The sequence below is a fragment of the Microtus oregoni genome, unplaced genomic scaffold, assembly GCF_018167655.1.
Source record: "Microtus oregoni isolate MIOR12 unplaced genomic scaffold, Mior012 000019F_ref0000042, whole genome shotgun sequence".
NCBI lineage: Eukaryota > Metazoa > Chordata > Mammalia > Rodentia > Cricetidae > Microtus > Microtus oregoni.
In genome coordinates, this window is record NW_024543078.1 from 5664872 (window position 1) to 5736960 (window position 72089).

The window sequence follows — 72089 nt, forward strand, 5'->3', positions numbered from 1 at the left end:
ATATATCTGGCTCTATAGATGCATTCAGAACTTAATTCCAAAACAACATTTGATCTTATACAAGGACAAAGCATTCTGGTAGCATCAGAGAATATATAGTTGCAAAAAAAAAAAAACCCAGAAATTACTTAGCAGGCTTTCAGATGGAAATGAAAGGAAAGGTGATACCTCAAGTCATAAAATTAGTAAGGGACTATGGGTGTGTCATTTGAAGAAAGAAGTTAGAATGTAGGTTGTATGAAGGAGGAAATGAGATAATAGAACCAGAAATGCTAAAGGGGCTGAGGAAAAGAAATTCAAAGTATTATTGCGATTATGGGAATGGATCATACTATAGAAGTTTTCTAAAACATATGCATATACACATGTAGACAAAATGTAAAGGGGTATTACCTACAATGTGGGACAAAGTCTCTCCCAGACACTCTAAATTATCAGACAAAAGTCCCAGCACCAGGCTTAGGTTTACTATTTTTAAGTTAAATGTCAGAATGGATACACACACACACACACACACACACATACCCACACACATACCCACACACACACACACACACACACACACACGCACTATAAGTTATTGCCATTGCCCTTGATTACCCTTTAGAATTTGATGGTAAGTCCATTTTGCTCAAGTCACCACATGCTTGAGTCATAAGTCATTGAGAAGTCAAGCTGGTACCAGTCTAGAAGCTTCTTTCTCTACTATTAGCTTCAGAGTAGTGGAAGGGGCTAATCATACCACCAGGGAAGAAATTATCAATCTCACCCAACTGTGAGCCTTGTGAGTCACAACAACAACTGGCCTGCCAAAATATACCATTGACGCAATAGTGGCCTAGATTTTTTAGGAAGAACTTTCTGATGGTATTTACAGCCCACTGTACAAGACAGAATTCAAGGTTAGTACTATTAACTGAGCCCCAAACCCATCGCTGACTAGATCATATGACAATGACCTAACTCTAATCAGATAAGCTTTTTATAAAACAATAAATAGTGCTTAATATGGAAACTCACACTGACCAATGTGCAGAGAATAAGAGATTATGGTACATTTTGTTCTAGATGGGACATCTCTATCATATCCTCTCTACCCAAGGTTCAGATATTATAACTAAAGAATACAAGAAAACAACTTAAGAGGCAGAGTTAGAGTGAGTGGACGTCTGTAGCCAAAGAGTGTTTTGCAAACCCTACAGAACAGTTGCAGTCATGAACTCACAACAGTGGGGAGAAAATACATAAGACCTTACACAGGTCCAAACTAGCAAAAACCCCAGCATGTAGATGGAGGGGCTCATTCAGTCACAACCTCTAACTGAGATGCTGTTGGCAATTGGTAGCTACTGGATGAGTGTTAGCTGTCTCAGCACTATGGCTCCCGAGAGGCTACCCATGTGCTAGAGATAACCTTCCACATATGCACACACAAACAGCATTACATGGAGTCACTGTGTTTTAAGAAATGAAACAAACTTTGGAACGAAAATAGGTAGGATAGATAAGGGAGGAGGAATTGGAGTGCTGGAAATGAGGGGTACTTTTGATAAAAATATATTGTGTGAAAGTATAAAATAAACAGTTAAAAATCAAAATGTAAAACCCCTATTGAACAACAAAGGAAAAGTGAGTTAACTCAAAAATAGTTTTGTATTTCAAGATGGAGAAAAGTAGAAAATGAGGCCAGAAGTGCAATGTGGTAGTGAGGTCAGCATGGTGTGGAAGTGTCTGCTGATGATTTGACAATACACAGACCCAAGGCAGGTCTTGGAGAACAGTAGGAAATACATTCTGTCTGGCATAGGGAGATGGAGCAAGCAAAGCTCTAAATCTGTCCTATAGACCTTTTGGTGGACTTAGTGCAGAGAAGGGGAATGAGGCCTTGTCAGAACGCTCCTTGTCCTCACAGTGCATTTTAAGAACAGGAGTGAAGATTCCATTGATGCACTGAGACAGTGGGTTTGTGTTTAACCAGGACTTTCCAGAAGGTGATTCACAATTTTAAAAATATTTTTATTCTATGAAATGAAGAGAACTGTTTTAGGAGGGAACACTTGTTTGTCCTAACCATTCTGCTATCTTAGCCCCAAAATAACCACACAAAAAATATTAATTAAATCACTGCTTGTCCCATTATCTCTTGTTTCTTATTGGCTAATTCTTACATCTTAATTTAACCCTTTTCTGTTAATCTGAATTTCACCACAAGGTTGTGGCCTACCAGCAAAGTTCTGACATGTCTGACTCTGACGACAACTCCATAGCATCTCTCCAACTCTGCCTTCTTCCTCCCAGAATTCTATTTAGTTTCTCCTGCCTACCTAAGTTCTGCCCTATCAACAGGCCCAGACGAGTTTCTTTATATGTTAGTGGTAATCACAGCATACAGAGGGCATTCCCACATCACCTTCCCTTTTCTGTTTAAATAAAAAGGAATAGTAAAATCATATAACAAAACAGTTATCAAGCAAGAATTACAGTTACAATATTTATATCTACTTTATCTTTTATCATAGCTAAGGAAAACTATAAATTCTTCAACCTCATAAAAAACTCCACACGGATATGGTATTACCTAAGTAAACAGGAAGTACATTATAAGCAACTTCCAAAACTCTAGAATTGTCAGAGAAATTTCACTGCCTGGACAGTCAGCCCAAGTTCTTTTGTACCATTGGACATCCGTCTTGAGCCTACAGGCCTATAGTATTCAGAAGACTTTTCCATGAAGCAGGAAATTTCAAAGACAATTCAGTCACTTTCTTCTGTATCTTGCAGAATGTCTCACAGACTCTGTCGTGAAGCAGGAACCCCAAAGGATCATTGCACCTTTAGGCAAGATGAGAAGTCATTTCTCTGAGGGTCCTGCATGTCTAGTTAAACAGTCCAGGCAATAACAGTTTCTTGTCCAAATGGCTAGCAAATTCCATATGGTGACTCTTCGATGTCCATCTTCCTATTGGAGTAGCAGGTGCTGCCAGGAATAAATGTGTCTCAGTGTCAGGAAAAGTCCTAAGTTCTTAAAACATTTTAAATGCCATATTCTGAAGTTCTCTGAAAGATTTGAAGAATAACTATCTAACTATGTATCTAGAAAATCTAACTAACTAAACTAAAACCTTGACTATTATAGATGACTATTAACCGTTTCTTAATTATACATTACATTTTTATAGAGGGAATAGCTGGCTGTATTCCCGTCTTCTGGGAGGGCTCCCGGCCACTGGCTATCTTTACCCAACATAATTACACGGAAACTGTATTCTTTTTAACACTGCTCGGTCCATTAGTTATAGCCTTTTATTGGCTAACTGCTATATCTTGATTAACCCATTTCTATTAATGTGTATAGCACCACATGGTGGTGTCTTACCAGGAAGGATCTTAACCTGCGTCCATCTTGGAAAGGAGAGCTATAGCGCCTGCCTCACTGCCTTCTTTCTCCCATCATTCTGTTCTGTCTTCCCCGCCTAACTATGTTCTGACCTATCAGGCCAAGCAGTTTTCTTTATTAATTAACCAATGAAATCAACACATAGAAAGAAGACCCACCTACATCACTTTACTGTCCAGGAGAACTTCTTAAAATGCTAAGTGGTTCTTAAAACTTAAAGCCGCATCATTGCTATCATTGCTAGGGGTAATATGGTGGTGACTTCTTTTCCTGCCCAGTCCAGCATGGCGGAGCTGCTTGTGCCTCTGAGCCATGTGCAACACCCTACTTCTAGGCACACAGCTGGCCCATGCCATCGTCAAGCAAGCTGTAGCAGTCTGCTCACAAACCCCACCCAAATGCTCCATCTCCCAAAAGAGCCAGAAGTCATGTTAGCAGCATAGCCCAGAAAGCCTGCATTTCAAAATGGCTGAGACTTTTTTCTGCTGCTGAGTCAGGAAAATCTCTCTTAAAGAAGCTGTGACACACTGCCAGCAAACATCAAAAAGCTGTAGTAAACATTTTTTTTCTAGAAGTCCTTTTCAAGATTTCTCAGGTTTTACATGGATTTAGCTAGCACATGTTGGAGTGTCAATTGTTGTAGGAGGGCCCATTTATTTATCCCAGCTGCCCTGCTAGCTTAGCCCTGAAATAACCACACAGAAACTATATTAATTAAATCACTGCTTGGCCCATTAACTCTAGTTTCTTATTGGCTAATTCCTATATCTGAATTTAACCCATTTCTGTTAATCTGTATATCGCCACGAGGTTGTGGCCTACCAGCAAAGTTCTGGCATGTCTGACTTTGGTCTGTAGCATCTCTCCCACTCTGCCTTCTTCCTTCCAGCATTCTGTTTAGTTTCTCCTGCCTACCTAAGTTCTGACCTATCAACAGGCCCAAACAGTTTCTTTATCCATTAATGATAACCACAGCATACAGAGGGAAATCCTACAGCAGAAAATCTGCACTTTCTCAATAAGTTAAGGTATATTCTGCAGTGAGAGCTATTCCTTCCTCTAATCTCCTTATTTCCTCACTGGGACAACGCCACCGTTTGTTCTTATTGTTATATCAGTCTTGTAACTCCATAATTTTAGTATTATGCATATTGTTCAAAAGCACACATTCCTTAGTTGTATGCTTAGATGTCTTTTCTATAGATAAGGAACACCCTGGACATTATTTGTTGAGATTGGAAGGTATAGAGACATGAGATGAAGGCTTATGCATTTTTTGCATTCTCAGCCATATTTACAATCTACCCAAAATTTTGACTAAATTTACAAAGATAAATATTTCATGAAACAGCTATTTACCTCTCTAAATGGGTTGGGGAGGCAGAAAGTAAGTTTCTCTGAAACTTGGGTGTGGAGTACAAGGTGGGACAGTGGAATTTGTTCAAGAGATGTGGGTGGGTTTAATTAAACACAGGGTTACAGAGATGCCAGGCTCTTGAATGAAAGCACACGTGAAGTTAAAGGGTACTCTAAGAGAAAAGTCAACTTTATAAGTGAAGACATTTGTTCAGTAGTAATTTTGTTTATTTGATTTTCCCCCACTTTTCTGTTGAAAGTGCTCTTTCTTCGAATAAACTGGAAGTTACTTAGCCTCATAGATCAAGCTATAAAATCATGTAAATGCACAAACTAATTCTTTATAAAAAGGAGGAAGTAGGAGGAAAAGAAAGGAAGAAAGGAAAAAAGAAAGAAAATGGTGTTCAGTAAATATTTAGTGAGTAGTAAATGCTTGCAGAGCAGCCTATACAAGTCAGCTAGGACTGAGACTTCCCTTGATAAGAACCAATAAGTTCTTTCTCATTAATCAATACCAAGACATAAGTACAACCCCCCCCCATGGTGCATACTTTAATAAAATTCCAATGACACATGTCTCTTTAACTTACTCTTCTAAATTCCACCTCCTCGAGGGTTGCAGATACAGAAAAAAAATGAGCAATATAGATTTTAATTCCAGTCTTTTTTTATTATTTTGTTACATTTTTACATCCTGACAAGAATTTTCCCTCCCTTCTCTCCTCCAAGTCCCTTCCCCACACCTCACTTCTATTATACCCCATCATTCCTCCTCTGTTTCTCTCCAGAAAAGGACAGGTCTCCCATAGTTATCAACCAAACATGGCAAACCAAATTGTCATAAGACCAGGCACTCCCCCTCATGTTAAGGTTGGACTCCATGACCCAGTATGAGGAAAGGGGTCCCAAAAGCATGCAAAACAGTCATGGACAGCTCCTGCTCCCACTCTTAGGAGCCACACAAGAAGACCAAGCTACACAACCATAACATATATGCAGAGGTCCTCAGTCAGTCCCAAGCAGACTCCTCAGTTGTCATTTTAGCTTCTATGAGCCCCTGTGAGCCCAGGTTAGTTGATTCTGTGGGGTTTATTTTCTGTGGAGTCCTTGGCCCTGTTGGCTCCTACAATTCTTCCTCCCCCTTTTCTACAGGATTCCATGAGCTCTGCCTAAAGTTTGGCTCTTGATATTTGCATATGTTTCTATCAGTTGCTGAATGAAGACTCTCTGATGACAATTGAGCCAGGCTTCCATATATGAGAATAGCAGAATATCATTAGGAATCACTTTATTGACTTTTTGTCTTAATAAAGGCAAGCCATGGGGAAAAGAAAAGGAAAACTTAAAATGTGGGCATATAGTAGGAAGGAAATCCAAGAAAGTGTTTTCATGTCAAAAAATTACTCTCTGAACTTACTCACACTGCAAATAAATATTCATTTAACAAGATGTTCTATTTAATGTTCATAAGTATTTACATATAAAAATGTAATAAAGCACATATATTTAGTTAAATAAATCTCAAAATTATTCAGTCCTGTTGAAAACTGAAAGAGGTTTGTAAACCTCAGGCTGTTTGTGGAATGGCAATATGGAGCACCAGGCTGCCTGGCAAGTCTGCTAAACCTAGTTCGACTTCTGAGAATTTTTATGGTGGGAAGAGAGAAAAGAATCCTGCAAGTTGTCCTCTGACCTCTACCACATTCATGCTGTGGCATGCATACACACACATGAGCATGCACGTGTGTACACATATGCAAATATGCATGTGCATGCACATACCATACTGAAATAAATGTAAAAACGAGAATCCTTTCAGCCTCCAATTTCACCTATAAAAGCAAATGAATATGAACAAATGTCTACTCATTTTTAGACAGAATTTATGACAGACCATTTAAGGAAAAATATAGGGCTGTGCAGCCGTTAAAACGGACCGTGGCTCCCGGTCAGAAGAAGTTGTTGGATGAAGTTGTACATGACAACATCAAGGGGCATTTTAACCATGTATCATCCCTCTTGCAGGAACATAAATACTTTTGTAACCATTCCTAGTTGTTGCCTCTTTATCATTATGTTCATCACAGGGGTTCAAAAACCCGGTACGTAAATATGAAGAAGACAGAACAGTCTTGTAAATATGTGAATGTATTTAAGACAGAACAGTCATTTCCAAGTTGCAGAAACCTGTGCTTGTGAGGTGACAGGTTGGTAAATAGAGTCAATAGCAGAAGAGGACAGCTCTGACCTCAGGTGACTGGTGAACCACCATCCAGTGAGAACTCTCATTGCTGAGTCTACACTCGGCCTCACACTGGTCCAAACTGTGACTCTGCAACTTCCAATCTCAGCTTGTGGACTTGGGCTGAGTGTCATTTACCCTGCTTATTATTATTATAAGATTTGGCTGTCTCTCAATTTTACAACTGGTTTATTATCGCTAATAATTGCAAATATGCTGAGGCTAGGAAGAGTTAAAATAACTTTGAAGATCACAACTTTAGGTAAACTTTGAAGGTGAGAGCTGAGAGAATAATTTGACAAGGTGACAGTGGTTACTCTTTATCACTTGTTTTCCCCTGATTTAGAACAAGAAGTGTCAATGTCTCAAAGGATGCACTTCGAATATGGGCAAGCTGACCACTTGAAGTGTTTACTTTTGTCTTCTTAGAGTCCAGGGTTTATTCAAGTGAGGGTTATGGTCTGTAAAACAACTCCAAATGTTTAATAAATCAACTTGAAAAATTACAAATTGTTTTAACACTTTTCAGTTGAAAAAGTTGTGCCTTTTCCTTTGTAAATATTAGCGTTTAAGCACACAAGTTCATTTTTAATTTTATAAATTTATTATGATATATTACTTGTTATATTGTTTGGGACAAGGTCCACCCAACTAAATACAAGACTATTATGTTTGTAGTAATGAGATGGGGTTCTCTTTGGAAGCATACAAGAGAAAAGTAACCTGCTGGTGGGATTTTAGAATTCAGTAAGAAAAACATGTTCCATACAACATCAGCAAGCCCTCAAAAATCATTGTTTGCTCATAAATCAGAAATCTAGTCATATATTTACAAAATGTTCATTTTTACATTACTTAATTTATCATCTTTAAACAAAGTCCATCGCATTATAAAATACCTGTTTGAAGGGAAAGATAGGAATGCAGAGAAAGGAACTGATTCTGTTTAGTCTGAACGTTCTCACTGAAGTTATCAACATGAATTCAGTTGTCCCATGACTGACAGTTCCCCTTCACCTCAAGATATCTATCTCTTAAAAGCATTACTAACAAAGTGATTCTAAGGCAATAATGTTTCATAAAAGGAAAAAAATTTAATGCAGACATTTAAAATTCCAAGCAACAAATCCTCTTATGTTTTATGAGTCAGGTGAACCTTAGATCTAAGGACTAGATACATAAAAGATCATATTTTAGTCATAGACATATTTCCATGGTGTAATGAAAATGCTTAAGACTAAATTCTAATACCTCATAACATTATATTTTAAGAATGTTATCAATTTAGAATAATAATTTATTTTAGCATTTATTATTTTGTAGCTATGAGTGTTTATTTAAATGTATATATGTACATGTCAGGAATGTCTGATATCTGCAGAAGCCACACAAGGGCATCAGACTCCTTGAAACTGGAGTTATGAATGGTTCTGAATCACCCTTCCAGGGGTGAAAATGGAACCCAGATCTTATGCAAGCACAGTGAGTGTTTTTTTTTTTTTCACTTCAGAATAGTTTATTAAAAAACAGGCTTCCCAGAGACATCAGTCCAACATGGCTAACAAGATACAGTAAGACTAGACACCAACCCTCATATCAGAGCTGGGCCAGCCAATCTAGTAGAAAATAAAGGGTCTCAGAAGCACACAGAAGAGTCAGAGACAGCCCCAGCTCCTGCTGTTAGAAGTCCCACAAAACCGCCAAGTTAACAACTATAACATACATGCAGAGGACCAGTGCAGACTCATGAAGTCCCCATGATTGTCTCTTCAGTCTTTAAGAGCCCCTAAGAGCCCTGGTCAGTTGATTCTGTGGGTCATGTTCTCCTGGTGTTCTTGACCCCTCTGGTTCCTACAATTCTTTCTCCCCTCCCTTCCTTGGGGTTCCCTGAGCTACAAAGGGAAGAATCTGATGGAAATCTCCAAGTTGGGCGCTCTCTCTCTCTCTCTCTCTCTCTCTCTCTCTCTCTCTCTCTGTTCAGCTGTGGATCTCTGCATCTGTTCCCATCAACAGCCAATGGAGGCCTCTCTGATGACATTATATTACATCATGATGTCCTCTAGGAATTGCTCAAATCTTTTTTTTTTAAATTTATTTATTTATTAAGGATTTCTGCCTCGTCCCCACAACCGCTTCCCATTTCCCTCCCCCTCCCCCGATCAAGTCCCCCTCCCTCATCTGCTCGAAGAGCAATCAGGGTTCCCTGACCTGTGGGAAGCCCAAGGACTGCCCACCTCTATCCAGGTCTCGTAAGGTGAGCATTCAAACTGCCTAGGCTCCCACAAAGCCAGTACGTGCAGTAGGATCAAAAACCCACTGCAATTGTTCTTGAATTCTCAGTATTCCTCATTGTCTGCTATGTTCAGCTAGTCCGGATTTATCCCATGCTTTTTCAGACCTAGGCCAGCTGGCCTTGGTGAGATCCCAATAGAACATCCCCATTGTCTTAGTGTGTGGGTGCACCCCTCGTGGTCCTGAGTTCCTTGCTCGTGCTCTGTCTCCTTCTGCTCCTGATTTGGACCTTGAGATATCTGTCCGGTGCTCCTGTGTGGGTCTCTGTCTCTATCTCCTTTCATCGCCTGATGAAGGTTAATATTCCTGAGGATGCCTATGTGTTTGTCTTTGGATTCACCTTATTTAGCTTCTCTAGGAACATGAATTATAAGCTCAATGTCCTTTATTTATGGCTAGAAACCAAATATGAGTGAGTACATCCCATGTTCCTCTTTTTGGGTCTGGCTTACCTCACTCAGGATAGTGTTTTCTATTTCCATCCATTTGTATGCAAAATTCAAGAAGTCTTTGTTTTTTACTGCTGAGTAGTACTCTAATATGTATATATTCCATACTTTCTTCATCCATTCTTCCGTTGAAGGGCATCTAGGTTGTTTCCAGGTTCTAGCTATTACAAACAATGCTGACATGAACATAGTTGAGCATATACTTTTGTTGTATGATAGGGCCTCTCTTGGGTATATTCCCAAGAGTGGTATTGCTGGATCCAGGGGTAGGTTGATCCCGAATTTCCTGAGAAACCGAAACACTGCTTTCCAGAGTGGTTGCACAAGTTTGCATTCCCACCAGCAATGGGTGAGTGTACCCCTTTCTCCACAACCTCTCCAGCAAAGGCTATCATTGGTGTTTTTTATTTTAGCCATTCTGACAGGTGTAAGGTGGTATCTTAAAGTTGTCTTGATTTGCATTTCCCTGATCGCTAAGGAAGTTGAGCATGACCTTAAGTGTCTTTTGGCCATTTGAAGTTCTTCTGTTGAGAATTCTCTGTTCAGATCAGTGCCCCATTTTATAATTGGGTTGATTAGCCTTTTACGGTCTAGTTTCTTGAGTTCTTTATATATTTTGGAGATCAAACCTTTGTCAGTTGCAGGGTTGGTGAAGGTCTTCTCCCAGTCAGTGGGTTGTCTTTTTGTCTTAGTGACAGTGTCCTTTGCTTTACAGAAGCTTCTCTGCCTCAGGAAGTCCCATTTATTCAATGATGCCCTTAATGTCTGTGCTGCTGGGGTTATACATAGGAAGTGGTCTCCTGTGCCCATGTGCTGTAGAGTACTTCCCACTTTCTCTTCTATCAGGTTCAGTGTGTTCGGACTGATATTGAGGTCTTTAATCCATTTGGATTTGAGTTTTGTGCATGGTGATAGATATGGATCTATTTTCATTCTTCTACAGATTGACATCCAGTTTTGCCAGCACCATTTGTTGAAGATGCTCTCTTTTTTTCATTGTATACTTTTAGCTCCTTTATCGAAGATCAGGTGTTCATAGGTTTGTGGGTTAATGTCAGGGTCTTCTATTCGATTCCATTGGTCGACTTCTCTGTTTTTATGCCAATACCAAGCTGTTTTCAATACTGTAGCTCTGTAATAGAGTTTGAAGTCAGGGATGGTAATGTCTCCAGACAATCCTTTGTTGTATAAGATTGTTTTGGCTATCCTGGGTTTTTTGTTTTTCCATATAAAGTTGATTATTGTCTTCTCCAGATCTGTGAAGAATTTTGATGGGATTTTGATGGGGATTGCATTGAATCTATAGATTGCTTTTGGTAGAATTGCCATTTTTACTATGTTGATCCTCCCAATCCAAGAGCAAGGGAGGTCTTTCCATTTTCTGGTGTCTTCTTCAATTTCTTTCTTCAAAGACTTATAGTTCTTGTCAAGTAGATCTTTCACTTCCTTGGTCAGGGTTACCCCAAGGTATTTTATGCTATTTGTGGCTATCGTGAAAGGTGATGCTTCTCTGATTTCCCTCTCTGCTTCCTTATCCTTAGTGTATAGGAAGGCAACTGATTTTTTGGAGTTGATCTTGTATCCTGCCACATTACTGAAGCTGTTTATCAGCTGTAGGAGTTCTTTGGTAGAATTTTTGGGGTCGCTTATGTACAGTATCATATCATCTGCAAATAACGAAAGCTTAACTTCTTCCTTTCCAATACGAATCCCCTTGATCTCCTTATGTTGTCTTATTGCTATTGCTAGAATTTCAAGCACTATATTGAAGAGGTATGGAGAGAGTGGACATCCTTGTCGTGTTCCTGATTTTAGTGGGATGGCTTTGAGTTTTTCTCCGTTTAATGTAATGTTAGCTGTTGGCTTGTTGTAAATAGCTTTTATTATATTTAGGTAGGATCCTTGTATCCCTATTCTCTCCAAGACCTTTATCATAAAGGGGTGTTGAATTTTGTCGAATGCTTTTTCAGCATCTAGTGAAATGATCATATGGTTTTTTTCTTTCAGTTTATTTATATGGTGGATTACATTGAATTACATTGATAGATTTGCGTATGTTGAACCAGCCCTGCATCTCTGGGATGAAGCCTACTTGATCATAATGGATAATTTTTCTTATGTGTTCTTGGATTCGGTTTGCCAGTATTTTATTGAAAATTTTTGCGTCGATGTTCATGAGTGAGATCGGTCTGTAATTCTCTTTCTTGGTTGGGTCTTTTTGTGGTTTTGGTATCAGGGTAACTGTAGCTTCATAAAAGGAATTTGGCAATGACTCTTCTGATTCTATATTGTGAAATACATTAAGGAGTATAGGTATTAGTTCTTCTTGGAAGTTCTGGTAGAATTCTGCATTGAAACCATCTGGTCCTGGGCTTTTTTTCGAAGGGAGAATTTTGATAACCATTTCTAATTCTTCACAAGAGACCGGTCTATTTAGATTATTCACCTGGTCTTGGTTTAGCTTTGGTATATGATACTTATTTAAAAAAATGTCCATTTCTTTTGTATTTTCCAGTTTTGTGGCATACAGGCTTTTGTAGTAAGATCTAATGATTCTCTGAATTTCCTCTGTGTCTGTGGTTATGTCCCCCTTTTCATTTCTGATCTTATTTATTTGCGTGTTCTCTCTCTGTCGTTTAATTAGTTTGGATAGGGGTTTGTCGATCTTGTTGATTTTCTCCAAGAACCAGCTTTTTGTTTCATTGATTCTTTGGACTGTTTTCTGTGTTTCTACTTTGTTGATTTCAGCCCTCAGTTTTATTATTTCCAGTCTTCTACTTCTCCTGGGCGCGTCTGCTTCTTTTTTTTCTAGAGCTTTCAGGTGTGTTTTTAAGTCCCCAATGTATGCATTCTCCGTTTTCTTTAAGTGGGCACTTAGTGCTATGAACTTTCCTCTTAGCACTGCTTTCATTGTGTCCCATAGGTTTGAGTATGTTGTCCCTTTATTTTCATTAAATTCAAGGAAGACTTTAATTTCTTTCTTGATTTCTTCCTTGACCCAGGTGTGGTTCAGTAGTTGACTGTTCAGTTTCCATGAGTTTGTCAGTTTTTTGGGGGCAGCGTGGTTGTTGCCTTCTAACTTTAATCAGTGATGATCTGATAAGACACAGGTGGACACTGATATTTTTTTGTATCTGTGGAGGTTTCCTTTGTTTCCGAGTATGTGGTCAATTTTTGAGAAGGTTCCATGAGCTGCAGAGAAGAAGGTATATTCTTTCCTATTTGGGTGGAATGTTCTATAGATGTCTGTTAAGTCCATTTGCTTCATTACCTCCAATAATTCTCTTAATTCTCTATTAGGTTTCTGTCTGATTGACCTGTCCCTTGGAGAGAGAGGTGTGTTGAAGTCTCCTACTACTAGTGTGTGTGGTTTGATGTCTGCCTTGAGTTCTAGTAATATTTCTTTTACATAAGTAGGTGCTTTTATATTGGGGGCGTATATATTCAGGATTGAGACGTCCTCCTGATGAATTGTTCCTGTTATGAGTATAAAGTGACCGTCTCGGTCTCTTCTGATTGATTTTAGTTTGAAGTCAGTTTTGTTAGAAATTAGTATGGCCACACCTGCTTTTTTCTTAGGACCATTTGCTTGAAACACCTTTTCCCAACCCTTTACTCTGAGTAGGTGCCTGTCTTTGTGGTTGAGATGTGTTTCTTGCAAACAGCAGAATGTTGGATCCTGTTTTCGTATCCAATCTTTTAGCCTGTGCCTTTTTATAGGTGAATTGAGCCCATTAATATTAAGTGATATTAATGACCAGTGGTTGTTTACTCCGGTTATTCTTATTGCTTTTGGTAGTAGAGATTGTGTGTCTCCCTTCTTTGAGATGTGCTCGTGAAGGGTCATTAGATGCCTGGGTTATTGTAGGCAGTGTTGGCAGTGTTGGATTCCTTGGGTTGCGATTTTCCTTCTATTACTTTCTGTAGGGCTGGATTTGTGGCTACGTATTGTTTAAATTTGTTCTTATCCTGGAATGTCTTGTTTTCTCCATTGATAATGAACGATAGCTTGGCTGGGTATAGTAGTTTGGGTTTGCATCCATGGTCTCTTAGCTTCTGCAGAACCTCTATCCAGGACCTTCTGGCTTTCATAGTTTCCATCGAGAAGTCAGGTGTAAGTCTGATCGGTTTACCTTTATAAGTTACTTGCCCTTTTTCTTTTGCAGCTCTTAATATTCTTTCTTTAACCTGTATATTTTGTGTTTTGATTATTATATGGCAAGGAGATGTTTTTCTTTGATCCAGTCTGTTTGGTGTTCTGTATGCTTCTTGAATATTTAAATGAATATCTTTCTTTAAGTTGGGAAAGTTTTCTTCCATAATTTTGTTGAAAATATTTTCTGGGTCTTTGAGCTGTGACTCTTCTCCTTCTTCTATTCCTATTATTCTTAGGTTTGGTTTTTTTATTGTGTCCCATAGTTCCTGAATGTTTTGTGTTGAGAATTTGTTGGCTTTGCTGTTTTCTTTGATCTGTTCGTTTATTTTCTCTATGGTGTCCTCAGCATCTGAGAGTCTTTCTTCTAGCTCTTGTATTCTATTGATTATGCTTGTTTCTGTAGACTCTGCTCGTTGGCCTAGGTTTTCCATATCCAGCTGGTCCTCAGTTTGTATTTTCTTCTTTGCCTTCGTTTCAGTTTTCAATTCTTGAACTGTTTCCATTACCTGTTTGATGGTTTTTTCTTGGTTTCCCAGGATATCATGTACGTATTTACTCATTTCTTCAAACTTTTTGTTATACTTCTCATCCATTTCTATAAGGGCATTTCTTACATGTTGTTTAAGGGACTCTATTATCTTCATAAAGTCGATTTTTTCCACTTCTTCTGTGTTAGGTTGTTCAAATACTTCTGTTGTAAGATCATTGGGTTCTGATGTTTTCATGTTGTTTTTCGGGTTATTGGGTGAATTCTTGCCTTGGCGCCTGCCCATCTCCTCCTATTGATCCTATCCAATGGGTCCTTTCAAAACCGGATCAGGTTTCCCTGCTGGCCAAGGGCTCCACTTACAAAATGCCCTCACTCTCTTTCGTGGTTCCTGCTGCAGGCCAAGAACCCTCTCACCCCTCCGAAGGATCTTCAGGACAGGACCAGGCTCCCCTTGTGCCAGTGACCTGGCCAACCAAAGGCCTACCTCTTTGATTCAATTGTAGTAGGGCGATCTGCTCCCCTTATTGCACGCCTGTCCCCGCCGCTTGGGTCTGCTGCTGCGCTGGTCCCCGAAAGCCTCTTCCTGTATGCGGTGTTGCTCTGCCGCGTCTGGCCGCCGCCACTCCACCGCAGCTCTGCCTCTGTGCGTCCGGCTGTGCCGCCGCTCCGCCTCTGTCACAGTGAGTGTTCTTACACATAGAGCCACCTCCCCAGCTCTAGATGATGAGTCTTAATAGTATCCCTTTGTCTATCTCATGGTTATTTGCTTAGAGAACAACTTGCATCAACAACTTTCTCAGCAGTGGGTCTCCCTTCTTTGAGTTGTGTGGATGGTGAGATGTCTAGATTCTTTATATTTTCATTTCCTTTTGAAAAAAAATAAAATGTAGGAGCAAAGTACTAGAATATATATTTGAGTTTAAATGAATTATTTAAAAAGAAGGCTATGAGTTAATTACATTTTTATGGATAGAGTGTATAATATATATTACACAGAGGAATTGTTTTAAGTAAAAAATGATTCATTATAGCCTATAATTTGATAGGCTAATGGAGTTATTTTTCTGATGTAAGTATTATATTACAATAATTATAATAGGCTATAGGTAACACATTTTTCTTTAGAAGTAGTGTGAGACAGATGGATGGGTTAGTACAAAGGGTCTCTTCTCACCCTTCCCAGGGGCTGCACTGAGAAGGAGGAGAGCCAGCTGGAGTAAAGGCAGTGAGGTGCTGGTGTTGACACGGGGGACTGAATGTTTTTGAAGTGTCCTCCTGGAAATTTAACCTAAGTACAGGATGTTTGAAGAGACACATTTACAAGAGAAACTACTGAGAAAGGTCACTGACCCACTGTCCCTGGTCCTGTGGTCTTCATGGGTCCAGTAAAGCTTGTGAAGCAGTTACTATGGAAACTTGAAGGCCATGAGGAAGTATGGCTCTCTGATCATACTTATAACAGACAGAAGTTTTAAACATATCTTTTGCAACGTGATTATCTCCCTTAAAAGTCATTTTATAAAGAGTATTTGCTATTAATTTAACACAGACATAATCCAAAGAAACACATATCCATAATACACAGTGTCTAGACACAAACTGTTCTGTGAATACTTAAAAAAATGCTCTTGGATATGACACAAATCAAGTTTAAAATCAGAAGCACTCTGAGAAGTTGTAATGTCAATTAACTACTTGAAATAGCAAGAGCTTGCCACACATCTGCCAACCTACACGTCTTTCCATCTGTTGCATCCCACTATGTTTTCTGTTTGGCTTTCAACTCTGACATCTCAAAACTCTGCTGGTGTGATGGGTTTGTGCTGCACGGTGAGTGCAGGGCTGACTGTGTTTCCTGTGTCCTTCTCTATATTTTACTTTTGTTAGCATTATTGATTAGCTAAAAAGTAATCATTCCTGCTCCAATATTCTCTGTTTTAAAGGTTCGATTGTCAGCTGATGGTGCTTCTAAGCAACAAATGGGTCAGAAGATAATAACTTGACCAAAGAATTAGTGCCTTGAGGACTTCATAATAGAATGGATCATTAGAAGTTGGGGCAGTTGGAGACAGTAGTTGAGAGGGATGTGGCTGTGTGGGGTAGATACCAAACCTTCTTCTCCCTCTCTGGCTCCTGTCTGCCCTAGCTGAGCCATCATGCTCCACCATACACCGCACACAACAGTGTTCTGACTCACTCAGCACAGGCCTAGAGATTACAGAGACTGTTAGCATGGCCTGAAACCTCTGAAACTGTGACATTAAAGAAATGTTTTTTCCTTTATAGTATTTCTTCAGATATATCATAGTGAAACAAGGCTACTTAAGCAGTTGGCATCCATATTCTGTGTTTCCTGCCCATTGTATGAGTCCTATAAACCAATTCACTGCCAGCATAGGACTAGACAAAGAAATGTCAGCAGACACAACGTTTTTGTTGAGAATTTAGGGAATGAAAACTGAGTGCCATAGTGAATGGAAAAGACAAGAGAAAAAATGTCCAACTTTCCCAATGTGCAAATTTGTAAACTATTTTTCCTGTGTGATTGAGGAAGAGTGAGAAGAAGAGGAACTTGAAAATTAACAAACACTAACAGCAAGTGTGCAGAGCATGACCCTGTGATGTCCCCACGATCTTAGTTGAGGAAATCTTCTCTAGATAATGTCACTTTTCTAAAATAATTACTGCTAACCATATTATTTTTTAGAAGACATACTCTATAATGTGATGGTTTGAATGTAAATGACCCCCATAGGCTAATAGATTTGAACACTTGGTCACCAGGGGGTGACACTATTTGAAAGGATTGGGAGCCGTGGCCTTTTTGGAAGAAGTGTGTCTCTGGGGTTGGCCTTTGAAGTTTCAAAACTTACCCCAAGCCCAGAGTCTCTGTCAACCTACAACCTGCAAATATTGATTCTCATTACTTTCCCAGCACCACAGCTGCCTAACAGGCTGACATGTTCTTTGCCATGATCATAATGGACTAGATCTCTGAAACTATAACCAAGCCCCAAGTAAATGCATTCTCTTATAAAAACTGCTGTAGTCACAGTGTCTCTTCACAGTATAAAACACTGACTAAAATATATAGTAAATTCTTAGTAGTATAGATTATCCAAAGTCTACATCTTCCTATGTTTTTACCAAAAAATAAAACAAAACAAAACAAAACATGTCTGCTTGGTTAAAGGGAAACTCATTAAAGGGGGTGTCATTTCACAAACCCCTTTATTAACATGAATATGTCTCAGTTCTTCATTTGACATGAAGCACAGTATAGGGAGGCGTACAACTTCAAGACAACATTTAACATAATCTTCCTTTTCCACATCATAACTGGACATCCACGGGAGTCACTCCTCAGGGTTCACTGCTGATTCAGACATTGATCTTGGCAGGTTATTTTTCCCAGGGTAAGTTTCTCTAGATTCTGATTGGAACTTTTTGAGGCATCAAATGCCAATCAGAATCTAGAGAAACTTACCTAAAGCAATTATTCACAAAGAGGCAATTTGCATTTGTTTTATCTCTGTAATTCTTGTCTCTATTTATGAAATATGAGACTTGAGCAGCTAAGGGCTTTGTTTCCTTCTCTTATGCTCTGTCTTACCATCTCACTCCTTCGTTTTGGTATGTAGTGACTAGTGGCGTCTTAAAATCATGGTTTGACATTCTGAGTTAGATCTGAACCCAAATCACTGGATTCTGAGCAAGGACATTCTGCTATGTGGTTCATTTAGCTCCCATCTTGGCATTTATAGATTTCACTTGTCCAAAAAACATAGGATCTACTAACATAATTAGTCTGCTCACTCTTTTTCTTCATGAACATTTAGCTGTGAAATGAGCTTGTCCTGAATTCAATAGTTTTCAAATAAAATTCTTTGAAGATTACGATGATTTTCTTGTGGAACTAAAGACTCCCTAGACACAGATATAGCCACCAATGAGAAACTTGTAATCAGTACCACAAATTAGCAGGGAAGCCTACCCCGCAAGCTCCTGAGTCTCTCCTTACACAAACCAGATGAATGCATTCGGCTTAAGTATTAAAAAAAGATATTGGTAGACCTAACATTTGCAGTGCTATGATGAATAATTTCAAAGCAATAGAGTAAATCCTAAACTATAAATAAATCACATGTAACAATTTATGAGGTTTTTAAGATAAAATAATGTGTTAGAAAGGTTGTTTCCCTCATAAAAGCAAAGACAAGGGGATGATGCAAACAATGTTACTTTTATTGACATTTTTACTTTGGCAAATTTTTCTTTAATTTTTCTGGTTGTTATGAATGAGTTATTGATCTGTGGCTTACTGCTTTGGAATTGGTTCTACATAAAAAAATTATCGCTAACAACAAACTACTAAGAAATAGGTTGTAACTTTCACCAAAGAAATATGTTTTGTGTTTCAACTTTAGAGAAATTACTTGAGAATAGATGAAAGCATATCTGAATACACCCCCTCATAAGCCTGCGTAAGTGAACAGTGGCTAGCCTGATTTTTTAATTCTCTGTGATAGGAAAACTAGGTAAAACATAGTTATAGCCAATGAATAAGAGTTGTGGATAATGCAATATATATCACTTTAGCTTTCTGTAATGTAACCACGCCAGTAACAACTTTAATCAACACCTTTAATCACACTTCCTTTATCCTCCTTGGGTCATTTTCTCCAGTGTGTTGATTTAGGGAAGGGTTGTCCCTATGTTTTGAGTTCTCTGTGGATGATTTTTGGGCCTGATGTTATTTTAATAGTGCAATTTCTGTCTTATTTTGCTTTTGATTTTTTTCTATGACTCTTGAACATCAATATTAAGTATTTCTCTACCATTTATTTTCTGGGCTTTTTCTCAAATATTGAGGTAATAAATTGATACTCTCTTCTGGATAAAGATTCAAAACAATGTATTCCCTATGGATCTTTGCTAACAGCCTCTTGTTTCCAGTCAACTAATAACCATTCCAATCTGAGGCATTGGCTAAAATGATGAATGTATTTGTAGATCCGTAGGTGAATGTTTATTACTGCACCCCATGTATCATTCACAATCTTCTAGATACTAGAAAAAGACAAAAATCTCAACTCTGAAACAATTTTGAAGTTAGTGGACTGTACTATAGTTTTTTTTTATTCCTATGTAAATGCCTGCATAATAAGAGGGTGGTTGAGAAAGAATGGCTACTTAAAAAAAAAAAAAGACTGGATAATCTTGAGTTTCCCACGAGGAACTCAAATACATATGCTTTGATAGGATAACACTCAAATTATCATGTAGTATTTTTTGTTTGTTTTGTTAGATTTATTTACTGCTTTGACAACAACACACTGTGTTCAATCACAAGTGTCTGCAGTCTTGAGAAGAACACATTCCATGTGACTCAGTACCTGCTGAGGGCAACCTGTACATATAAGTTAAGATTTTAAAACTCCAACAAGAGAAATCTTTCAAGTATGGGTACTGTAATTAATTGGTTGGTTAATTTATTTGGTGTTGACAGTGTGCATAATTTTATAGAGGCAGAAAGTGGAACTGGATTTATTAGGGATCTTTATAAAGCACAATTGCATTTTTATTTATAATGCTTCTATTAAAATATTAAAACCAGGGTCCACACTGGGCTCTGAGGAGAAAACACAAGTCAGGCAGTCACATACTATTATGATGAGCAAATATATGTTCTGATAAAAGAGAGAGGGAGGGACAGAGGGAGAGAGGAAGAGAGAGAGGGAGGGAGGGAGGGGAAGAGAGAGAGAGAGAGAGAGAGAGAGAGAGAGAGAGAGAGAGAGAATGACTTATTCCTGTAGACAGAGACATTTCTAAATAGGTAAAAGCAGTGAGGAGCCAGCTAAAGTAGGTGACTTGATTGCCACCCAGGGCCATGGTGATGTCTGTGCCTGGGCTGCTGTAAGGGCCCAGGTCTGGGTTCATAGTCCTGCTATAGCTGAGATCTGTGTTGATGCCCTTGGCTCCTGATACCACTGAGGGCCTAAAGGATAAGACTGTACAGAGTTGGTCCTGCCCTTCACTAACTAGGGGGAACACTAGGGAGAATTGATCTTGCCACTCTCCAGCTGAAGCACTCAGGAGAGGGGGTCTCATACCTTACCTAGACAGCACAATAGAACTGACCCTGTTGGCAGGGGGTGTAGGTGAGCCAATCCTTGAGGGTACGAGAGTGGGATAGCTGTTCCTTCTCCCAGTGACCTGTGATATGATGCTAAGGGCAAGGAAGGGAAAGAGACCCTCCCCACTCACGCACTGCTACCACCTATCCAACCCAGAAGTCATGACCATGGGATCGTTGACTCTACTACTTGTCTGTCATGTAGTGGTGGGGGCAAGGGCAAGCGAGAGATGTTACCCCTAACCCATCACCCCTAGACTTCTCTTCCAGATGAGGGCGCTGACCCTCCTTCTTACAAGCTGCAGTACTCAGGAAAACAGCCCTTCTCCTTGTCCGGACAGCACAGTAGAACTGACCTTGTTGGTAGAGGCACAAATGAACAGGCCTCGAGGATGTAAGCATAGGATAGCTGACCATGCCCCCTTGTCTTCTTGTGGTAGTGAGGGCGAAGGAAAATGACATCCCCTGACCCCCGCCCTTGTCAACTGAGGTGAGCAAGTAAGTAGAGCATCCCATTTACCAGCTGCAGCACGTGGGAAAGCGGTCTTTGTAGCTTGCCTAGGCACCACAGTAGAGCTGACCCTGTTGACTAGTTCCATGTAAACCCGACCCCTCATCAGCAATTTAGTGGCACTGTAGGGAACAGACACCTTTCCCACCGCTCGTACTATGGCAGGTGGGAAAACTGGCCATGAGGTCATAAAATCAGGAAAGATGTCCCTGGTCTCACTAGATGCAGCACTTGGGAGAGTGGCCCCTGTATCTTGACTGGGCAATACACTAGAACTGGCCCTAATGATATAGGTGTGAAAGAAAGGACCTTGGGGGCATGAAAGCTGGAGAAATGGCTCCACCCCATGCTTCTTTCTGCATGAGGTAAACTATCTTGGGCAATGCTGAAGAGCTCACTCTGGTGGTGAGGACAAGGGAGCTGACCAACCTTGCAGCTACCCAGTTCCATAACAAGGGTTATGTTGGTTCACCCCTACATCTGTGATCTGGTAGAGCACAAGACCTTGTCCTGCAGACCCCATATAGCAGGATCGTGACACAGGGCAACCATAGGGTACCCAAGAGGAGACCCAGTGATGGCCAAGTACCATTGATTTAGAAAAAAAAAAAAAAACAGAAGACTCCAAACAGATTGAAGGCTCTTACATCAAATAATTTCAAGTAAATATATATAGATAAAAGGATAGACTGGGTGAATGATAGGATTTATGAAGAGATTTTTTCATTTCTTTTTTTCCTTTTTTTCTCTTAAATTTTTTTTGACAGTGATTTCTTTTTTTTTGTCTTTTTTTTATTGAGAAAAGGAAAAAAAAAAACAAGTTTCCGCCTCCTCCCAGCGTCCCATTTCCCTCCCCCTCCTCCCATCCTTCTCCCCCTCCCCCCACCCCTCTCCCACTCCCTCTCCAGTCCAAAGAGCAGTCAGGGTTCCCTGCCCTGTGGTAAGTCCTAGGTCCTCCCCCCTCCATCCATGTCTAGGAAGGTGAACATCCAAACTGGCTAGGCTCCCACAAAGCCAGCACATAAAGTAGGATCAAAACCCTGTGCCATTGTCCTTGGCTTCTCATCAGCCCTCATTGTTCGCCATGTTCAGAGAGTCCGGGTTTATCCCATGTTTTTTCAGTCACAGTCCAGCTGGCCTTGGTGAGCTCCCAATAGATCAGCTCCACTGTCTCAGTAGGTGGGTGCACCCCTCGTGGTCCCAACTTCTTTGCTCATGTTCTCCCTCCTTCTGCTCCTCATTGGGACCTTGAGAGCTCAGTCCAGTGCTCCAGTGTGGGTCTCTCTCTCTATCTCCATCCATCACCAGATGAAGGTTCTATGGTGATATGCAAGATATTCGTCAGTATTGCTATAGGATAGGGTCATTTCAGGTTCCCTATCCTCAGCTGCCCAAGGAACTAACTAGGGACATCGCCTTGGGCTCCTGGGAGCCACTCTAGGTTCAAGCCTCTTGCCAACCCTAAGGTGGCTCCCTTAACTAAGAATTGTGCTTCCGTGCTCCCCTATCTAACCTTCCTTTATCCCAATCATCCTTTTTCCCCAAGTTCCCCCCATCCTCTCCCTCTCCCTTTTCTCTCCCCATCACCCCTTACCCCCATCCCACCCCTCCCGAGATCCCAGTTTTCTCCCCGGCAATTTTGTCTACTTCCCATAGCCAAGAGGATAACTATATGTTTTTCCTTTGGTTCACCTTCTTACTTAGCTCCTTTAGGTTCACCAATTGTAGACTCCGTGACCCTTATTTATGACTAGAAACCAATTATGAGTGAGTACATCCCATGTTCATCTTTTTGGGTCTGGGTTACATCACTCAGTATAGTGTTTTCTATTTCCATCCTTTTGCTTGCAAAATTCGAGAAGTCATTGTTTTTGACCTCAGCGTAGTACTCTAAAGTGTATGTATTCCACACTTTCTTCATCCATTCTTGCATTGAAGGGCATCTAGGTTGTTTCCAGGTTCTGGCTATTACAAATAATACTGCTATGAACATAGTTGAACAAATGCTCTTGTCATATGATAGGGCATCTCTTGGGTATATTCCCAGGAGTGGTATTGCTGGGTCCAGGGGTAGGTTGATCTCGAATTTCCTGAGAAACCGAAACACAGATTTCCAAAGTGGTTGCACAAGATTGCATACCCACCAGCAATGGATGAGGGTACCCCTTCCTCCACAGCCTCTCCAGCAAAGGCTATCATTGGAGTTTTTGATTTTAGCCATTCTGACAGGTGTAAGATGATATCTCAAAGTTGTTTTGATTTGCATTTCCCTGATTGCTAAGGAGGTTGAGCATGACCTTAAGTGTCTTTTGGATATTTGAACTTCTTCTGTTGAGAATTCTCTGTTCAGTTCAGTGCCCCATTTTGTAATTGGGTTAATTAGCATTTTAAAGTCTAGTGTCCGCAGTACTCTATATATTTTGGAGATCAGACATTTGTCTGTTGCGGGGTTGGTGAAGATCTTCCCCAGTCAGTGGGTTGCCTTTTTGTCTTAGTGACAGTGTCCTTTGCTTTACAGAAGCTTCTCATTTTCAGTAGGTCCCATTTATTCAATGATGCCCTTAATGTCTGTGCTGCTGGGGTTACACATAGGAAGCGATCTCCTGTGCCCATCTGTTGTAGGGTACTTCCGACTTTCTCTTCTATCAGGTTCAATGTGTTCTGACTGATATTGAGGTCTTTAATCCATTTGGACTTGAGTTTTGTGCATGGTGATAGATATGGGTCTATTTTCATTCTTCTACAGGTTTACATCCAGTTATGCCAGCACCATTTGTTGAAGATGCTTTCTTTCTTCCATTGTATACTTTTAGCTCCTTTATCGAAAATGAGGTGATCATAGGTTTGTGGGTTAAAATTCAGGTCTTCTATACGATTCCATTGGTCGACTTCTCTGTTTTTATGCCAGTACCACACTGTTTTCATCACTGTAGCTCTGTAATAGAGTTTAAAGTCAGGGATGGTAATGCCTCCAGAATATCCTTTATTGTATAGGATTGTTTTGGCTATCCTGGGTTTTTTTGTTTTTCCATATAAAGTTGATTATTGTCCTCTCAAGATCTGTGAAGAATTTTGATGGGACCTTGCTGGGGATTGCATCGATTCTTTAAATTGCCTTTGGTTGAATTGCTATTTTTACTATGTTGATCCTCCCAATCCAAGAGCAAGGAAGGTCCTTCCATTTTCTGGTATCCTCCTCAATTTCTTTCTTCAATGCCTTACGGTTCTTGTCAAATAGATCTCTCACTTCCTTGGTGAGAGTTACCCCAAGATATTTTATGCTGTTTGTGGATATTGTGAAAGGTGAAGCTTCTCTGATTTCCCTCTCTGCTTCCATATCCTTTGTGTATAAGAGGGCGACTGATATTTTTGGAGTTGATCTTGTTTCCTGCCACATTACTAAAGGTGTTTATCAGCTGTAAAAGTTCTTTGGTGGAGTTTTGGGGGTCGATTATGTACACTATCATATCAGCTGTAAATAATGAAAGTTTCACTTCTTCCTTTCCAATTCAAATACCCTTGATCCCGTTATGTTCTCTTATTGCTATTGCTAGGACTTCAGGCACTATATTGAAGAGGTATGGCGAGAGTGGACAGCCTTGTCGTGTTCCTGAGTTTAGTGGGATGGCTTTGAGTTTCTCTCCGTTTAATTTGTTGTTAGTTGTTGGCTTGCTGTATATAGCTTTTATTATATTTAGGTATGACCCTTGTGTCCCGAATCTCTCCAATACTTTTATCATAAAGGTATGTTGAATTTTGTCAAATGCTTTTTCAGCATCTAATGATATGATCATATGGTTTTTTTTCTTTGAGTTTACTTATTTGATGGATTACATTGATAGATTTTCGTATGTTGAACCAGCCCTGCATCCCTGGGATGAAGCCTATTTGATCATATTGGATAATTTTCCTAATGTGTTCTTGGATTTGGTTTGCCAGTATTTTCTTGAGGATTTTTGCATCGATGTTCATGAGTGAGATTGGCCTATAATTCTCTTTCTTGGTTGAATCTTTGTGCGGTTTTGGTATCAGAGTGACTGTAGCTTCATAAAAGGAATTTGGCAATGCCTCTTCTGTTTCTGTATTGTGAAATACATTAAGGAGTATAGGTATTAGTTCTTCTTGGAAGTTCTGGTAGAATTCCACATTGAAACCATCTGGTCCTGGGCTTTATTTGGTAGGGAGGTTTTTGATAACAGCTTCTAATTCTTCGTGACTAACAGGTCTATTTAGATTGTTCTCCTGGTCCTGGTTTAACTTTGGTATATGGTATTTATCTAAAAAAAGTGTCCATTTCCTTTACATTTTCCAGTTTTGTGGCTATAGGATTTTGTAATAAGATCTAATGATTCTCTGAATTTCCTCTGTGTCTGTGGTTATGTTCCCCTTTTCATTTCTGATCTTATTAATTTGCAAATTCGCTCTCTGCAGTTTGATTAGTTTGGATAAAGGTTTGTCAATCTTGTTGATTTTCTCCAGGAACCAGCTTTTGGTTTCATTGATTCTTTGGATTGTTTTCTGTGTTTCTATTTTGTTGATTTCAGCCCTCAGTTTGATTATTTCCATTCTTCTACTCCTCCTAGGTGAGTCTGCTTCTTTTTTTTTCTAGAGCTTTCAGGTGGGCTGTTAAGTCTCCAATGTGAGCTTTCTCTGTTTTCTTTAAGTGGGCACTTAGTGCTATGAAGTTTCCTCTTAGGACTGCTTTCATAGTGTCCCATAAGTTTGAGTATGTTGTTTCTTTATTTTCATTGAATTCCAGGAAGACTTTAATTTCTTCTTAATTTCTTCCTTAATCCAGGTATGGTTCAGTAGTTGACTGTTCAGTTTCCATGAGTTTGTAGGCTCTCTGGGGGTAGCATTGTTGTTGAATTCTAACTTTAATCCATGGAGATCTGATAAGACATAGGTGGTTACTAATATTTTTTTGTAACTGTGGATGTTTGCTTTGTTACCGACTATTTGGTCAATTTTCGAGAAGGTTCCATGAGCTGTAGAGAAGAAGGTATATTCTTTAATCTTTGGGTGGAATATTCTATAGATGTCTGTTAAGTCCATTTGCTTCATTACCTCCATTAATTCTCTTATTTCTCTGTTAGGTTTCTGTCTGATTGACCTGTCCATTGGTGAGAGAGGAGTGTTGAAGTCTCCTACTATTAGTGTGTGCGGTTTGATGGCTGCCTTGAGTTTTAGCAATGTTTCTTTTATGTACGTGGGTGCTTTTATATTAGGGGCATAGATGATCAGGATTGAGACTTCATCCTGATGAACTGTTCCTGTTATGAGTATAAAATGTCCCTCTCCATCTCTTCTGATTGATTTAAGTTTGAAGTCAAGTTTGTTAGAAATTAGTATGGCCACACCTGCTTGTTTCTTAGGTCCATTTGATTGATAAGCCTTTTCCCAGCTTTTTACTCTGAGTAGGTGCCTGTCTTTGTGGTTGAGGTGTGTTTCTTGTAAACAGCAGAATGTTGGATCCTGTTTTCGTATCCAACCTCTTAGCCTGTGATTTTTTATAGGTGAGTTTAGTCCATTGACATTAAGTGATATTAATGACCAGTGGTTGTCAACTCCGGTCACTTTTTTAGTCGTAGAGTTTGTGTGTTTCCCTTCTTTGAGTTGTTTTGGTGAAGGGTCTCTAGATGTTTGAGTTATTGTGGTCATTGTTGGACTCCTTGGTTAGTGATTTTCCTTCTATTACTTTCTGTAAGGCTGGATTTGTGGCTGCATATTGTTTAAATTTGTTTTTATCCTGGAAAATTTTATTTTCTCCATTTATAGTGAAGGAAAGCTTGGCTGGGTATAGTAATGTGGGCTTGCATCCATGGTCTCTCAGTTTCTTCAGTACATCTATCCAGGACCTTCTGGCTTTCATGGTTTCCTTGGATAAGTCAGGTGTAAGTCTGATAGGTTTACCTTTATAAGTGACTTGGCCTTTTTCCTTCACAGCTCCTAAAATTTTTTCCTTATTCTGTATGCTTTGTGTTTTGATTATTATATGGCGAGGGGATTTTTTTTTTTTGATCCAGCCTATTCAGTGTTTTGTATGCTTCTTGAACCTTCATAGGTATATTTTTCTTTAGATTGGGAAAGTTTTCTCCTATAATTTTATTAAATATATTTTCTGGACCTTTGAGCTGTACTTCTTCTCCTTCTTCTATTCCTATTATTCTTAGGTTTGGTCTTTTTATTGTGTCCCATATTTCCTGAATGTTTTGTGATGAGAGTTTGTTGGACTTGCTGTTTTCTTTGATCAGTGTGTTTATTTTCTCTATGGTATCTTCAGAATCTGAGATTCTTTCTTCTAACTCTTGTATTCTGTTGGTTATGCTTGTTTCTGTAGACCCTGTTTACTTAAATTTTCCATGTCCAGCTGGCCTTCTGTTTGTGTTTTCTTCTTTGCCTCCATTTCAGTTTTCAAGTCTTGAACTGTTTCCATTATCTGTTTGATTGCTTTTCCTTGGTTTTCTAGGGTATCATTCACTGATTTATTCAATTCTTCAAACTTTCTGTTATATTTCTCATCCATTTCTATAAGGGCGTTTTTTTACATGCTGTTTAAGGGCGTCAATCACTTTCATGAAGTCAACCTTTTCTACTTCTTCTTGATTAAGGTGTTCATGTTCTCCCGTTGTGAGGTCGCTGATTTCTTGTGGATTCATGTTGCTTTTCAGCTTTTTGGGTGAATTCTTGCCTTGGCGTCTGCCCATCTCTTCTTCCAAATGCTCCCTTATGGATCTTCTCTTACTGGATCTGGTCTCCTTACCTACTGATGTACCTTCCCAGTGATGGCTCTCCCCAGTGAATGCTCTCCTGATGCCGAGATCAGATCTCCGTGCCCAATGATGGCTCTCCCCAATGCTGGCTCTCATGGCACCCAGATCAGGTCTCCGTGCTGGTTGGGTAGCTCGTAAACAAAGCACCTACCTTGCTTGGTGCAAGCAGGCTATAGAAACAAAGGAATTCCCGCCTGTTTGGTTGTCCTGAGGATTCAGACCCAGTGCCCAGACAGGCTGGGCTGGGTGATGTTATGTGTCAAAAGAGGGCAGGGGGGCCGAAGTGGGGAGGGTTCTGGATGCAAGGTGGGTGGGATAGGAAGAAAGAGGCAGTATGCTGGGAGTAGAGGACCTGCAGAGAGCCCAAGAAGGATAGGGGGTTGAGGAACTTCAGAGTTCCCTGTCCCGGGCTGGTGCCGCAGGGTCAGAAACTCACCCCAATGTTGGCTCTCCTGGCGCTGAGAGATCAGGTCTCTGTGCTGGTTGGGTAGCTTGTAAATAAAGCGCCTACCTTGCTTGGTGCAGGAGAGATGGCTCAGAGGTTAAGAGCACTGGCTGCTCTTCCTGAGGTCATGAGTTCAATTCCCAGCAACCACATGGTGGCTCACAACCATCTATGATGAGATCTGGTGCCCTCCTCTGGCATGTGGGCATACATGGAGGCAGAATGTTGTATGCATAATAAATAAATAAATTTAAAAAAAAAAAAAAAAAAAAAAAAAAAAAAAAAAAAAAAGAAACAAAGGAGCTCCCACCCACTTGGGTGCCCTGAGGATTCAGACCCAGTGCCCCTTCTCTTAAATTTTGTTTTATTTTGTTTTGCAAGGGCAGGGATTGTATGTGCAGGGATGGGAGATGAATGGTATCGAGATGCAAGATATGAAAGAAACAGAATAAATAAAAGGAATGTTTAGAAAGAAAAAAATTAAAACCTTCTCACCTTTGGTTTTCTGTTATGGAGAACAAAGCAGAGTCAGGTGTACTACAGATAATCCTTTCTGAGGAACATTTCACAGTGAGGCACATAGTCAAGGAGTCAGGTGACCAGCTTACATTGATTTCCTCTGTAAATCCAAGTGTTTGGTACTAGGAAGGATCAATTGAAGAATTCATTCAGTTGCCTGGCTTTGTGCTGCTTAAAAATGCATGAAATTGCTTAGTTATAATTGATCTCTTTCTACTCTATGTTAGTATGTTCCTTATATTTGTGTTATATAAAATTGTAGCTTTCAAATCAAAGGGTGAGTTACAGAATAAAGGAGACTTTCCTTAGCTTTTTCAAAGTTCTCAAAGATCAATAAGGTTCTTCTTTAGTAGGGCTGTAGTGGGAAGAACTAAGTGTGATGTGTGAATGTATGTATTTATATATATGTACATATATATGTGTTTGTGTATATGAAATATGTATTGCAGACATGTATATGTGAGTATGCACATATGTGTATATGGGTATTTATATATGTGTGCTGGCATATATATTTGTGTGTGTGCATGTGTATTAATTTTTAATGTGAAGTAAAAAACACACTTCCAAAAATTATTTCTCAGATTCACTTTGTCTAATTTCTGACTGTACAAAATCCTTTTGTACAGTAATATTGACTTACAAAAGAAATTAACCTTTTTTTTTTCTGAGCCTCTCTGATGTTCTGAGGTCTGAACTGAGGGGTTCATGATTTTCATGTGACTTCCTCCTTACACAGTTCTGTCGGGCACCACTTTATCAATGCTTTGAAGTGAGAGCCACAACTACAGAAGAACCCGAGACTCAGATTTGTGCAGCTAACAACAGCTGATGTTTGGATCCAACTAATTATTTCTGATTCATGGTTCAGCCATAAGGATGAAAAGAGGTCTGTATAAGGTCACTGCATTTACTCTTGTCTTATAAACATTATTATTTTTAGGTGTTAGCTTCCTGAATTGTTTGACACTACAAAATTTTCATCTATCTGTGGGAAATGCGTAATGAGACACATTATGTGGTATTTGAAAGCATATTTTCTGGCTACGTTCATCATTATTCAACATCTTAGACAATATGCACAAACCGGCCAGTATAACTTTGCACTGCCCTAATAGGGAAGGCTCATATACACACAGGACTTAAGTCTACCTTGTCATTGTTTTTATAAAAATGCATACTTGCATTAAAGGAGTAGTTGTAATGGATTAATTAATATTATGCAGGTTCCCAAGTGGCTACAGCAGGCAATGAGACCATGTCACAGGTCCTCGAGCAGGGGCAGGCAGTGGGCCCCAGAGTAGCCAGTCCCAGGCAGGGACTGCACAGTTCCCTAAGTGGCTGAAGCAGGCCATAAGGAAAGACAGACAGATGGACATGCCATGAGATCATGCCGCAAGTCTCCAAAGAAGGCTGGTCCTGGGCAGGGAGCCACATGGCTGGTGAGAGACAGAGACATGGATAGGCATGCCATGCAGAGTGAGGTTGGATATTTATTTAGTGGGTTATGGAAGGAAAAGGGAAAAGGGGGGAGACAGAAGGGGTAAGGGGAGAAATGGGGAGAGGCAGAAGCTGCCTCTTTGAGAGAGAGACAGAAAAGAAAGAAACTCAGGCTGGAAGTTGAAGATCAGCTTGCTTCATCGGAAAGGGGAGTGGGCATGGCTTGTCTCTTAAAGTGACAGAACAGATTATTACACCCACTGCAAAATTAAACATGACATTGTAATGCAGCTATTTAATTATAAAAGGAACCCAAAAGAAAGAGATCTCAATAGACAAATGGAATAGAGAGAAACCTCATGAGAAAACCCAAGACAAAATTATGTTCTCAAGGGGAGACTAAAGAAACAGTACAAATCCTTTCGATACCCTATTTAACCAAGGGATTTTTGATGGGCACTCTGCCTAACTTGATGTACTTCTCATGGACCATGAAAGCACATATTCCTTCAGAGAGACTTGACATTGTATAAACAGCAATTGAAGGTCAGCATCATCTTTCTCTCCTATGACTAGATTGTAAAGGTTTGTGTCTAGGAGATGGATTTTTACAGAGAGATGAAAGGGCCCCTTTATGAGTGGTCTAGAAATCTCTATGAAACCCAGATTGTCATTGACCCTATGATCCTTCTCCCTCTATTTCTCAGTACTGGGAATACAGGTGTGTGTCCACACACCTTGCAGATAGCCATTCATTTACAGCTGTGGTAACTAAGCAGACAAGATGTTTCTCCAAAAAAAAAAATGCTGAAACCAGAAAACACTTCCTTGATCTAGACATGTACTTCACTAAAAGGTCACATGATAACAAGTGAAATATACAGTTGTAGCATGTCAGTCAACTTGAAGATCTGAACTACCTAGCTGACCCTGGTAGGCATGAAAAAAATCAGCTAATCCTGACAGATGCTTTAGATCAATAAAGTACAGACTGTGTTTAAAAACAAAGCTTCAGGCTATTTCAAATGTGCACACAAAGACACACAACACATACACACATATCCAGGATGGTAGGCCTAAAAGTATCTTTGCTTTCAATATTATATCAGTTTATTCATAATTAAGTAAAAACTGGATTATAGCTACAAGTTCATGGTTATTTAGTTTCACTGATTCATTTTTCTCCAATATCCTGATTTGCCAACTGAGATAGGAAGGTGGGAAAATAAAAATGCTTTCTATTCTTGATAAGACTGCTTTAAGGCAATGGAGAGAAGCACCAGGTAACTCTAAAGGTGGCGTGATGGGACTCTGCAGTTTCTGAAGGAGGAAGAAAGCTTAGAGAGAAGATTCTTGAACACTGGATTTCCAGAATTCTTCCCACTGCAGAATGAGTGTTCTAGAAGATCAGAAAGCACAGCCCCTCACTCTGTGCTTTCTCATCAAGTGTTGCTTTATCCTTTGATGTGACTTCCTATAACTTCTGAGCAACAAAATCAATCAGCACTTATGTATTCTAGCTGTTTAATAAAGCTAGACAGAATTGGATGACTTAAAAAAAATTCTCCTCTTAGCAGATACAGTTTTCCATGTATTTGTAACTCTGATGTAATCTTGCCGTTCCACTAAAGAGTTGACTCTTTTTAACTGGGATCAGAACTTCTAACCCATAGCAACACAATGATGGGATAGGAAGAAATACCAGATTTAAAGCAATTTCATTAGATATTATAAACCTGAATTATCACACAGAATCTATATAATTACAACACTGTTAGGCCTATAACTTAAGCATATTCCTAGTTGGCTCTTATGTCTTAAATTAACCCACTTCTATGAATCTATGTATCGTCATGAGACTGTGGTTTACCAAAGGTTCTGGTGTCCTTCTCCTTCAGCAGCTACATGGCATCTCTCTGACTCTGCCTTCTTTCTCCTAACATTCAGTTTAGTTATTCTACCTAGCTCTATTCTGCCATGTCATAGGCCAAAGCAGGGACTTTATTAACCAATGGTAATAAAACATATTCACAGCATACAAAGAGAATCCTGTTTCATCTCCCCCTTTCTATCTAAATAAAAAGGAAGGTTTTAACTTTAACATAGTAAAATTACATATTGCCAAACAGGTATCAAGCAAGAATTACAATCACAATATGAGTCTATTTATATCTGGAAAAATTAAAGAAAGTTTTCTATCATCTATCTAGTCTTTGTGAGTCTGACGTTTCATATATAATTTACCTTTTATTATAACTGAGGAAAGCTATAACTATCGGTCTTCACCTCCAACAAAGACCCAAGAAAGATATAACATTACCTAAGTAAACAAGAAGTGCATTATAACCACCTTCCAAAGGTCTAGAAATGACAGAGACAACTCGCTGCCTAGACAGCCACCCAAAGTTCTTCTATAATGTTGAGGTATCCATCATCAGCCTACAGGCCCATATTATCTGGAAGACTTTTCCATGAAGCAGGAAATTTGAAAGACTGTTTTTCTTATATTGGCAGTTTGTCAAGTCACTTTTTTCTGTGTCCTGGAGAATGTCTGACAGATTCTTTCATGATGCAGGAATATTTAAGGCCTACCTCACCATCTTTAGGAAACTTTATCAGTCATTTTTCTGTGGGTACTGCATGTCTAGTTCATGCAGCATACCATCAAGCTACTTGCCTAAATGTCTGGCCTTGTCACATTGAAGGCAAATTCCATAACAAGTTTCTTCAATGCCCATCAACCCCTCTGAAATAATTGGTGCTGCTAGAAGCAGATATTTCTCACTCTTGAGAAACATTGACGTTCTTAAAACCTTCTAAATGCCATATTCCCTTATCATCTCTACTTCTTCACCAGTGCCTGCTACCAGTATTGCATTAGTACTCTGATTCCATGGACTGCCAGGATCTCTTTCCTACTTAGAGACACCATTAGTACATTTACAACGTGTCCTTATCATTCCTAGGAAGCATATGTTGTGTTAGTAAAATAGCCTGAAGCCAAAGCCTTTGCAGAGTCAGTGTTCTGATCCTATCCTCTTGATTAACACCCTCAAAAATTAAGTCCAGTCTTTTCATGTTCTCCCTACTCAGGCTGGTGCCATCCCTGAGAATATCATAGATACTTAAAGTGCATTGGCTACAGTAACTTCCTTCCTGCTGGGCTTCATATTTCCTGGATGAAGTGAACCTTTGACCTTGGTCTAAAAGTCATAGCAAATGAAGCATTCATGTGGGATTTTTTGTCCACATCAGCATCAGGAAAGAAAGGCACTTGTTCACTAAGAGTAGAGTTCTTCTGTAAGTGTAGAACTAGAGGAGATCAAATCAGACTTCCACAGAAATGCTTCTTCACTAGCATTATTCGCTAATACTTTTTTTTGACATTTTATGGACACCAGGGAACATTATGTTGATGTTAATTTTATTTGTCTTATACAGTATACTTTCAAGATTTCTGAAGTGTCATTAGAATAGTTTCTATTTTTGTGATATGACATTTGAATATGAGACAAAATGAGAAATGAGTTGAGCTTACCATTGACAAGAAGATGAATTATATGGTGGTATTACAACGAAAATTTAATATTATTTTAGTGAACCTAATAATCTACACTACAGAATAAATTTTAAATGGCATTGTAAATATGAAACTGTTTTAGATCTTTCCTGTGTGAGGTAACATAAATGCTTGTCTTTCCTATTTTACATTAAGTTTTGAAAGTCAAGCCTTCACTTTGTAGGCTACCAATAAGAGCAGAAAAAAAAACCTACAAACAGTTAAAAACAAAACACTACAAAGAGCACATTACAGCTATAGGTTATTTTACAGGTTTTATTTTTTCTTTAAATAGTTTTGAGAAGTAAAGTGTTTTAATCCTTGTGATTCAGGCTAAACATGACACGATTCCATACTGTGAATGGTGCAAGAAGTTCTTGAGGATTCTGACCAAGGAGTTTGGAAATGTTTGAGAAGCCACTGACCTCATTTAGAGTTCACTTTTAAGAGCTGATGGGCAAGCCTGCCAAGTTTAATGGCTTGTAAGCAGAAAGTATGTCTAATGGGTTTTTAAATTGCTCCTAGGTGCTAAAATAATACAGTTTTCTTAGAAGTAGTGTTCTTCTGGAGAAAAGTAGACCAGATATTTCACCACTGCCACCAACAATAAAGATTCTGAAGCTAAGTAACTCAAACCCGTTTACAGGTGAAGTATAGAGAAGTACAGACAGGTTGAACTTCACTAGGAAAGCAGATATGAAATTTTAAACATATTCTTTTCATTATTTTTAAATTGCCAGACTATGTATGTTTGTATGACCACTGCATAACTGCCATTTCAATAGAAAACTTTCAAAAGGGATGCATTTTCCTTGTAATTTCTACTCCGACTATGAGTATTTTTCTTTATAGGTTTTTGAAGTGTGTGTGTGTGTGTGTGTGTGTGTGTGTGTGTGTGTGTGTGTTTAAGACAATGGATCTCCTGGAGTTGTAGGCTGCTGTGCAGCTGTGTGTAATGAGATATGTGTTTGTGTCCTTTTCAAGAGCAGAAGTGTTCTCAAGTGCTGAGTCATTTTCTTAACCCTTTCATGCACACCCATGCCTGGGTTTTACCTCCTTTCCCATCATTCCCCTTTAACTTTCATATGCATTACCTCTCCTCTTGTAATGTCTGTGCTTTCCTAAACAGGGTCATTTCTAGTTCTTGGGTTCTACAGGTACTTCCAATTAAACAGACCATTCTGCAGGTTCCATGCTGAGATCCATATATGAGTGAGAACATTTATTTTGCTAGATCTTGTTTACCTTACTCAGTATGTTAGTCAATTCCATATATTTACCTTTGTAATTCATGATTTTATTTTCTTTCCAAGTAAATAAAATTCTGTGACATTACCTTCTTATTTTCCATCATCAGTTGAAGGGAGTCCTTGCTGTTCCCATGCCCAAAGCATTCTGAATAGAGAAACTGTGAACATCAATGAGCATGTGTCGCCACGGTTGGAAATGAAGTCCTTGGGTATATCCAAGAATATCATAATTGAGTTGTTGTTGTGGAATAATACCCTTGTGTGCTGTAAAGATTTGTCACTCAAATTACATTGATAGAGCTCTGATTGGCTAACCACCAAGCAGAAAGTAGAGGCAGGCTGAACAAACTAAGGATGATGGGAAGAAGAAGCATGGAGTTGGAGATTCCAGCCTGATGTAGAGAGAGCAAGATGGGAACACGGACAGAGAAAATGTACTGCCATGTTGCAGCACATGAATAAGAAATATGTGTTAACTTAAATTGTAAGAGCTAGATAATAATAAGCCTGAGATATTGAATGAGCATTTATAAGTAATATTAAGCCTCTGTGTAGTAGTTTGGGAGTGACTGCTGGGTATTTATGATCAAGCAGCTCTGAGACAGGAAATTTCAAACTACTAATCCTATGATAGATCTATGTCTAGTTTTCTGAGGATCTACAATAATTATTTTGACAGCACCTGTACCAATGTGCACTCCTACCAACTGTGTACGTTCACCAACTGCATATGAGGGATTCCACTTCACACATCTTTGTCAACATTCCTTTTCTTTGTTTATATAACATTGACACCATACATACTATTATAATATTATAATCAAATTGCTATTTATCAGGCAACTTTCTCCCTGTTGATTGGCTTTCACAGTTTTCTAAGGGGTCATGCAGAGTGCTGGGAGTAAAAGTCATCAGCAGTTTTATACAATAGGTGAGCTCTGTGACTATAATAATGAGCCAATTTGGGAGTGTAGCCAGTGCCATTCTGATTAGATCTAAGACCTGTTCCATAGGCAGAAAGACATGCTTAGTTCTGTACATATAGCCACAAATTGGACATTGTTATTATACAGGGATCATTGTGAAGGAAGAGGAGCAAAAACTGAAAGAGACAGAGGTAGGAAGACAAGAACAAAACAGTGTCTTCTGGGTCTGACATGTCTCTTCCACTCAAGAATTCACTGCAACTGCTTTTGTCTGCAAAAGATCCACAGAAGTCTAATTCAGTCATCATTCTCATATGGGGTGAAGGGGTTCATGTGTCCTCAATTCTGAGGCACTATAAACAGTTGATGGTTTCTGGAACAGCAACAGATACTTTTCTTTAAGGATGTGGCCCCTGGTAGGTCAACCATGCTCCAAAGGAAGACCATGCAACCAAGGGTATAAAGGTAGCACAAACTGGACTCTATAAGTAATTTAACAAATAGAAATGACAAAGTTGAGGGTGGGCATAGATCTGGGAGGAGTTAGTAGGAAAAGTGAAGGATTACTATGATTAAAAACACCTTATATAAAATTACAAAAGAATCAAATATTTTTAAAAGCCTAAAGCAATTATAAATAGGTAAATACCTTTCTTCATTTAAGTAATAATTTTAATATGGTGAAATGTGGATTATGTAGTAAAAATTCAATGCAAAATAAGTAAGCATAATTTATGTTAAAAACACAACATTGAAATAAGAACGAGATTTACAAATGTAACACACAAAAAGATGGTGAGATATTTTAGCACAGCAAATTACAAAAAGGAGTAATTTTGTCATTAACATTTGTGTATGATGGGAGAAAGGCAGAGATCATGATGGTGGGTGTTAAGAAAATTCCTCTAGGGTGTCTGCAAGCAGTTCTATAATTGTGACTGTGGCCCATAATTCACAGTGGTTGCAATGCAGAGATGAATGACATAACTTTCCTTTGAGTCATATATATATATATATATATATATATATATATATATATATATCTACTATAGTTAAAAAAGTTTAAACACTTAAGACATCTTAAAGGCTATTGGCTAAAGGTATTCCCACAGCATTTACTAGCATAACTCTCTGAGAGTCAGGGGGTTCCTAGAACACATCATCCTTCACAGAGTATTATCATACCCTCAAGCACCATGCCAACATGCCAGGACCCCAGAGCCACGGGACTCTGGAATGTGCTCCACATAAAGTATTGTGGTGCTTAAAACACACATTTTATAAAAATGTGAACGTTGTTAGGTGCTTGGCAAAATTTTCATGAAAGAAGAAAGGGATTGGGGAAGGGATAAAAGAGAGAAAAAGAGAAGACAGAGGGGTAACAAGAAATGTATTGCCCATGGGAGTAATTTTCAAACAGATGAAAATTCGTCACAGTTTAAGCAGCTAACAGTTTTTTTTTTCTGTTTGGAAAAAATTGTGCCAAATATGCAAATCCACCTGCACATACCAATACTTTTGAAGAGCAGGAAAACAAAGGAGGCAACATGGTGACGCCCAGAAATAGTTCATTTTTTCATCCAGCATAGATCTAGGAAGAAATATTTTCCCTTGCTTCTTAATTATTATGACCTTATAAGGTCCATGTAGCATTTTTTCTCTTTTTAGGATATTTTATAAAACCAATGTTACAAAGCCTACCCACCAGAAACTTTCAAATTTCATCACCATATCTCCGTCTTTTTAAATTTCAAGCAGTTTTAAACTTGTTACTCTTGGTTTCCTTCAGGAAATGGTCATGCTTCCTGGACCTACTGAGGGCTATAAATTCATCTCCCTCTCTTTCTTGTCCCCTCTCTGTCTGTGTATGTGTGTGTTTCTAGGTAACATAAAACAAAAGTTTAACGAATCATCTCAAGTTGACTCATTGAGACTATTTCTTCAACAACACCATGGCTTACATCCACATTTACGTCTTCTCAGTGGCATATTATGCCTATTTGTAGTATTGATGCATGTTCTGATTTATCTTTTTTTTTTATTTTTGATCACACAGTGTTTTGTACTTATGAGTTGTCACTGGCCTGTGTTCTTGTGAGATTTCTTTATGTTTGGAAACCTCACCCATGACTCATGTTTCAAATGAAGGCAATGTAGACTTTTTTTGTCAATCATACTCTTTATTTGTGAAAATTAAAAGTCTAAAATAATTAACATATTTTACCCTTATGAATAGATCATATATTTACAAGTTGTCATTCCAAAGTAGAGTTTAGATGGATTTTGCACTTTGAACCAGAGCTGAGAACTGGTGTTCCACTGTCTGAGTTACAGAATCCCAAAACACAGTTGACGAGTTTCCAATTACTTCTGTTGCTAAAGTTGATTCCAAGGCTGAGTATACATACTGCTGGATAGATAGCAGCAACTCCAGTTAGAGTTACAGAATCTACCCCAGGATATAGAGTAGCTGTAGCCATGGGCACAGCATATGAGCTTCCTATTTCTCAGGACACCCTGTGATATGCTGTCATAGATGGATTATATCAGACTTTGGGCCCTTTTTGAACAACTTTAGTGAACTAGGAACATTTCTATTTGTAGTTCAAGTACCATGGAGACAGCAGATTTATGATTATTGTCTATATTCACTCTGTCCCAGAACAGACCTTCTAGATACATGGGAGAGGTACAGTAGGCTGAGCTTGATTGTCTGGGCAGATGAAGAAATCGGACTGGAATTAACTATGACTTCTCCTTGGCAAAAATTACATCATGATCCAAGTATGAAAGTACATTGGTGAACCTTGGGAACATCAGATGGGATTTGGAGACTAAAATGAAATCTTATACAATATTATAATACAGGGATATTTTAGAAAAGTACATTGAAAAAATGACTGGGTAATTTTTCTAAATTTTGTATAAACTTCTTGTGAAATTGCTAATTTGTTATTGAACAACAAATGAGTAGGCAGTGAAGGGACTGTAAGGAGAAGATGCACAGAGTCTTTTATGGCATTAATAATAGTGAAGGGTTTGCATTATTTCCACGTAGTCTCACTTATAATTTTCAACTTTTCAAAAGTTGCAACACAGTAAGATTTCATCTTTCTAACTTCTACAAAAGCACTGAAATATCTACTTGTGTACTTTCTTCTGTTTCATTTACAAAAGAAACCTCTATGGTCTGGAAAGCTGCAGGTAACACACCTTTTCACATCCAGAAGGATCAGTGGAAATAAATGCTTCTTCCTTTTCATGGGATGTGCCATGTCACTTTCCAACCAGTGTAACCCCACTGTCTTCCCTCCTATGTCCTCTTTTCAGAATAGAGCATTCCTACCAAGCAGAGTCCCAATTCCCAGCTTAAAGATCTTCTGTGAATGTGCTACTGTATGCTGGGCTATCTCCCTCCCTTTAGTGTATACACATTCTGTTGTCTTGAGTTATTAATGAAATCACACCACTGTTCTTCCTCTTACTTTTCACTTAGTCATTTCCTTCATTGACTTCCTAGGCCCTGATAATAGAAACCCTGTAGTGTTTGGAATGAGACTGTCCCCATAGGTTATATTTGAACAATCCAGTTCTTGGTGCACTTTGGGAAGCTTTAGGTTGTTCAGGTTTATTTTAGGAGTACAACGATTTGTGCCACTTCCAGGTTGCTCTTGCTGATTCATGGTTGCCTTTGAAGATGTGAACTTTCAGCTTCTTATTCCTGTCACCATAGCTACCGCTTGTTGTCATGCCTTCCCCATCATGATGGACTCTTGCCCTGAACTGGAGCCATAAGTAAAGAGAAAACTTCCTTCCATATTCAAATAAGGTATTTATTCCATATTCAAGTTAGGTTGTGAAATATTATCACATCAAGACAAATTAACTAATACAGATCCTGATTCCTTTTCCCATTTAGAGTAATATTTAACAGAAGTAATGGGTTTCAGTTCTTGCTAACATAACATATTGAAAGGCAGAATGAAGCATTTCTTTGTTTAACCATAAATTTCACTTTGTATTTCTTTAACATGGCAAACATGGCTATTGAATAGAAAGAAATCAAGCTCTGCGACTGAGCTGAGGGCATCTAGCCTGAAGGTGTAGAAAGGGTTTCAAGTTCCCCATGAAGATTATGCCATTCTTTATTTATTATAGAAACAGAAGTTCTACAAAGTAGAGTTATCATGAGTATACACTTTTAAGAGGTTAAAAAGGAGGACATTGCAAAATTAATTTTAATATCCAGAAAGTGGCAAAGCTGGGTTTGAGTTTAAGCAGTGTCCGCATTGACCAGAAACTCCAGTTAAGTGTTTGTGAGCAAATTTCACACATCACATCCTGGAATGTCTAATGTGTTACACATAGTTATGTCCGTTGACAGCTCACTGTAAACATGGAAATTTGTCATTTAAGCAAAAAAATAACCTACTAACAAAAATGAAAGGCCATGTGTACAATAAAATGTTGTTACTTTAAAAATGGGAAGGCATGTCATGATAGAAAAATTTTCAGTCTTATAATATTCATGTTGCATTTTCACATCTAAGCACACTCACGTTAAAGCTATAACATAGTAGAAACATTGATTCAAGAGAGAAAATATACTGTCTGAAAGATATAGAGACAAAAGTGGGCAATGTGGAATAACCAAGTCAGTAATGTAAAAAGAAATAATGGCTCTCTGTGTGTACACACCAAATAAGACAGCACCAACATTCATGAGAAACTGACAGCATTATAGGCAGATGCATAAATACTCCTTTTAGTGTTAGGAACTTGGCCATCACTCTAATAAGAAAGACAGGTCTTGCAGCTAGAAAAAAACAGTGACATCTCAGTTGATCTCAAAAGCGCTGCCAGGACCTGAATGCAAGTATCAGCTGTGGACAACACCTTCCAACTACAGCAAAATTGAAGTGACGTTGACAGCAAGACATGTTCAACTATGTGCCTACTCACATTTAATCGATATAAATAAGAAAATATCTGCCTTAGCTTCTATGGAAATTACATTAGAAATCAGTTATGGAAAGATGAGCAGAAAATCTAAAATTGCTGGAGAGTCTCCAACACACTGTATATAACAAATGCATCAAAGCAGACACCTGGGAAGAATCTTTAAATGTTTTGATGTAACTCTTATGAAAAGAAACACAAATTGTCATTGTTTTGATTACATTTATAAAAGCATTGGAAAGGCTGAGATAAAGTGCTATAGTGCTTCAGATACAAAAGGACAAAATGAATTCATTTCATTGTTGAAATTTTATTTTATCTTCAGCTACCACATCAAATTTTGTCTTTTAATTTTAGTATTTCCTAAACACCTGGCAAACAACTAATATTGTCCCAGCCTCTGGAAATGACAATAGGAAGAAATTGCCAGTGCGTGTGCCTTCAAATAATTTTTCTAAAGAATACAAAAATAATGAAATTGAATGTCTGGAAAACAGATTCAGTATTTCACAGCAGGAAGCTCCTGGACAAGATAAGGTACCTGGTTAAGGAAAACCTTTTTTTTTTTTTTTTTTTAAAGAAACTAAAACTTGTTAGGGAAACTCAAGAAAAAGAATAGCAGGAGCATATGCCATTTCTTTTCTCTTAAAAATTATTATCATTTTTAACTTTAGGAGTGTAGTGTGAATGTTGTGTGTGTGTGTGTGTGTGTGTGTACATGAATACATGTGTGTGTTTTGTGTGTGTGTGTATGTGTATGCTTGCAGGTTCTCACTCAGTCCAGAAGAGGGCAACAGGCTTGTCTGTGAAAGTTATCTTAACTAGGTTAAATTGAAATGGAAAGAGTCATGTACTTTAGGCAGCACCATTCCATGGCTGTGGTACCAGGCTTAATGAAAGAGAAAGTCCTAGCTATGGTCATACCTACATCTCCCTCTGCTTCGCGACAGTAGATGTAAGATAACCAGCTGTGTCAAGCTCCTGCTACCATGCTTCCCTTCTGTATTAGACCTTACCCTCAACCTGTGAGCCAACCAAACCCTTCTTGCCATCACTTACCTCTCATCATGGTTTCACCACAGTGACTGGAGAAGTAAACCATACACCCAGGCGATCCCCTTTTTCCATGTGGACAGGAAACTTCTCATGGAAATAGGATATAACATAGATCTATGTAGTGAGAGAGGGCCCTTTGTTTGTCCCACCCAGCTAGCTTACTCCTGAAATAACCACACAGAAAATGTATTCATTTAAACACTGCCTGGCCCATTAGCTCTAGCCTCTTATTGGCTAACTCTCACATCTTGATGAACCCATTTCTATTAAATCTGTATATCACCATGTGACTGTTGGCTTACCAGCAAGATTCTAACATACATCCATCTCAGGCAGGAGATTCATAGTGTCTGCCATACTGCCCTTCTTCCCAGCATTCAGTTCAGTCTACTACACCTATCTAAGTGCTGCCCTATCAAAAGGCCAAGGCAGTTTCTTTATTCAACCAATGAAAGCAACACATAGACAGAAGAACCTCCTATATCAGATCTATATACAATAACTGAATGCCATTCAATTGTATTAAATTCTCAGCCATTCATTGAGAATTATTGAGGGATAAAGTGACTTAGAAGTTCTGTGGCTGTCTGGAGAAGTGCTGTCTGAGAGATTTGCTAATGATTTCAATCACCCTGGAAATCATGATTACTCACCATCCTAGTGGTAAGGATCAGCTTAGCAAAACTCAAGAGAACCACACATCTCTACATACTCTATATAACTCCTCTTCTGAAATTCTTGACAGAGTAAAAGTCAAGTCAATACACAGTATTTAAACCTGTGCTTTTCAATTAATACATTTGTAGGACAAAAATTGAACAAATACTTGGTCAAAGAATACAGATAAGATGTCTAGTTTACATACCAAAATGATAGTAAGCTCTGAATTTAAAAATTATGGGTTTTGATCCTACTGCATGTACTGGCTTTGTGGGAGCCTAGTCTGTTTGGATGCTCACCTTCCTAGACCTGGATGGAGGGGGAGGACCTTGGACTTCACACAGGGCAGGGAAACCTGACTGCTCTTTGGACTAGTGAGGTAGGGGGAGGGGAAGTGGGATGATGGGGGAGGGAAATGGGAGGAGGGAAGGAGGTAGAAGGTTTTAATAATAAAAGGACAAAAAAACAAATTTTGATGTTTCTTAGGAATCTCTTATTGCATTTTGATATGGCTTATTTTATTAATAAACGGAGGAGAGTTGGAATAAAAAAATAAATAAAAATTATATACAATTTAAAAACTTAGTTTTTAAAGCAGTCAAGCTTGATTCATTTTAAAAATATGTACTTACTTGAAAACAACCAAACAGTCATTAAATTAACTGATAACTTAAGAACAGGGAATTTCTGAAATTTAGGTTGAGAAAAAAATTGAGGTGAAATTATTTATAGAATAAGTAAATTTGTTGGGGATATGCTTCAGTTTCTTTATTACAAGCAAATATATAATAAAAGTTTACAACAAAATTGTAAGAAAAATGTAACCCAAACCAGTATTTAAGGTCTGCTTGTGCTGGAGAACAGATAATAATGCGGATGTAGTCTTATCACTCACAGTAGTGTTTTATGGCAAGTGGTTGGAAAGCTCAGCATTTCTTTCTTATTTACCAAGGGAAATAACTTTGTAACAAAATATTTTTAGTCTTGATTTTCCTGTCTTGTCCAATTCTTCTAGTTGAGTGACACGTGTGGAGATCCATTCCCAATTTCTGGAGTTAAGTCCTTGCTTTTACAAAACATTGCTTTATTAATAAAGGCTTTATCCTAAGCAAGTCTGTGCCCAGATGACTAGTGATGTAGCTACTATATTGTCTGTTGTGTTTTACTTCACTTCATCCCCCAGGAGTCTACATGGTGCTCTCCACTCTATTTTCATTGCAGAGCACATGACAACCTCCTTATTTCCTTATAAACATCTTCAGCTGTGTACCATCCAGAAAATACATTCACAGTTCATTAAAATGAGTTAGAGGCAGTAGTGAGCCAGGGTTGTGGTCAATTGAGGAAGGAGGGGAATTGTGTGGTTATTTGAACAGAACCCAGACACAAATTAGCTTGAGGATGCTCAGGGAGACCTGAACTCCTGTCTGTGCAAATGTGTCTATTCTTGCAGTGTTTATTTTATTATTGAAAATATTACCTTTATATTAAGAATCAATGAGTTGCTGATCTTTTCATGAGATTCAGTGTATAAGAATCAACTTGAAAATGAATTAATGTAGTTTGTAAATCAGGTCAAGGAAATATACTGGGCTATAACGGACACTCACATTGGTTGGATAAAGCATCATAATACCTGACCTCCAAGTTTCTTTCCCCAGTGCTGCAACCCAGATGAATGCATGTTCCTTTTGCAATTGAACTGGGAGGAAGACACTGCCTTTAGTAAAACATCATTTCTGGGTTAAGAAAAATAAAATAGATGAGTTATTTCAAATATCTATGTACCAGGCAGATCGGAATCCTAAGGGGATTATGGCTCCCCTCTCAAGGATCTGACTCACCACACATTTACCTTCTCAGATGTAAGTTCTGCTGAGTTATCTCTCAATTTTAAAAGTCAGAAGGTAACCAGAATTTTTGGTATTCCAATGAACATTTTATATGAAATAAACATTTAAAATATTATTTCAAATGAATTTTGGAAGATATTGACCCACTTATTCCAAATATAATATTTCATTTTATTTTAGATTTTTTCTTTCTTCTTTTACTTTACTTTTCTCTCTTTTTTTTGTTTTGTTTTGTTTTATTTTTTGAGACAAGGGTTTCTCTGTGTTACAGGTCTGACTGTCCCAAAACTGGCTTTGAAGACCAGGCTGGCCTCAAACTCACAGAAATCTGCCTGTGTCTGCCTCCCAAGTGCTGGTATGTGCTACCACTGTCCAGTTTAGAGCTCTTTTTGTGGAACACATATAGTACCAAGTGCTGTATGAAGACATATCTGCTTCATTTCTTGATTTTTCTAACCCCTTCAAGATATTCAATTATTCTTTTTGCATAACAAACTAACTCAGAGAAGTTCATTGATTTTAGTGACATCATAGCATTAGATAGAGATGTTTGGATTCTCTTACTGTACCAGTCTTTACTTAAACGTTATTGATTCTGTTTCACAGTAAAAAACACCAATAAGAGAAAGTATGCAAATGTACTAGTATACATGTCTCATGTTCTCAGGAAGAATACCATGACGGTTAGCAAATCTGTACCTATTCAGTGATTATTAACTCAGGACTTAGATAAAATTTTTATTTGTGAAATGGTGATATTTAGTCTGTTTCTAAAAGTCATTAATTTTTATGGGTCAAGTCCTCTCTCTCCTCTGTTGTCTTTATTACAAATTGTGACTTTAGCTTTAACTCAATTCGGATGCTATGGTTGCACAGGCAATTTTCTCCATGAGTGATTGACACATAGCAGGTAGCAGCAGTAGAATGATGAGCTCAGAAGGAAAGTCTGTATTGTTAGTGTTAGTGTCATAACAGACACAATAAGTGCTACATTGCACTAGTCATATTGCCATTTCTTCACAGTCCTGTATTTGTATTTTGCAAATGATTATAAAATATATATCTTCTAATTAACCTGTATATCTGCAGTGATAATTTGAACATTTAAACTTTATGGAAAAGGTAGATAGGTTAGTTAACTTTGTTCAATTAATGTTTAAAAATAGTTTATAATTGAGTGTATATCTGTGCTGGGTGTATGTTTTATGTTGGGTTGAAAAGGTATGACCCAATGAACAAAAACATTTATAAGGATCTTATCAATAAGGAACTAAAAGTACAAAATGGACCAGTTTACTGATTTCCTTATTCCATAACTGAGTGTTTTTTTTTTTAAATAAGGTCTTGTGTGGTTTCAAACTGATTATATAGCTTAGGATGACTTTAAACTTCTGATCTTTCTACTCACATCTCCCCAGTTTGGGATTATTGGTTTGTATTGTTATACTTAGTGCATTGCAGTCCTGAGGACCAAACCTGAGATTTTTGCCAGTGCTTGGCCAAAACTCTAGCAACTGTGCTATATCTGTAACCCAGGGACACATATATTTAAAATTTTATTTTTATTATTTTTACACTTTCTTTTAATTTTTTTGTGTCTTTCACATCATGCATCTTGATCCTATTCATCTCCCATCAATTTGCATCTACCCTATGCCCTGCAACCTCCTCTGCAAAGTAAAATAAAGTTTAAGAGAAAAAAAAGGAAAATATATGCATGTGGTCTGTGTGTAGATATGCACATGTGAGTGCCATGCCCACAGAAGTCAAAAGAGTGTATCAGGTTGCCCTAGAGCTTCCTGGTGTGATGGTGAGGGTAAGAGAAGGATCAGTTCTCAATCATTAAGTCATCTCCCCAGTCCAGGACTCCATTTTTTAACAGTGAATCTAGACACACAAATGAATCTGATACATTTAAGAGCCATGACTCACAAACATAGTACAAAGGTGTCATGGATTTTATTTCTCCATTCTTTGCAGAGAAAATCAGCTTTCAGGGGCTGATGGGAAAACCTTCTCAAACTGTTACCCTTTTACTTGAAGTTAGATTAACTTTAGAAGTTCATTCCTCTGGCCTAAATGTTTCAAAATTTTGTGTAATTTTATTATTCATGATGACTAAATTGGTTTCATTAAATGAAGGAATCTGTTTGAATCCAGATAAAAAACCCCTCACATATCCTTAGATCAAAGTCACTTTTCATGAAGTAAGAAGTCCCATATTTTTTAGTCTGCATTTAAAATGAAAGGCTGAGTCGGTTGTACGAACCAGAAACACATCCATTTTATCACATAAAGGGAAAAGCCTCACTTAAAAAATCTGTTGTGATAGTTTAAAAGCACCAGTTGTTGCGATAAACTATGAGCAATTGCATCAAAGTCCTTCCCAAACAATGCTGGAAATTTGTGTGGTGTGTGATCAATGCACAACAAGCAGAAGCTCGTTTCCACTCCAGAATGACTGGAAGAGGCAATGAATTGCCTCCAGCAAGTGCTCAGAAGATCTTGTCTTCTGTCTCACTCACAATACTTTCAATATTACAATGATGATCCCACAAGAGAGGCTACCTATTTAAGAAAACATCTTCAGCCACATATTCGTTACTGAGATGCCATGTTCAAGCTGAGATGTGACCTCCATCACTGAGAAGACTCTCAGGGTAAGAGCTCTCTTGCTTCCGGCTCTCACTTCTGGCTGCTAGACTCTGTTCCTATTCCTCGTTCGTGCAGAGAATTGTGATCTGTAAGTCTCCCCTAAATAAATAACCCTTTATTATACATAATACTGAACTAGTGTGGGGTTATTTTGTGTCTTCTGCCATCATCAAGGCGTTTTTTTCTTGTCCATTACAAGTGTAGCCTTACTTACACAATATAACTGTTATAACCTTCTGTATGACTACGCCATGATAGTATTAAGAGGGGAGGAGTTGGTCATTATTTCCAGATAAGGAGAGGGAGATTTAAATAAGCAACTGAGGATATTGGCAAGCACATCACAACCACACCACTTATTCTATTTATTCCAAGCATGTTTATTGCTGGACTGAGAATGTTAGAAGCCAAAGTTGAAGTAGACTCGGTGTTCTAAAACACAAACGCATGAGCATAAGGGCTAAGTGTCTCAGTACCTGTATCGCAATGGGCATAAGAAGACATCACGTGACATATCTTCATGTGCATGTTTCACAGGTACACACTTACAACAATTTATGGTCTTCATATAAGTGTTTTTTTAAAATGTATATATTTATGATGCATGGCTATCTATCATCATTGAAATGTTTCTGTGTACCCATTTCAATGTATGTGCACATATATGTAGATAAATGTATTTGCAAACTGGATAAAAACATTTTTGGCTGAAATGAATTTGCATCTTGATTCAAAGTAATAACGGTATTGTGGACACTCTGACAATAGCACTGACCTTAATTCTATATTTGCATCAGACACTGCCATGATACAAATAAAACAGGCAACATATTATTTCATGCAATTCAGTAAATAATTGCAAAATAAGCCCATTCCTTAATAAATGTTTCTCAGATAATACATTCTGCCAATAACCTAAATTATTTTTCTTTTCCAAATTTACCTTTTATTTTATTTCTTCACACCCATCTCACTGTATAGTCCAGAGACCTATAGATTTATACACAGACAGATGATATTTCCACATATTGGCAGGTAGATAATAGACAGAAATAAATGTGTGTATATATTAAAGGGCAGAGGGATGAGGCATGTTTTATGACATGGTCATATTCTGTAGCCTAATATAGCCTCAAGTTTTCTATGTAGCCCTGAGTGGACTCATACCCATGCAATCCTCCTGTTTCAAATCCCAAATGCTTGGATTAATAACAAGAGCCATCAAACCATCATGCTGGTCAATATTATTAAATTATAGTTTTAAAAGTACGTATCATTGTTTTGCATATAAAAATGTGAAATTCATGTTTATGTATCTGCCATTTTAAGTAGAAGTTCTGAAATTAGGCATATATTTATAACTAAGAAATACAATTTCATTTTCCTCAAGAGTACTCACTACCTTCTGCTGTTGTGATAGTATTTCATCATGAAAATCAAATCAAGGAAGAAAGAGTTTGCTTTGGTTTACTGTTCCAGAGGAATAAAGTTTGGCATGACAGGTATGTCAAGAAATGAGGCATGGCATGGTGGACATGGAAGAAAGCTAGCTCATTGAATTTTAAATATGTACAGGAAGAAAAGAGAGTCAGGGAGAGAAAAAATGGTGTGAGGGAATGACAGAGAGAGAGAGAGAGAGAGAGAGAGAGAGAGAGAGAGAGGGAGAGAGGGAGAGAGAGAGAAATAGAGAGAGAAATAGAGAGAGAAATAGAGAAAAAGCAGTAAGTGGAGAGATTTTGCAAACCTTCAACCCTTCCGCCTTGACTTATTTTTCCAGCAAGGCTTTGCATCCTAAATGTCTCATAACTAACACAAATGGCACCAACTGGAGACCAAATGTTAAAACTTGAAGGGACTTACCTCAGTCAAGCTATTACACGAAACAAACACTTCAAGGAATTAGATTTAAGAATTAAATTATTCACAACTCACAATATCTAAAGCAATGTTCGCAACAAACTCCTCAATATATTTTTATGTTTTGAACACATTAGGTATTTAGTAAAATTTGGTATAAAGTGTCAATTAGTTTAAAATGTTACTGGCACAAAGCATATTGTAGAAGTCTCTCATGTGGGCAAACATGTGGGCATGGAAATACAGTAAATTCAGGGAGGACAATTCCTGAAGAATACAGATGTGGCATCAGTGAAGCTGGGGGGTCTTAAAAGGGAAGGAAGGAGCCTGCATATGGAAACCAGAACATGTTGTGATTTATAATAAAGAGATGTTATAACAGAAATCACAACCAGACTTGAGGCAAAATAGGCAAAGTGTGAGATGTGAAATGAAATGAATAAGTGACCCACATGAGGATGTGAGCAGGGTCTGTCTGCCTGAGGTGCCAACCCCCTTTTCACAACGTACACACCAGGTCCACACTGGCAATGCTACTGTCTCACATGGATCTGGTTCTACTGTACTAGACATAGTTTGCTTACTCTTTCTGCTTACATTTAAGCTTGTGTGTGTGTGTGTGTGTGTGTGTGTGTGTGTGTGTGTGTGTGTTTCCATTCCTGGTTTACCACCTTTAGAGAGATGTGTTTCTCCCATAGGAAGCCTTTGTTGCAGGAGGAAGAAAGTGTATTTTCTGGTAGTGTGGCTCAAGGGCAACCACTACCCCAGGAAGTACATGCTAACTATGATTTTGACGTGTTTTTTTCTGGTACTTTAAAGCACTCTCAGGGGAAGCACACTTTTAAAGATACATAAAGACAGAATTATTTGCAGTTTAGAAAAAGCATTCTGAACATATGGCTTACAAACGAACGAGTCTTCCATGTATGAGAGAAAAGGGAAAATAATAAATATCAGCATATTATTCAAGTGTGATTCTTAGAATGCATGAGATAGAAAATGACTGCTTTCAGTGTCTATTCATTATAATGCTTTATGAAATAGCTCTTAATATTGCTTCCAATTCTATTCATTTTGATTCTTTATGAAATAGTTTTTAATATTTCAGTGACAAGTTATGCAAAATATCAAGGAGATCAAATGGAATAAAACTAAGGTATGAAGTGAGGTTAAGTTATTTATGCATTACAATAAAATATGTTGAATGTGTTCCTCTGAAATGTAAAAGCAGAAAGGAGAAATAACTAGCCATCTGTCTGATCACAAAAGACACTAACATATTAGATGTGCAGAATTTACTCTTCCCAAAAGATATTCTCAGAGAGAAAATGTGGATGTTCTGTAGAGTCAGACATTGAAGAAATCAAGTTGAGAAAATTTTATGTGAACGTTTCCCATAATAAAGATGGTTTTGGGTCTTGGGTGCATTCTCTTATGGTGCATTTGCAACTATTTACGGAGGAAATATGTTGAGTACATCTCCAGGAAGATTATATTCCTCTATTTTTGTAATAGCTTAGCAAGAAAATAGTTAATTATGTTGACTCTGAACCAAAAATTATCAAACATTTAATGCATTCCTGATCATAACTCTTATATAAATAAAAAATAAATAGAAAAAAATCACTATTCTCACTTTATGTTGTAAACATTGGGAAAGAGAGAAAAATCCTGAAACTCACTAACACTGAAACTAACACTTTCTCAGTATCTGCTTGGTTACTTTCCAGCTCCTTAGTAGCAAGCATACACATAAATTATGAGAGGTTCGAGCCTTCCTAGAAAGCCCAGTGGGAAGGTTTTATTATATTTGAGTCTAACTGAGAAATTTTTGAGGGCAGAAGGTTGACACCTGCCCTTGTATCTTTTACCTCGCAGCACTCTTATATATATGATTTGCTTCAAGGAGCATCGGAGAATAAGGGAAGGATTTTTTGGCTCACAGGCACTGGTGATAATTCAGGAATATCAGGAGTAGATCTCATCATCTCCATAGTAATGGGACTAACATTGACAAACAGAGTTTTAAATATTTAGAGAAGGTGTTGAAAACATCAAAAATACCTGGAAAACTTGGTTAGTGTTTTAGTACATACTCATAAGCTAAGAAATAGACAGATTTTTAATTATATATATGTATCTAGGTACTTGTACGTGTGTGCACACACCTGAGGAGAGCAGAAGAGAGTGATAGGCCTCTGGAGCTGGAGTTACAGACAGTTGAGAACCATGTGTGAGTGCTGAGACTGAGCCCTGATCCTCTGAGAGAGAGGAAAGAACTCTTGATCACTGAGACAGTTGTCCAACCCCCAAATTTAATATTTTTAAACCTTCATTTTTGGATCCAGGGAAGTTATTTGGATTTTTTGGAGCATGGTATATTATAAGTATATGTATGTGAGTGTGTGTATCCTGGATGCTCAAAGGCATACAAGTCTGTAGTGTTGTTTTCTACTACTGGAGATGTTGATTTTATGAAGTCTTATCTCACAGAGTGGCTCCATTATCATTCTTCTCTGATATGACCTCTTTTATTCTGGAAAATCTGTAATCTTATCATCTGCTGGTTATTGTGCCTAGATACAGTCACCCTACTCTGAGGAAATACTTGTCATTATAAAACAAGAGACTTATTTTCAATCCTTACTGCACTTGTGACTCCACAGACAAATGTTCACAGATGTTAACGCTGAGCTGATGTTAAACACAAAGCAACAGCTTTGCATGAACGTCATAAATGCCCAATGCAGTCCATGTGCCACTTTCGCTGGGTTATGATCTTTCTGAGGAATCAGGCTCACAATCCAAGTAAAGGCATTCCACTGTGTACAATGAGGATTTAATAAGCCAGCTCTAGCTTTTCCTTGTTCCCTGAATCATTACATTACTGTCTCCAGCCTTTTTTTTTATCTACAAACTGCTCCTTTGTACAAAATTAATTAGTCCTTTCTAGTGCATTCTTTCGGAAATAAAGCCTAATGATTTTTAACCATTATGAATGTTTAATCATCAACCCTCTGTGCAGTCTTTCTCCCACAAGTGTAATTTTATACCTTATATTTATATATTTTTATGTCCATGAAGACAAAGACTTCTGCAGAAACAAAGGCACATTTGGAAGGGGTGTTTTTAAACACTTAATATAAATTACTATAGCTCCATACTATCTTATAATTTTTAATCCACATTTGCTATTAAATAGACTAAAATTTTTGCTTAAAGTTTAGTATTTGATTGCTACATTAGCAAATTGTTAGGATAAAATTTTTTTTTTGTGCTCAACTCTTTGTGAAAACATCAAGAGGAACAAATGTTACAAAGTCAGGTGTTGCAATACAGTGCTGTAATCTAGAATTTGGGAGGCTGTGGTTGAATTATTGCTATGAGCCTGAGGGGAGCTTGACTTACAAAGTCAGTAGCTGGACAGCCAGTGCTATATATAAATATACTATTTTACAATAATAAATGAACAAGTATGATTTTAGGTAGAGAAGACACTACATAAAGAAATAGAAAATAGAAAAAAATATATTCACAAAGCTCAAGAAATATTTCTCCCCAATATAGCTGAAGTAAAAAGGAAAGGTCATTTAAAGAGACTGAGAACTGCTCACACTATGATAGCCATTCGCAGATGGGCCAGGATCAAGAGAGGAACTTGGATGTGAACAACAGATATTTTCTTAGAATTCCAATCTAAGGCTGCTCTGGTAGAAACCAGTGCTGAAAGACCCTGGGATTGCAGTCTCCAGGTGCTGTTTACAAATTGTGTCTGAACACACATTACAATGCCCAGTGTGTTCCACAGCAAAATGGACTCAGTTCATAGGCTCATTACACCATCAGGTCAAAAAAAAAAAAAAAGCAGCCACAGAGACTGAGACAAGACAATGATGGTTACCATCAACAACCAGGAGACTGAGAAACCTACAGAGGCTTCAAGGGGAGATGCGATAGTGGAGGATGAATCTACAGAACACTCATTCTTTCCAAAACAACAATGAACAATCAAACAGAGAAGGCATGTCTTGAGGAAAGATACTTTTTAAATATGTACTCAATGTACTCAAGGAATTGGAAAAGAAGATGGCAAAGTGGAGCCATTTATGGAGGAGAGAAATGAGACTAGAGACACAGTGGTGGTGAAGGGTATAGAAGCATTGAGGGAGCACGTGGTTGCTGGGCAGAGCCAGTTCCCAGCCCTCGCCCTCAGCATGAAGCTTCCTCTTCTGAAGGTCACATTGCTCACCCTGCTCAGGCACAGAGAGCATGTGGCCTTGGTACTGACAAGAGGCTGCAGTCACGGTGGTCATGCCCACCGAGCTGGCAAGGTAGCCTCCCCCAAGGGAAGGTTGGTGTATCTTGGCCTGGAGCTTAGGCAGAACCTGCTCAAGAGGCATTGCCCAGCCACAATATCATGTTGACTCTGTGCAACAGCAGAATATCCAAGATGAATCTCAGCTATCAGTTTTATGGTGTTTCAGAATCCAGAAACCTTGAACCAGAGTAATGACTCATTGTAGTAAGTATTTGCATGTAGGGCAGATTGGGCATGAAAACATACTATGTCACACAAAGTAGTTTGCAATGCTTCTTTAATAAACAAAAGTGCAGTAGAGAGGTGGGAGAGATGGCAGAATGGAGCTGTACATGCATACCCTGTCCCTAAAAGCTCGGGCCAACTGCAAGAACACCCTGGCTCTGAGCAACAAGATATCCCAAATGAAGAGGGTTCATTTTCTGTATTAGGGCTCCTAAAAGACCGTCTTGGTCCCTGTTGCTTCCTGAGCTCGTGTTGATGTCTGGAGTCCACTGGAAACCCTGTGGAAGTCCATGATTCATGCTGCCACTGGCTGTGATGGGCAAAGGAAGCTTCAATGACAGTGATGTATAGACTGCAGATTTATATTGAGAATGAGAGACATTGAAGATTTCTATGATATCCCCCGCCTCAACAAAGGAAGCTATTGAAGAGAGCCCTTAAAAACGGTGACAATAATGCTGAGCTCTACATTGATGACTTCTGGTAGGGGTGACTCAATTATCTTTAACTTTTAATCTCTAATGGGCTGGCCAGAGGGAGTTTGACCATGCTCCAATGAGTATATAAACAATAGAAATTGGACTTGATGCATTTTTTTTTTCATTTTGAAGGGAGGGCATAATGGTGGGAGGGCAGACCTGGGATGAATGGGAAGCAAGTGTGATCATGGTGCATTGTATGAAATATCCAAATAGCCAATAGGGTTGCTATGTTAGAGAAAAAATAAACTAATTGGGGGAAAAAACAATCACAGGCTTTGAGCCTACCCCTCCACCAAACATATAAACATCAGTTTAGGCACCATAGACTGAATAGTCCCAACTGATACAGCCCCTCCTCAATGACAGCTTGGGTCCACTTGTCTTGCATGCAGTTTTGACTCCAAAGTACCAACTCCTAAGGACACATATTCCAGAGTGGCACCTGCAACACTAGAAACAGAGTAAGTACCTCTGTTTTCAATCTCCGGGCCAATACTCACAAGCCCAGGTTATATTGGCTTTCTAAACTCAAGATCTAAGTCTTCTCTGTATGAGGTGGATCGAGGGCTACCAACAACTGCCCTGATTCTGCATGCTGGAGGACTCACACTGTCACCTGCTACAGTTGACCAGAGGTCCATGATTATAATACTGGTGCTTGTGGACCTAGGATGCATGATGCTTCTGAGGTCCAAACCTAAAAGGTCTCACTTCCAGGTCCCAGTGTTAAACTTATCCTGAAACCTACATTTCCACCCAGCTTCTCATAACCACTGTCTCATTATTGGTTTCCCTGAGAAGTGGGAATTCATAATTATTATCAGTATTTTATTTTATTATTTTAATGAGAAAAGCCTCTTGATAATCCCTTATTCCTCCAAGCTCTGTTTTTCTGTGACATGGGATGGCCTTGAGTGAAGAGTCCGATCTTTTGTTACCTTAAGAATGTCATTTTCCATACCACTCTAAGACCTTGTCATATGCATGGGGCAGTCTTGGTATAATTCAGTCTGCTGTTGACTCTTGACCTCCCTGTAACTCAGCAGTTGAAATATCTGTAGGTTTGGTCATGTTATCTTTCAATATAATCACTCTGCCTCCTTTTCTTCAAAGTATCACTTTAAACTCAAACTCTCAAATATTTGCTCTTTTATGCTGTCTCCAAAGTTCTGCATCTCACCTATTCCACCATTTTTCTATTACTTTTTGTCCCTCTTTGAATGGATATTTTCAAACAACTTGTCTAGTTCTTTAGTTTTTTTCCTCTGTTTGATCTGCACTCCTATTGATATTTTTATATTTTTTATATTTTTATATTTTTAACTTTCTCCATAAGATTTTCAGTTCAAAGTCTATTTTTCCCCTACCCTCAAAGTTTATTTTTAATTAGTTCTACCTACTGCAATTCTTTGTTAGGATATCAAAAATTTCCTCTGCATTCTGGTGAAGATAAATAAGTTGCATTAAAGTCATTCTTTTAGATTCTCTGTTAAAGGATTTGTTCACAATGTTTAAAATCTAGTCAGTTTCTGACACTTTTTCTTGACTATTAGATAAGGCCCAAGTTCCTTGTAGTTCCTTCCTTGTTGGTTGTGACACTACCTCCACTTCAATTATCAAAGTTCATATGTATTGCATACATTCATTACTCAAAAGTGAATGGAGAAGAGTGTCAGCAAATTCAGCTTGCCCTGCTTTATAAATCTTCTGCTTTGAAGGAGAGAGAGCACGAGCAAGGAACTCAGGACCATGAGGGGTGCACCCACACACTGAGACAATGGGGATGTTCTACTGGGAACTCACCAAGGCCAGCTGGCCTGGGTCTGGAAAAGCCTGGGATAAAACCGGACTCTCTGAACATAATGGACAATGAGGACTACTGAGAACTCAAGAACAATGGCAATGGGTTTCTGATCCTACTGCACGTACTGGCTTTGTGGGAGCCTACGCAGTTTGGATGCTCAACTTACTAGACCTGGATGGAGGTGGGGGGTTCCTTGGACTTCCCACAGGACAGGGAACCCTGATTGCTTTTCAGGCTGAGGGGGGGGGACTTAATTAGGGGAGGGGGAGGGAAATGGGAGGCGGTGGCTGGGAAGAGACAGAAATCTTTAATAAATAAATAAATTTAAAAAAAAACAAACCTCCACAGATGCAAAAAAAAAATAAATAAATCTTCTGCTTTGCTCTCTGTGTTTCCTTCTAGAGTTTCCTGGGTCTCCAAGTAGGCAGCAGCTATAACGGATAGTGCAGAAAACACAAAGATGAAGCACTAGCAGAGTTAGTGAAAAGGTTATTCAGTCCAGCCCATGACAGAAAGAAATTTAATGGCTAACCATTTTGCAGAAAGTCTTGTAAAGGGAGGTTAAATTCACCTTTATCACTTAGGTGAGGCTATGTGGTGCTCTGTTCTGAATCCTGGAAGCAATTTCTAGGTACTTGCCAAATCACTTCTCCTACGAAGAAAACAGTGCATACTCTTATTAATCTAGCAGCATGAGGTCATTCATTATTGAAATAGTGAAACCATTGCACTATTTGTAACAAATAGGGCCCAGCTGTTCATTTTGCTTAATAAGAAAAAAAATCCCATGTATTACAGAACTGCATTTATTTTCCATCATCTAAATGGAATACCTGTGATATCTACAGACAATCTCTACTCATTTGTTTTAATTACAGTAGAAAACACAATAGCATCCTTAGAGGGGAGCCCTACACTTAATCATCATATGTAGGATGAGTATTCTGAAAGTAGAGCTACTATTTCACTTTAGAGAACTTGTGGTGCATAAAAATGCAGGGAGAATATGTCAATGACCTTGAGGATAATTAAATACTTCAAGAAGATATAGTAAAGAGTCAAAACAAGTTGCATTTACTAACAACATCTTAAAATAAGGTCAATACAAATTGATGAAAATATCAGGTTTGTATTCTAGAGTGGGTAGCTACAGTGATGATTGGAGGACAGAAGCCTAAATGTTCTAAATATATTACTGAAGAAGAGAACTGCTAAATGACACAAACTGTATTTCATCTAAAAATTTTCTCTCCCAAGAGTAGGGATGTGGGATTGTTCTCATTTTAGACTCCTCAGAAGAGGCAATGGAAACCAATGAATTGAATCAGCAGTTGTATGAATTGAAAAAACATATTTGCCTTGGAGCCACAAAGTATCGGTATAGATATATCTCTGGTAACTATACACCCACATTCTAGTAACTATTATCCTTAAAACAACATATGTGCAGCTGCTCTACTGTGTTCAGAACTGAAATTTCCTTTCAGTTGACCATGACCTCTGGCTCTTATGATCTTTTTGTCTACTGCTCCACTATGATCCATGAACCTTGATTGGGGTATGGAGGATCTATGTGCATATTCTCTTTATAGCTTAGCATTCTACTGTCTCTTATCTGTACCATTGTCAGTTATGGGCAACTACATTAGTCACTATTAACTAAATGTAGAATCTTATCTATCAGATAAGAAGTGTGAGGTGCAGTAATAAGGATAAGTCATTGGGAGGCAGTTGAATACTGTTTCCACTTAAGCAATATAAAATTAGTAGGTTCTTTTCTATGGCATGTCTTGCTATAGGTTCTTAGACAAATAAATGAAGTCATGTATGGGCTTTATCTTCTGGAATGTGTTATAATTTCAACCAGGAATTGGTTGATTACTTCCATGATGTTTGTGTCACTGTACATCATGGGTGTTTCTTGCCAGACTAGTCATTATAGCTCTTAGGATTAATAGCAGAGTATACAAAACCTTTTCAAGTCCAACCCTGATCAAATACCAGCATAAATAGGTGAGTTGGATATAAAGTCTCACCAAAAGTCTTGGAGATATTGGTACTTATTAGCTTTGAGAGTGGGTAAGTCAGTTTTATTTTCTAAGAGGATAGCCCCTGTTGTTGAAGACTTAAAAAAGGGTTATGAATTTGAGCAGGTTAAAAGGGAGGGTGGCTCTTTGAAAAGTCTTTGAATATGATCAAAATACATTGTATGGAACACTGAATGAACTAATAAAACATTTTAAGTAGTAGGAAAAGCTCACAGTGTAGAGTGTTATATTACTCTCCTGTGATTCTGATCATAGTGTTTCTGTATTTCCCTTTAATACCCACCACAGATTAAGTAATACATGTTTTCCCTTTGAGTATGAAAGTATATCTATGTGTAACATTCTCTAAAATATATATATATTCTTAAACAAGTCTCTACTTTTTTTAATTTTCTTTTTTTTTTATTGAGAAAAGGAAAAAAAGTTTCAGTTTCCTCCCAGCCTCCGATTTCACTCCCCCTCCTCCCATCCTTCTCCCCTCCCTTCCCCCCACTCCTCTCCCCCTCCCTCTCCAATCCAAAGAGCAGTCAGGGTTCCCTGCCCTGTGGAAAGTCCAAGGTCCTCCCCCCTTCGTCCAAGTCTAGGAAGGTGAACATCTAAACTGGCTAGGCTCCCACAAAGCCAGAACATGAAGTAGGATCAAAACCTTGTGCCATTGTCCTTGGCTTCTCATCAGCCCTCATTGTTCGCCATGTTCAGAGAGTCCGGTTTTATCTCATGCTTTTTCAGTCACAGTCCAGCTGGCCTTGGTGAGCTCCCAATAGATCAGCTCCACTGTCTCAGTGGCTGGGTGCACCCCTCATGGTCCTGACTTCCTTGTTCATGTTCTCCCTCCTTCCGCTTTTCATTGGGACCTTGGGAGCTCAGTCCAGTGCTCCAGTGTGGGTCTCTGTCTCTATCTCCATCCATCACCAGATGAAGGTTCTATGGTGATACGCAAGATATTCGTCAGTATTGCTATAGGATAGGGTCATTTCAGGTTCCCTATCCTCAGCTGCCCAAGGAACTAACTGGGGCATCGCCTTGGGCTCCTGGGAGCCACTCTAGGTTCAAGTCTCTTGCCAACCCTAAGGTGGCTCCCTTAACTAAGAATTTTGCTTCCGTGCTCCCCTATCCAACCTTCCTTTATCCCAATCACCCTGTTTCCCCAAGTTCCCCTCATCCTCCCTTTCTCACTTTTCTCTCCTCATCTCTCCTACCTCCATCCCACCCCACCCCCAAGATCCCAATTGTCTCCCCGGCACTTTTGTCTACTTCCCATAGCCAAGACAAAGTTCTGATCTCCAAAATATATAGAGAACTCAAGAAACTAGACTTTAAAATGCTAATTAACCCAATTAAAAAATGGGGCACTGAACTGAACAGAGAATTCTCATCAGAAGAAGTTCAAATGGCCAAAAGACACTTAAGGTCATGCCCAACCTCCTTAGCAATCAGGGAAATGCAAATCAAAACAACTTTGAGAAATCATCTTACTCCTGTCAGAATGGCTAAAATCAAAAACACCAATGATAGCCTTTGCTGGAGAGGCTGTAGAGGAAGGGGTACCCTCATCCATTGCTGGTGGGAATGCAATCTTGTGCAACCACTTTGGAAATCAGTGTTTCGCTTTCTCAGGAAATTCGGGATCAACCTACCCCTAGACCCAGCAATACCACTCTTGGGAATATACCCAAGAGATGCCCGATCATATGACCAAAGCATTTGTTCACCTATGTTCATAGCAGTATTATTTGTAATAGCCAGAACCTGGAAACAACCTAGATGCCCTTCAATGGAAGAATGGATGAAGAAAGTGTGGAATATATACACATTAGAGTACTACGCTGCGGAAAAAACAATGACTTCTTGAATTTTTCATGCAAATGGATGGAAATAGAAAACACTATCCTGAGTGAGGTAACCCAGACCCAAAAAGATGAACATGGGATGTACTCAAACATAATTGGTTTCTAGCCATAAATAAGGGTCACGGAGTCTACAATTGGTGAACCTAAAGAAGCTAAATAAGAAGGTGAACCCAAGGAAAAACATATAGTTATCCTCTTGACTATGGGAAGTCTCAACTTTTTTATGATGATTGATGTAGACTAACAACAGGCCACTGCTTTTCCTATATTTCGCATTTCAGCTTCCTTAATCCTTCATTGTATCCTTGAATACACTACAGTCTTCCCCTATAATACTACATGCTTCTGCTAGTCCTGCCAAGTCTTCTCTTAATAAATATTTTAACAGTTTGAGAACTTCATACATGCATACAATGTATTGGTGTGTTAGATAAATTCCCTCCCTCCAACTCCTTTTCTATCCCTCTACTCCCATTACTTTTCCCTGTAAACTTTATTGTTCTTTTTAAACCCACTGGGTCTACTTAGTGGCTACATGAGTATATCATAAACCACTGAAGCAGAGGTTGCCTTTCAGAAGTCTACTTTACTGGAAAGAGACCAGAGAATCGGGACACATACACATTCTCTGTTTCATACAGTGTGGTGGTGTTGGTTGAATTAGAACTCTGCTTGGAAGATGGCCTTCACTGTTTGAGAGATCACAAACTGAGACTAGAACTATACTCTAAATATTTCTTCATAGAGTTTAACATCCTGAGGTATTTCACAACTGTAATATAATATAAAGGAAGTCACTTATTCCATGGATAAGTAGAACAAGCATTGAACTAAATAGGAACACCTTCCAAATGACATCATCACAAAATGGGCAGAAACATTTAGTCACTTCTCCAAGTTCTAGGTCTTTGCAATTGCAGTGAACTAATTGGGTGAAAACCTAATGTCCAGAGCTATGGATTCTAAGAGTCTCTAATGCTGAGTAGGTCACTTCCACTCAGTGTAAGTTTCTTAAGCAAATTTGTGTTTTGCCTATGCTTCATCATTTAATTATATTTTACTATATTAAAAATGGATTAAGTTCTTTTCAGTTATGTATCACCACACAGCTTCTCCTGAGTCACTCTTTCTCATTGCTATTCCATTGTAATTTGTGAGGTTCAAAGATGAAGCTCCCTTTGATGACTCTGGTGTGCATATGCTTTAGCAATGGACAATTAAAAAAGAGGACCTTTGTGGTACTTCCAGCCTTCAATATTTTAGTCTCATTTCTCTAGCATTTCTCTCTTTTATTTTCATCTTCTTTTTTTTTTCAATTTCAGTGTGTGAGTTAGTATCTTTGTAACTGATGAGAATAATGGGGTAAGATAGTTGCTAAGCAACCTCATCTACTTCAAATAGAATGTTGGGACATATTTCTATGAAAAACTTTTATATGAAGTATCTGAGGGAAAAGTTGATTTTAAATTAAAAAAAACTAAAAAAAAGAACTTTTTTTTATATTTTATTTTTTTTTTATTGAGAAAAGGAAAAAAAAATTCCCCTGCCTCTCACCCTTCTCACCCTTCCCCCACTTCTTTCCCCTTCCCTCTCCAGTCCAAAGAGCAGTCAGGGTTCCTTGCCCTGTGGAAAGTCCAAGGTCCTCCCCCCTCCATCCAGGTCTAGGAAGGTGAGCATCCAAACAGGCTAGGCTCCCACAAAGCCAATTCATGCAGTAGGATTAAAACCCAGTGCCATTGTCTTTGGCTTCTCATCAGCCTTCATTGTCTGCCATGTTCAGAGAGTCTGGTTTGATCACATGCTTTCTCAGTCTCAGTCCAGCTGGCCTTGGTGAGCTACCAATAGGTCAGCCCCACTGTCACAGTGTGTGGGTGCACCCCTCGCATTCCTGACTTCCTTGCTCATGTTCTCCCTCCTTCTGCTCCTCATTTGGACCTTGGGAGCTCAGTCTGGTGCTCCAATGTGGGTCCCTGTCTCTATCTCCATCCATCAGCAGATGAAGGTTCAATGGTAATATGCAAGATATTCATCAGTATTGCTATAGGATAGGGGCATTTCAGGCTCCCTCTCCTCAACTGCCTAAGGAACTAACTGGGGACATCTCCCTGGACACCTGGGAGCCCCTCTAGAGTCAAGTCTCTTCCCAACCCTAAAATGGCTCCCTTAATTAGGATATATACTTCCCTGCTCCCATATCCACCCTTCCTTTATCCCAGTCATCCCATTACTCCAAGCTCCCACATCCTCCCCTCTCACTTCTCTCCCCACTTCCCCTTACCCCCATTCCACCCCACCCCCAAGTTCCCAATTTTTGCCTGGCAGTCTTGTCCACTTCCAATATCCAAGAGGGTGACTATATGTTTTTCTTAGGGTTCACCTTCTTATTTAGCTTCTCCAGGAACACAAATTATAGGCTCAATGTCCTTTATTTATGGCTAGAAACCAATTATGAATGAGTACATCCCATGTTCATCTTTTAGGGTCTGGCTTACCTCACTCAGGATAGTGTTTTCTATTTCCATCCATTTGCATGCAATTTGAGATGTCATTGTTTTTATCGCTGAGTATACTCTAGGATGTATCTCAAAGCCATCCCATTAAAATCAGGAACACTACAAGGCTGTCCACTCTTTTCATACCTCTTCAATATAGTGCTTGAAGTTCTAGCAATAGCAAAAAGACAACATAAGGGGATCAAGGGGATTCAAATTGGAAAGGAAGTAGTTAAACTTTTGTTATTTGCAGATGATATGATAGTGTACATAAGTGACCCCAAAAACTCCACCAAAGAACTCCTACAGCTGATAAACACCTTTAGTAACATGGCAGGCTACAAGATCGACTCCCAAAAATCAGTTGCCCTCCTATACACAAAGGATAAGGAAGCAGAGAGGGAAATCAGAGAAGCTTCACCTTTCATGATATCCACAAATAGCATAAAGTATCTTGGCGTAATTCTAACCAAGGAAGTGAAAGATCTATTTGACAAGAACTTTGTCTTTGAAGAAAGAAATTGAAGAGGATACCAGAAAATGAAAGGATCTTCCTTGCTCTTGGATCGGGAGGATCAACATAATAAAAATGGGATTTCTACCATAGGCAATTTATAGATACAATGCAATGCCCATCAAGGTCACATCAAAATTCTTCACAGACCTTGAGAGGACAATAATCAACTTTATATGGAAAAACAAAAGACACAGGATAGCCAAACAATCTTATACAATAATGGAACTTCTGGAGGCATTACCATCCCTGACTTCAAACTCTATTACAGAGCTACAGTATTAAAAACAGCTTTGTATTGGCATAAAAACAGAGAAATCAACCAATGGAATCGAACAGAAGACCCGGATTTTAACCCTCAGTCCTATGAACACCTGATTTTCGATAAAGGAGCTAAAAGTATACAATGGAAGAAAGAAAGCATCTTCAACAAATGGTGCTGGCATAACCTGATGTCAACCTGTAGAATAATGAAAATAAACCCATATCTATCACCATGCACAAAACTCAAGTCCAAATGGATCAAAGACCTCAATATCAATCTGAACACACTGAACCTGATAGAAGAGAAAGTGGGAATTACTCTACAACATATGGGCACAGGAGATCAATTCCTATGTATAACCTCAGCAGCACAGACATTAAAGGCAACATTGAATAAATGGGACCTAATGAAACTGAGAAGCTTCTGTAAAGCAAAGGACACTGTCACTAAGACAAAAAGGCAACCTACTGACTGGGAGAAGATCTTCACCAACTCCGCAACAGACAAAGTTCTGATCTCCAAAATATATAGAGAACTCAAGAAACTAGACTTTAAAATGCTAATTAACCCAATTAAAAAATGGGGCACTGAACTGAACAGAGAATTCTCAACAGAAGAAGTTCAAATGGCCAAAAGACACTTAAGGTCATGCCCAACCTCCTTAGCAATCAGGGAAATGCAAATCAAAACAACTTTGAGAAATCATCTTACTCCTGTCAGAATGGCTAAAATCAAAAACACCAATGATAGCCTTTGCTGGAGAGGCTGTAGAGGAAGGGGTACCCTCATCCATTGCTGGTGGGAATGCAATCTTGTGCAACCACTTTGGAAATCAGTGTTTCGCTTTCTCAGGAAATTCAGGATCAACCTACCCCTAGACCCAGCAATACCACTCTTGGGAATATACCCAAGAGATGCCCGATCATATGACAAAAGTATTTGTTCAACTATGTTCATAGTAGCATTATTTATAATAGCCAGAACCTGGAATCAACCTAGATGCCCTTCAATGGAAGAATGGATGAAGAAAGTGTGGAATATATACATACTAGAGCTGTGCAGTTTTAAATGGATCACCAGGAAAAGAAAAAAATTGATTTGATAAAATATTTATTTTTTACAGATAAGTTTTAGGTAAATAGTTTTTCAAGACATAATTAAAGTTTTAAAAAATAGCTTCATATTGTTTCTTGACAAAATAGTAATGTGCCCCCCTCCAAATTCTGCTTATTTTCTCCAGCTTTCATGGATTTTAAGTTCATGCATGGGTACTTGAATCTCTGCCCAGAACCATCGAAGAATGAAATAAATTACTCTGTTTTGGCTGTGGAAATATTTAACATTAATATGTCAATCATGGGTATATATTTATCATTCAAGCTTCCCTTTTAGTTGTATTTGATTGTTGGAAAGAAGAAGAGACTTTCCTTAGATTTGGAATGTCCTTCATTTTGGCATATAACATCACATTATCACAGGGATGTTTGCTCATTTGGGGCTCCGGCTGCACAGGTTAGGGAATGGGGTAAATAAGTGTTTCCCAGCAGAAAGCAAATTAGAATTCTGCCTTCGACATACATAGTTAAAATATCATGCTAAAATGTTAAGTTCTCAAATACAGAGTGAGAAAAAATACTACTTGAGTTCTGTTTCTGTTTTGGGAGCATTTTCCACTTCTTTGGCCAATAGCATTTCAGATACTAATGGGCATGGACGTTTATACTGTAAATGCAGCTATAAAGCATATGCTCATCTCTTGCTTCTGGCTCTCTCTTCTGGCTGTTTGTCTCTGCTCCTGTTCATTAATAGGACTATTATCTAGGACAGTGATTTATAAGTTTGCCTTAAATAAATAACTTTTTAATATTCATAATTCTGAACAGGAGGGGGATTATTTTGTGACTTCCACCATCATCTGGCACCCAACGTTGGGGCAACTGCATCCATATAAAGCCTGAGAGAGCTTGGGAAGTAATTCTAGAGAAAAAAAAATAGAGTAATGCCTAGCTTATTGATAGTAGCACTTCCTTGGGTGGGCTTTGCTTTCTAGAGGCAAGTGCTCTCATTTAATAGATGCTTCCTTACTCTGTTTTAGGTGCAAAACCTTGGAGCTCTTTTAAGAGGTCTGTCCATGAAACATTTAAATGGTGTTGATGAAAAGCTGACATCATGCTTTTTGGTGATGGCAGAGACCTTGAAAAACCATAGAGTTGTGACAATAAACATGACTCTGATTGGTGCCTCTGCCAGGAGGCTGGAATATCAGAAAGCTAAAGAATGGGCTGGATCCACCTGTCAAAGCCAGGTGGCTTTAAACCTAGCCATATTGCTTAGCAAATTAAAGACTCATGTGGTCAGAAAAAGAGAGACATATATAGTAAAGATATATTCAAAAAAGAAGAAAACCTCTAAATAGTTTACTGTGGGGGGGAAAGGCATAAAGTCCTTAAATGGAAAAAAGAAAAAAAAATAGAGAGTAGTTGGGTTTGGTGGCACATACCTTTAATCCCAGTACTTAGGAGACAGAGGCAGGCAGATCTCTGTGAGTTCAAGGACAGCCTGGTCTACAGAGTGAATTCCAGGACAGCCAAAGATACACAAGAAACCTAGTCTCAAAAAACCAAAAAATAAAAATAAAAATAAAATAGAGTTTAAAATAAAGCCACATAAAGATGGAAAATATACAGAGTATCTGAATACTGTATATTATTGTGTTATCTTTGAATTGTTTGATGGCTGAGGAAGGAGCAACAGCTGCTAAAAGTTATTTGTTTATAAATGCTGCTGAATTAATCCAATATAGGTATTTTGACAATACTTTGACTTCAAAATGGAAGTCAAAAGATATGTTACTTTTGAGAAGAGGTTTTGCTTTTGTTTCCACAGGAAGTGAGAGGCTGTGGATTCATTCTGAGTTAAGAAAAATTGTGTTTGATCAAGGAAGACCACCTGAGAAATCTTTGGTAAGAATGGATGTCCCAGATGTCTGAGCTCTACATCCAGAACAAATTCAAGACTGCTGCCTAGGATAATCAAGCCTCACAGGATACTCCAGTCATGATTTGATCATAATTCTAAATTTTCTTTAGGTCCCCATAAGATTATCAACACTCCCAATCAGCAGGATGTGGCCTAGAAAATTATGCCCACATTCCCCAAAATATGGATTATGGATATTTATTTTTGTTTAGAGTATTGGTTATAAGATGTTATGGATAAGGATCTGAGAAAAAAAGCTAAACAAAGTATATTAAATTAAGAGTTCTTGTTTTGAAAAAAAAGGAGTGGGGGAGTGATGTGGGACAATGGTTTTACCCTGTAAAGATTTGATTCTTGTACTTGTTTAATAAATGCTGATTGGCCGGTAGCTAGGCAGGAAGTATAGGTAAGATGACAAAGCAGGAAGTAGAGGTGGCACAATGAGAATTCTGGAAAAAGGGAAGTTTCATTCTGCAGTCAATACCTAGTCGCAGAGGAAGCAAGATGTGACTGCCTCGCCAGATAAGGTACCAAGCCACCTAACCTAGACAAGAATAATGGGCTAATATAAGTTATACAAGTTAATAAGAAGTCTGAGCTACCAGGCTAATCAATTTATAATTAATGTATACCTCTGTGTGATTCTTTGGGACTTAACAACTGTGGGAACTAGGCAGGATAGAAACCTCTGTCAACATGTTTCTATGTCCCAGTTATCTTTAAAATGCTTAATTGACACCTTAATTACCCAAGTGAGTTGAATTTAAAAACAGTATTATCAGAATTATTTTCAGGGATGATATTAAACCATACATACGTGGGGGTGTGGGGGTGTGTATTATAATGTTTGTGTTCTTTTAAAAAATTCTTTATATTGTCACAGCAAGAGTTTACTCTGTTCACCTGAATTTCAGGTGCACATTTATGGCACTATTGCATCTAATGTGGCCTTATATAGAATAATTCTTCATACCTTTATTACCTTTAGATGTAAATAAATTGTGCAGAGAGTTAACTATTAGAGGATATAAACTTTACTCTTGTACATATTCAGACACTGGAAGGATGAAGGCTGAGCACTGCCATTGCATTAATGAAGACAGTAAAGGTGTACTTCATGAAGAGAGAAATTGGCTTGAAACTTGTAAACTAACCCATTCTTCCCTTGTGGAGATAAAATTGCAATATTTCTGTGGCCACAATTTTCAGCTCCTCTATTGTCAACTCAATGTGTGGAGAAAAAGCTAGTTTACAAATCCAAACAGCTTACAAACAAACAGTTTGGTCCTATGTATGACTAACCTGCTCTGAAGCACCCAGTATTATTATATCTGAGGAGCTAAGCAGACTGAGTCTGCTTACTAGCTTGGGAGGACTATTATTATTATACGTTATTGTATGCTGTCTACCCTGAAGGCCAATGAGGGTAACACAGCACTTCTGATCTAGAAACATAATGATTCCACAGCATAAAATGATAGAAGCTCCTCCCAAGGTATTCGCTGGAGATGATAACCATAGGCCATCATACACATATTAAAGTGATACTATCTTCTTAATATTCATCTGCATTTTCTAGCTCTGATGATCACATGGCCATAATGGCACAAGTTGACAGAAAACTATCCAGCACAAAAGTGCTTGGATTTTTATTTATTTTTGAGACAGGATCTGACTATTTCTGGCTGGCCTTTAACTCAGAGATCCACCTCTGTCTCTGTCTGTTGAGTGTTAAGATTATATATTTTTGAGATTATTAATAAAATTATATTATTTTCCCTTCCTTTATACCTTCCAATCCCTCAGGTTGACTTGTTCAACTTGCTGTCTATCAAATCCATTGCCTCATTTGCATTAATTTTGACATACATATACATGTATATACACATATGTACATACTTATGTGAATATACATATGTGCATATCCATATATAATTTAAATATATAAATACAATATTTTCAGTCTATATAATGTTACTTTTATATATAAGTTTTCAGGGCTGATCATTTGGTATTGAAAAACGAATCTGAGGGCTCTTCCCTGGGGAAGACTATTTCTCTAACTCTCAGATACCTTTTTTGTCTGTAGTCTTTGTCTAGGGTTGTAATCTCATAATAATTCCTTCTTCCACATAGCATGACTATTTGGTGAGACTTTATGTGTTAAGATTGTGACATAATCTTAGCAATGAGGCATTGTCATTAAAAATTGCCTTAATCTTTTAGATTTTATAAGTTTTCTGCCTCTTTTTCTGCAATGATTCTTGAGTCTTAGGTGTAGGAATTGTTTTGTAGATTTGTAGAGGGGCTCAGCACTAATATTCTGAATTTTGATTGACTGTGTTTTTCTGTAATGGTTTTTATCTATTATAAGGAGAATTGTCCCCGATGAGTGGTGAAGACAATATTTCTCTCTGAATGTAGGGACAACTATTTAGAATTTAGTTAGGGATTATTTATTAAAGTAGTAGTTATAGGTTCTCCTTCAAAATGCATGACTTTAATAGCCCTTGATTGTTTATTTGGTTACAAGGCATGATTTCTTGCTTTTTGCATAGATCTAAAGTCTAATTAGAGAGCTATTGGTTACTGGCAAGCTATGCTCACCATTATTTCACTCTTAGGGCTATCATGAAATGGTTGTCATTACTGTGGTTCGTAGTTGTCCAAGCTGGGTGGGACTCTTGGTTGTTTCCTCCCTTTCAAAATGTTATGGGACCTTCTGGTACCTTGAAAAGTAATTCTCAGAGAGAAGGCACGTAGGTCAGTTAAAGATATGTCTGGGAAAATATTCTTAATTGTAGATATTATAAACAACTTAAGATGATTGATCATAGTTTCCATATGAAACAATTATAAAAATATATTTAAAGCAAGTATATATATATATATATATATATATATATGTATATGTGTGTGCATGTGTTTCTTGTACATATGTATATATATAGAGAGATGACAATAGTTTATCATATTTGAGAGGAAAATAAAGCAAATGAAGGAAAAATGTAGCAAATTATAAATGTAAATATTCAATAAAATGGTTTGAATTTTTAAAGAAAAAGTTAAATCATATAAGAAAAGTACAAGATAACTCTGATAATAGATGCATTTTTTAGATTTCCATTAGGAGACAAAAGCCTAATATCAGATGTAATATTATAGGAAGTCTGAAAATATCAATTAAAGACACATAAGAGTTAGTTTCTACAGCTCAATAATATGATTAGAATGTTTATGTGTATTGCTAAGAGGAGAACCAGAGTGCTATTAATTGCTCTGTGGAAAGGTTAGATGTGCATTGAAGAGAGAGCAGTGCAAATCTCAGTAGATAATTTGCAATGGTTAATTATTTTTGTAATAGATTATGTTCCTGATTCTTTTGTGCCCTTATATCAACTGAAATAAGAAAGATAAATTACCTTGTGTATTCTAAGCAAAGATTTAATGCAATTTATTTTTATTCATTACTGCTATTAGTTCTAACTGAATCACTTTATTAAAAAATTAAAAATTTCAAAAGGACTTCTTTCAAAGACTTCTTTTAAAATTGATTGATACAGAATAGGACCAAACTAGGCCTTCAGAAAGTGGTAACAGTTGTATGGCTGGAGCAGAGTGTGGGACCATTGGCAGAAAGATGAGGATTTATTCCTATTGCTTATATTGGCATTTTGGAACCCATTCTCCTTGAAGGGATATCTTGCTCAGCCTGAATATAGTGGGGAGGGACTTTGTCCTGCCTCAAAGCAATGTGTTAGACTTTGATGACTTCCCAGTGAAAACCTTACCCTCTGGGAGGGGTGAATTAGGGGTAGGATGGGAGTGGAAGTTGAAGGGAGTGGGAGGAGGGGAGGGAGTAGGAACTAGGATTGGTATGTAAAATGAAAAATGATCGTTTTCATTAAAAATAAATTAATTTAAAAAATTGACTGACACATGGTCAATTTTCTTTCAACTTTGAGAAATAGCATTATGTGATATCCAGAAAAATTATTCCTTGCAACTTTCTTCTCAATATCACAATATGACTAAAGAATGTCTTCAGTAGACTATCATGTCAGTAATAGTGCTCACTTATATTCTGTTGGATAATATGTAGTACTAAATAATAACTATTACTGTTACTACTGCTAATAAAATTAACCATTCTTACATTCTATCCTTATCCAAGCCTAAATAATATAAATAATAGGAAACATTAATTAAAAGATAGATTAATATTTTTTTTTAAGTTCAAGAAAACAAGGGACTTTTCAGTGCTTTCCTTGATGGCAACGTAGGTATTCATGACACCTCCTGAAACTTGGAAGCTTAGAATCAGGCTTAATTATTCCCAGCTAGCATGGAACCTGGTCCATAGTTTGTAGTATGAGTGACACAATATATAAGACACGTTACATACATTGTATAGAAAATCTAAAGTGGTTTTCAAGGGTCACCAAAGAAAATGTATTCAAATATAACTTAAAGAGTTACCAAATAACACACAGTCATTAAGAAGATTACAGTTTATATGACCACTCATGGTTACCTGAACATGTCAAAAATCCTTTGCCTTCAAAGCATTTACAATGTTATTTTTGGGTCATAAAAATCACAGACATCAAGCACAGGAGAAAAGCAGGCTTGTTTAAAATATAAAATACCTTAGGAATACTCAAACTAGAAAAGTTACTATGTGTTACAGCCTGTTGTAAATCAGAGCACACCTAACATATTTTTACTTTTTGAAACTTACAACAGTTCCTCTCGATGTGGTAATTTTAGATGAAAATTAAGGACTTCAAATAATTTTAATGATTTCCACAAAGTCACCCTCTTGCTTGTTAGATGATATTCTATACTGAAAACTTAATTCTGTAGGCACACATTTTTTCCAGATAGTTAAGTCTAATCAAACAGGTTGGGGAATATCACCTTGAGCTTTATGTAGGCATAGAAGTTAGTCCTTCATGTGACCTTGATAAACAATTGTACTTGGGCTTAGGTTATGAATGAATGAATGAAGATGTTTCGTGTGTTTGTCTTTGTGTTCATGTTTGCTCTCTATTTTGTGGAAGCTGTCAGTTCTCAGACACAAGCAACCTTGTTTGTGTGTGCTTATTTTGTTTCTTTTTGACATGGTCTCTCAAATGCCATAAACTTACCATATAGGCTGAGCAGACTGAACAGAGAGCCCCAAGGATTTGCTGTCTCCTTCTATCTGTAGCTGGTATTGTAAACTCAGTGCGTGTCACGACACTCCTTGATGTTGGCTCTGGGTCTTCTCTCAGGTCCTCATCAGTCCAGCATTGGCTGACTTAATAATTTACCCAGCCATAGGCAATACATTTAGAAAAAACCTTAATGCCTCCTTTTTATGATGAGTTGACTCACATAATTCCACTACTGAGAAACATTTGACTCCCAAGGTCTTGGTAAGGATTCTTTTATACGCAAAAAACACCTTTCAAATGGTCCAACCATAGAGCATTTCTCCCCATTAATCTCTTTTCTGACTCCCTTTTCCTAAGTAATACTTATGACTGATGCCTTTTGTGTGGGGTCCCATTTGAGAATAACAAAGCACCTCATTAGTATATGGGTTTTAATTTGATTATGAACCAAATAGAAATGTTAAGTTATTGATAAGGTAAAATAAATGCGTTTTATACCTATTACCTGTATGAATATTTTTAAATAAGATATCAAGACTCACTTTAGTCAAAATTATAAATTTTAAAATATCATAACCCCTACTAAAACCTAATATATCTTGTTTCTTATCTCATCTCATCTATAAAAAGTTTTGTACTTTTACATATTCTACAAATTCTTTTTATTATTATGTTTATTTATTTTTTGTTAGTCTAAATGCATCTCAGCAGCAAAAGTTGGCAGCTGAGAAGCTATAAACTCATCATGCTGACATTCTCTGAAATGGTTCCACATTAATTATAAAATGTGTGATGAGTTCTGCTAAGCAACTTTTGAACTTTGTATGCATGGGAGAATGTTGAAGAAGGCAAAGAAAAGCATAGTAAAACTACTAATGTATAGGGAAAGTAATACAATTGTAATTTATGGTTCCTTTGCTAAGTTTTCTTTACAGTCTTAGTATTTCAATATTGAGAACATGAGTCTCTAAA